The 71,920-nt window shown below is 45.1% G+C and overlaps 3 protein-coding genes across 3 annotated transcripts in view; 1 reads left to right on the plus strand and 2 right to left on the minus strand.

Annotated features, from left to right (window-relative positions):
- Positions 1-809: 809 nt before the first annotated feature.
- Positions 810-49,220, minus strand: LOC110218364 (uncharacterized). Its single transcript, XM_078149103.1, has 12 exons — positions 48,993-49,220; positions 45,802-45,879; positions 37,243-37,369; positions 36,473-36,568; positions 31,155-32,474; positions 16,365-16,520; positions 15,769-15,842; positions 14,247-14,757; positions 12,876-12,964; positions 11,556-11,640; positions 6,553-6,666; positions 810-5,816 (listed from the first exon to the last, which is right to left on the minus strand). The coding sequence occupies exons 1-12, from the start codon at positions 49,218-49,220 to the stop codon at positions 4,975-4,977; spliced, it is 3,720 nt and encodes a 1,239-aa protein (XP_078005229.1). The 3' UTR covers positions 810-4,974.
- Positions 49,221-49,337: 117 nt separating this feature from the next.
- LOC110218385 (uncharacterized) lies at positions 49,338-52,985 on the plus strand. The gene is made up of 2 exons (XM_021001060.2): positions 49,338-49,426; positions 51,365-52,985. Exon 2 carries the CDS (start codon positions 51,544-51,546, stop codon positions 52,093-52,095), a length of 552 nt encoding a protein of 183 aa, XP_020856719.2. The 5' UTR covers positions 49,338-49,426; positions 51,365-51,543; the 3' UTR covers positions 52,096-52,985.
- A 14,865-nt stretch (positions 52,986-67,850) lies between these two features.
- The window catches only part of LOC110218461 (uncharacterized), a 10,707-nt gene continuing 6,637 nt past the window's right edge, over positions 67,851-71,920 (minus strand). Inside the window, exon 2 of the mRNA XM_021001201.2 lies at positions 67,851-71,920. This exon is cut by the window's right edge and continues 113 nt beyond it. Within this exon, the coding sequence (XP_020856860.1) occupies positions 70,534-71,920 (1,387 nt within the window). The 3' untranslated portion in view covers positions 67,851-70,533.

Consider the following 71,920-nt stretch of genomic DNA (forward strand, 5'->3'; position numbering starts at 1 on the left):
AAGTTTATAGTGTAATGTAATGTGGGGGGTGGGGGGGGGGGAGGTGGTAAGGAACAACACAAATAGGGGAGAGAGAGCCAGGAAAGCAGATCTAGGAAGTGAGGATGGTGAGAGGAAAAATCAAACAGTTAACTGAGACATCTCTTTCCGACCCAGTAATTGTGCTGCTCTGATTACAACTCTTAAGAGAGAGCTGGGTTGGGGTGAAGGGCCTAGGGGCAGAGAGGTGCATACTCTGTGGCACAGCGGAAAACTGACAAGATAAAAAAGCGTGGTTGGGACTGGGGCTGGCGAGATATCATGAGTTCTCATGGATTACTACAATAGAGCCCCCAGACCAGAGCTCTAGGGGCAGCAGTCCCAGTGGGAGCCTTGCTCCATCCACGGCGGCTCCAAAGGAAGCATTCGGAATCTGATGGCTACATCACTTCTACATCAGAAATGTAAAACTCCCTTGAGTATGATCACACGATATCTGTATATGCCAACTGAAAATGTTTTAAAACCTGTTTTCATGTCATCTAATAAATGCTGACTTCTCAAATGTAAACAAGTAACAAAAAATGATTTAGCTGGTAGAAATTTATCTTAACTGAAAGCTATAGAGGAGATAGCCTCAGGAGAACAAGCTTTGGAAAAGCTATGGAATGAAGGCATGGGGTTTAGGGAAAGCTGGTATCGATAGCTTCTGCTCTGCAGATATTTGAATACCAGTTTTGTGCTTGGCGCTACGGCAGATAAATGATAAGGCTAGAATATGGTTTCCACCCTTAAGATATAATTCTGCAGACAAGAAAAAAAATAAGACAATCAGTTCAATAAACTTTTATTAAGCTCCTATGTGCAAAACACTGTGCTAAGTGCTGGGAATACAAAAATGAGTTCCTGCCCTCAAGAAACTTACAATCTAATTGTGTATATGTGTTGGTAACAGAAAGCTATACTAATAAGTGGATGAGGCATGAGGGTAAAAGAGATTAAGTAAACTGTGAGAAAATTTAAGAGATCACTTTCAGACAGAGGGACAAAGCTTGCTTAATGGAGGTGGAGGCAACTGAATGGGGCCTGGTAGGGAAGGAATTCCAAGGTGGAGAGAAGGAAGGAACACAGAGGCACAGGAGGGCAGAGAATACCTGGGAGCCAAATCTGGCTGGAATGGAGAGAACAGTGCAATGTGGTGACATAAAGCTGGAGAGGTAGGTCAGGACTCTCCGACGGGTTCTGAGACCAGACCTGCGAGTTAGGGAGGGTTATTTTGGTAGCTGGGGGAAGGGCAGGTTCGAGAGATGGGAGGCCAGACGCAGGGCAGTTAGGAGGCAATCGTGGCAAGATGCAACAGGGGGCCCACGCTAAGGGGGTGGCAGTGAGTGGGAGGTGACCAGAGGGACGGAGGCTGCTACTTCTCAATCTGTTAATGAAGAGGTCTCCTGGCTTCCCTCCTAAAGATCACTCACTCCAAGCTGTGAGCAAGACAGAACTTGTCAAGGCCAAGACTCATCAAGCCTGATGGTGACGTCTGGTGATTCACAAAGCACAAATTATACTTCCAAAGGGAACCCAGAAAGCATTGGCAAAGATTACAAGGTCTTGGGCAAGAAGCTGAGTACTTAATTAAAATAATTATAGCTAACATTTATATAGCACCTTAAGGTTTGCAAAGTACTTTCCAAATGCTCTCATTTGAGCCTCCCTCACAACTCTGGGAGGCAGACATTGTTATTATCCCCATTTTACAGATGAGGAAACTGAGGCAAACAGAGATTAAGTTACTTGCCAAGAGTCACACAGCTACTAAGTGTCTGAGTCAGATCAGGACTTCCTAACTCTGGGCCCAATGTTCTAAACACCATGCCACCTAGCTAGTCTTAGGGGTAACTGATGGTGTTTTGATCACTGCTATCTATTGAAGGTGAGGCATTCATTCAGAAGAGAAAAGGAGATTGGGGGATTGAATAGGATGCTGGTGTCTGGAGAACAAGATTTGGATTTATGGACATAGGAGTGGGATGCAGTACAGCTAATAAGAGCCGCAAAGAATAGCTTTGCCTAAATGTGTGGCTTTGATTTGCTTAGCTAGGCTGATTTGTTACAAGATTACAATGTCTTTTCATGTTGGGCAGCCAGGAGGTTCAGGGGAGAAAAGGGAGCTAGCAATAGGGTGGCCACAGAAAAAAACCCAAGAGAGTCACTGAAGCCTCTGTTAAAAATGCCCAGAAGAGAAAGAAGTTCAGAGGAAAAAGAAGACAAGTGGGACAACTTGGAAGGGACAGGCTGAATTTATTATATCCCTTTAAAAAAGCAAGCTACATGGAACAGATTTATGTTTTTACACATAATCCTTTTTCTGTTTTACTCTGTATCTGGAAATGTTCTCATTTTTTGGTGTCCGTTACCTTCAGGGTAAAAAAATAAAAAAGGTAAAGACAAGAATGTGTTTGCCTAAAGTCTTGCAAATCCACTCACAAAGACATTAATATTGAAAAGGAAAGAGATATGGGAAAACCAACTCTGTGTACTCACTCAGCCAGAAGGAACAGTATTGGTAGATACCAAGAAGGAAGTCCACCAGAGACAAAAATCCCAGATACGAGCATGTGACAAAACCCCAGGCCTTGGACGTGTGGACACCCATGGACAAACCACTGCTAATGAGTGAGATGAACCACAGATCCTAGCAAGAAGCCACACGGGATGTTGAATCATGAGACTCCGTGGGAGAAGACCCATGCCTTAATAATAATAAAAAAATAATAATAAGGTAGATTACAGGGGGCTGGCTTACATTTTATGTTAGAGAAAGTCTCTGTGGAGTAAGGAAGTAATCCAGGCACTCTGGGGTGTGGGGATGGAAGGTGGACTGTGTGCAGGCTGTTGCTAGCAGAAAATGGCTAACTACAGAGCCTCTGGACAGAAGAAAAACCCAGAGGAGGCTGGGGCACAAATCACAGGCCACAGGGGCATACTCCAGCAGGGACAGGCAACTTCAGTTCCCTGCATGTCTACCCACTTGAATCCAAAGCAGACGTTCGCTGGACTTTTGACAATTTCCTCCTTCGAAAGGCAGAGGGGGCAATAAGGGGAAATTCTATTCTGGATGCAATCCTTACCAACAAGGGGCAGGGTGGGGAGGATGGGCAGAGGCCACCATTCACCCCAGGTTTGGGTAGAACACATTCAAAGGGCTGCTCAGAGAAAGAATGGGCAAATGCTAATGACTCAGATTTGACACCAGTTTGCCCAGAAGGCATGGGAAGCTCTCAAGAATGAAATTTTGAAGAAACGAAGAGAAACAGTTCTGAGGAGGATAAAGGGGGTTTGTCTAAAGAGGTGGTGATAGAAGCTTGGGGAACCTACCAATCACTGTGGCATTGAAAAATGAATGGACAGTGCGGCACTGCCATCCCTTGGGAAGCCACTGGCTTTGGAGTCAAAGGGACTTGGGGTTGAATGCTTCTGTTACTGTGTGGCTGTAGGTAAGCGACTTTACAGCTCTGGGCCTTAGTTTCCTCATCTGTCACATAAAGGGGTTGGCTGAGGAGGACTCTCAGGTCCCTTCCAGCTTTCAATCAAAGATCCAATGACTATAAATACAAGAGTGGAAAAGCCCAGGAGAAGAGTCTGTGGGGCTGTGAATGCAGCGGACAAGAAAGTAAAGAACAAAGAAAAGAATTCTGTTTTGCTCCATTTAGTTAAAATGGGCATGAGCCCACTTCCCGGAGTCCGTGGCCACTTGGACATTCCGTACCAAGAGCTAGACACAACAGCCAGCCTGCACATGGCAGCCCCACTTGTCCACTCTTCACACACAGTCCTCGACCACCCTGCACCTGCTGCTTCAGCTTTAATTGGGAAGGTTGGACCAGACTGGGCCTTCTGCAATCAGGCAAAGCCTACAGGCCTCTCCTCCGAATAAGGTTTTAAAATGAATAAACTCCAATTATACTGGAACACTTATCCAAACAATAAAAAAAAAATAATGGCCCCATGGTCAAGAATCCTAGGCCTACAAGGTCTCTGAAGTCACCTCCAGCTTTTAACCCATGATCCTAATTATCTCATCATGCCTGGGAGACTGGTTCCTTGGTTGGTTTTCAACTTTCCTAGCTGACTTGTCCATGGTCACATACCTAGTTAAGAATGAGAGGCAGGATGTGAAGACATGCTTTCTGGATTCCAAATCCAGCACTTTCTCCACCGCACAGTGTAGACATCGAGATTTCAAAGCTGTGAGGCTGGTGGGACGGTAGGATTATAAGCAGAAAGAGAACTCTGAATGGGCAGGTTTTTAGGGGGAGATGATTTGGGTTTTGGAAGTATCTTTTTGAGGCTTTGGTGGGTCATTCATGTGGAGCTGTATAGGAGGCAGCTAGAAATGCAAGACTAGATGTTAGGGGAGAGACCGGTATGATGTGTGCACATGCACACCCCACCCTCCCCCACCCTGAACCTCTAAATAGAATGATTATTGAATTCATGGGAATGGGTGCAATGGCCAAGGAGAGAATGGTGAGACAAGTGGCCAAGCTTGAGACACTGGACACATGGAATAGCAGTGACAAAGTTAAGAAGAAAAGAAATAGGATGGGAGACACCAGTCAATCAGGAGATTCAAACCGATCTGGAGTTGGGGTTATTCTTGAGTAAAGGGACTCCTCCATGAGCACAAGGACCACAAACATCAGAGAGAGGGCACCTATAAACATAAGTTACAGAAAGGAACCCAGGCCAGGGGATGACAAATCCCCAGAGCAGGTGATCTGGAGGGCAGGTAGGTCACAAGAAATCCAATGAGAGGACAGGCACAAAGACCAGCCAAGAGGCTTCCTGTTCCCTTTCTGTTGGAGGGGAGGCCCGTCACAGGCCTGGCCTCCATGGGTCCTTGAAGGCAGAAGCAGCAAGGTGACTGTTCCTGTCTACATGTATGTATGTATGGGGGTCAGCATCCAAAACAGCCCCAGCAAGACCATGACTCTGCTATACGTTGTGATGCTGCTGGTGCCTGATAAGAGCTGAGCTGTTACTGAAGGCCTTGACACACTGGTTACACTTATAGGGCTTTTCTCCAGTGTGTATCCTCTGATGAATGATGAGGGCTGAGCCATGACTGAAAGCCTTCCCACACGCACTGCATTCATAGGGCTTCTCACCAGTGTGAACTCTCTGGTGTTTAATAAGGGATGAGCGGCGTGTGAAAGCTTTCTCACACTCGTTACAGTCATAGGGCTTCTCGCCAGTGTGAGTCCTCTGGTGCTCAATAAGGGACGTGCTTCTAGTAAAGGCTTCACCACACTCCTTACATTTGTAGGGCTTCTCTCCGGTGTGGGTCCTCTGATGGCGGATACAGGTTGAGCAGTCACTGAAGGTTTTCCCGCATTCCTTACACTTATAAGCTTTCTGACCTACACGAATTCTCTTACACTTGACTGGGTCTGAAAACTGCCTGAAGATTTTCCCACGTGCACCAAGCATGCGGGGTCTCTCTCCTGCTGGGCTCCTCTGATGGGGGTCGAGTTTTGAGTCTGGATTAAAGGCTCTCCAGGCTCCGTCCAGTTCATGGCCGCTCTCCCCACAGGTGGTCTTGGGGGGAAATGTCATTTTCCTGAAACTTCTTGGGAACAAGGCCCTCCTGGGACTCACTCGAGCAGGGCTGACCTTCTGTCTCCCTAACTTGTCCTCATTTTCACCCACTTCTCTTACTGTGGAAATCGGGGCAACGTGCCTTCTGGGCCTTTTGGTTACTGATCCTGAGAGAGTTATTGCTTCAGAAGTATCTTCCCGAGCAGCTCGTTCCTTGACCCCTATTCCAGTCTCCCGGGCTGAAAGAAACAAAAAAGGAGTTTTTTTTACTGGGAGAAGGGAAACTACTCTAGTGGAAAGGAGAGACTGACACTGAAAACCATGTCTCCCAAGGAAGTCACAGCTGCGACTGCGTTCCACATGGAAAGAAGATAAGAAGATGGGCCAAGGCAGAAGCTCAGGCTTCCTTCCAGGAAGGCTGCTGAGGAGCAGGAGTATCAGAGAAGGAGCAGAGAACAAGCAGGGGTCTGGAGAAGGCAGGATGAGATGAGGCGGAAAAGGCCTTATGAGGACTCTGGGAAGGGGCACAGAAACAGGCTGCCCTCCTTCAGGACGGCTCTGACTTCTCCCCCAGGCCCCAGGGGGCTCATTATTGGGAAAACCTCATCGTGCAGCAAGGCCCATTGGCCTCGGAACTCCCCCTTATCACTTCCTGGCTCCCCTTCGCTGTTGACTTTTGGCTTCCTTCTGTGTGGTAAGAACCATGCTAGACTGCAGCTCCCTGAAGGCAAGGACTGTCCATTTTTGTATTGCATCCCTGGTGCTTAGCACAGTACCTAGCACATAGAAGGCACTTAATAAGTGTTTACTGGCTGACAAGAGAAGAAACGGTGATTGAGGAATGGTGACCCTCAAGCAGAGGGGACACACAAGGATCTCTGCCGAATGCCTCCATGGTCACCTGGTTCTATGAGGAGAGGTCACCAGTGATCACTTCTAAACTCCATGCATATTAATCAACCCTCACTCCAATACCTGGACAGCTGCCCCTCGGGCCCAGGGGCTCTTCAGTTCCTTGTGCGGCCAGACTCCGCGGTTCTTTCCCTCCATCCAACTCAGGGATAACATCGGGTTTGGGAACTGGGACTCCTGGGGGAAGAAGTGAACATGGTTGTGTTAACGCAGAGCTGTCTGTCCTCAACCTTGTGATGTGGGGTAAAGGGAAGGGTGATTCTGGAGAAGACAAGCTAGGAAGGCGAAAGGAAGGAGCTCTCTGAAGGGGCTCCCAGTGACCCCTAGGTGTGGGTAAGAGGGGGCGGAGGTTCAGTTACGCAGTCAGCAAGCACTTAGGAAGCACCTATTATGTGCCCAGCACTGCACTGAGTCAAAATCAGTAGAAGACGCTGCCCTTTCTACCTCCCTGCCTGCTGAAATCCTTCCCTTTCAGCTGCCGCCTCCTCCATGATACCTTCCTGCCCCAGGCTGACAGGGAAGCTCCCTTGTCCTTCTTCTCACCGTTGGAAGGACCCTAGAGGCCAGAGTCCAGCCTGGATATGAACACTCATTCTTTCTTCATCGGCCTCTATGAGTCACCCATTATTAACTTCTGCTTGAAGGCCCCAAAGGACACCTGCTCCACTGCGGGCAGCTCTACTTAGTAGGAAGTTTTTCTTGAGATCAAGCCTCCAGAAGCCCCTTTGCACTTTCTAAGCCATCTCCTGGTTCCATCGGCCAGGGCCAAGCAGAACAAGTCCGCTCCCCCTCCCCTTGGCAAACCTCAACACTTCTGCATGACTCATCTGGGGGGCCCCAAGGACGTGGCCCACGGGGGCAGGTCTTGAGGAAACCCCAGGCTACTCCACCCACGCCTGTTTCTTCTGCATTACAGCCGCTCTTCCTTGTGTCCCCTTCCCCAAAGCTTGCTCTTGCCCAGGAGGCCAGTGAGCACCTCGATGTCATGTTTGCTGCTACAGTCTGTGACCTGGCTCCTTTCCTGAGATACTCGTATGAGTATCTCAACTGCTCTAGCAGCACGTAGAAGACTAGGCCTGGAGTCAGGACTTGAGTTCAAATCTGGCCTCAGACACTGACTAGAGGGGTGACTGTGGGCAAGTCACTTCCTCTCTGGCGTCATAACAGCACCTGCCTCCTGGGACTGTTGTGAGGACCAAATGAGCCCCATCTGTAAGATCCCAACTCTCCTACGTTTGGCACTCGGGCTTTCACAGTCTGACTCCCATGTACTTTCCATCTGCCTCATAACCATCCTCCTTAGACCCCCTGAACCAGCACAGCACTCTGGGACTTCCTTCTCCTGCTGGGCACAGTGAGTCCCCTGGGCAAAGGCTCTACTGGCTGTCCTCTACTGTCCTCCATCTGTCACTTCCTGCTTCCAGCCCAATCTCCCAACCAGGATGTGGAGAACTCTGTGGCAAAGAACAGCAACCCTCCCTTCTCCTCCAGGCCTCCCCTCTCTAGCTGTGCCTGTCCTCTGAGGGCAGGGGAAGTGGTGCCCTCCACTCTACTCAGTGATGAACATTGTCACCCCGGTCATGCCCTTCACATCCCAAGGACACAGAACTCCTGTAGATCACCATCCCAATTCATTCCACACCCTCATTCTTATGCTCCATAACCCTCCCACTACAAGTTTCAACCTAACTGCACCCAGACCTTCTTTTAGTGTGCCCTCTGGAATGCCTGTTACATGCAACAGATTTCCCTTCATCTTAAATCTTTTCCTCTCCCACTCCTTCCATTGACACAGCCTCCCTGGCCACCCTTCACAGTACTGGCAGCATCTTCACTCATTCTCCTTGGATCACTGTTTGAGGCAGAGAAATTGGAATGCTCTTTGCTCCCCATTACTTGTTTCTTCCCTTTCTCCTTCACTCAGCAACCTCTCTTCCTTTGAGATTCATGCTATTTCTATCCACCACTCAACCAAAATCCTGGTAGCTGTTGTCTACCAACCCCCCAAGTCATTCCCCTTCCTTGTTGGCTCACAATTTTTCTCCCTTCCCCAATTCCTGCCCCCATACCGGGAGACTTCATCATACACATTGAGTCTCCCTCCAACACCCACAACCTACTCACCTCCCATGAGCTACTCCTCCACTTCACCTCAGGCACACACAAATATAGTTACACCCTTGATCTTGACACTGTACAAAAGTACCACGTTCATATTCAAGAACTCCGATGTCCAACCATTATCTATTGGCTTTTCACCTCTCCCTCTTCCTTCTTCTACCAAACCCTGCTCTTCATTCACACTATGATCTCCAATCCCTTGACCTCTCAATTTTCTCCCAGGACATCTCTCCTACACTAGCCACTCGCTCCTCTTTTTCTTATCTTGACTCCTTGGTAAACCAATTTAACTCGACATTGCCCTCCTCTCTTGAATCCCCAGCCCCCTTAACATATGGCTGATTATACCCAGCCAAGTCTCAGCCTTGGATCATTCCCACCATTTGTTTTCTTCATTCCTGTATGTGCTGCTGAACAAAGGGGGGAGAAAACCATGGAACCATTCAGAGTGGGTCCTTTACAAAATTTGTTACGCAACCTCATTGGGGCTCTCCTTGCTGCTAGGCAATCCTACTGGTATCTCCCTCATCAACTCATTCTCCCACTCTCCACGGAAGCTTTTCCAAACCTTTTCAGTCCTTCTCAAATCTCCCATGACTCCCCTTCCCCCTACCCTCTCAGCTGGGACCCTTGCTTCATATCTTACAGAAAAAACTGAGGCCATTCATCATGAACTCCCTCTTCTCCCCTCTTCCTCATTTCCTATCACTCAAGTGCCTTCTGCCCCTCTCTCCTCCCTTCACCCCTGTCTCATGTGATGAAGTGGCCTTACTCCTTACCAATGCTAATCCCTCTCTACCTGCTTAAGTGATTCCATTTCATCCCATCTCCCCCAGGAGATTCCCACCCCCTCCCCGCTCATCCCTATTCTTTCACTTATTTTCAATCTCTTCCTACCTACTGGCTCCTCCTCTACTGCCTACAAACATGTCTCCTCCATCCTGAAAAAACCCTCCCTTGATCCTTCCTGCTAACTGTCATCCTATTTCTCTTCTGCTTTTTGTAGCTAAACTCCCGAAAGAGACCATTTACAACAGGTGCCTCCACTTTCTCTCCTCTCACTCTCTTTTGTTCTTTTTTTTAGGCAATTGCGGTTAAATGACTTGCCCAGGGTCACACAGCTAGTAAGTGTCACAGGTTTGGTCTGAGGCTGGATTTGAACTCCGGTCCTCCTGACTCCAGGGCTGGTGCTCTATCCCCTGTGCCACCCCAGCTGCTCCTCACTCTCTTTTTAACCCTTTACAATCTGGTTTCCAACCTCATCATTTCACCAGAACTTCTCTCTCCAGAGTCCCTAATGATCTCTTAGTTGCTAAATCTAACGACCTTTTCTTACGCTTCATTCTTCTTGAGTGCTTGGCAGTCTTTGACGCTGTGGATCACTCTCTCCTCTCTGACTCTCTCTTCTCTCCAGGTTTTCAGGACCCCCCACTCCCTCTTGGTTCTCCCCCACCTCTCTCTCTGTCTCCTTTGCTGAATCCTCTTACAGATCACACTCTTCAATCCTGGATGTCTCCCAGAGCCCGGGCCTGGTCCTCTTCTCTTCTCCCTCCATACCACTTCACTCAGCAGCTCCCATGGATTTAATGCCCATCTTTATGCAAATCATTCTGAAATCTACCTTTCTTGCCCCAATCTCTCTGCTGACCTCCAGTCTCACATCTCCAACTGCCTTTCAAACCACTCCTTCCCTATTACTGTAGACTAGAGCAACCCCATCCTCCCAGGCCCTCCGGCTCACAACCTGAGAGGCATCCTGGACTCCTCACTTTCTCACTCCATCAAATACAAGCAGCTGCCAAAGCCTGTTAATTTAACTTCTGCAACCTCTCTCGAATTTGCCCCCTCCTCTCCTGTGACACTGCCCACACCCTGGTCCATGGCCTCATCACCTCACGCCTGGTTTACTGCAATAGCTGCTGGTGGGCCTGCTGTCCCAGGTCTGATTGTCCCAAATCGCAGCTCTGACCCCGGCATCCTCTTCTCAACAAACTCCAGTGACTCCCTTTGGCCTCCCAGTGCAAATACCGAATGCTCTGCTTGGCCTTCAAAGCCCTTCAATCCCACCTTCCACAGGAAGCCTTCCCCACCCCTCTTCATGCTGGCACCTTCGCCACCTTAATTATTTTCTATTTATTCCGTATAAAGCTCTGTATATATTTGTTTGCATGTTGTTTCTCCCGTTAAATGCTAAGTTCCTTGAGGGCAGGGACTGTCTTTGCCTCTTTTTGTATCCCCAGTGCTTAGCACAATGCCCAACACACAGTAGGCTCTTCACAGACTGATTTCACAGCACCTGCCTTCATTTCCTCTATGTTCCTGTCAAACTGTTCCTGAACAGACTAGCTCTCCCATCTCCACACCCTTTCACAGGCTCTTCTCCCATCTGGAATCCTCTTCCTCCTCACTTCTGCCTTGTAAGAGAGGCAGCTGGGGCACCCTAAAGCACAAGAGCGCTGGGCCTGTCCGGCCTCAGACACTTACCAGCTAGGTGACTCAGGGCAAGTCCTTGAACCTATCAGATTCAGTTTCTTCACCTGTAAAATGGCGATAACAGCAGTACCTACCCTGCAGGGTTGTCGTGAGGATCAAATGAAACAGTATCTGTGAAGCTTGAGCACAGGGCCTGGCACTCAGCACATGCTTAATAACTGCTTATTTCCTTCCTTCCTAGAATCTCTCACTTCCTTCAAGGCTCTGCTCCAGGACCACCCACTCTAGGCCTTTCCAGAGCCTTCCGTTGTTAGTATTCTTCCCTACTCCTGAAATTACCTTTATTTACCTATCTGTGCACATGCTGCATGCCAGTGCTTACTGATGTTTGCTGAATGGAATATTTGCGTGTGTTCCACTAAGAATTTCACAGGTTCTAAAAATATTAGAAAACTGAGAAATAAAAGATGATCCACTGGGATACTGTAAACACCAAGGCAAGCCTTTCTTACCCAATGACATGAGGCGCCAACATTTTTCTTGCTTTGTATCCTCGTATGTGTTTGCCTGAGAAGAGTTCATCTGTCCCCATTCACCCTGGGAGAAAGAAATCATCACAGCCTTGAATACCATGCATACTTAAGGGCTTTCCAGAAGGTAGGTAGGATGCCGCAAGTACCCAAGAAAAGATGGTAGGCCCTACTGCACACAGCCTTCTGTTCTAGTATCCAATACGTGAGGACCTTCAATGTGATGTCCTATGATGGCCAAGTCCTCAAAAGATCCTGACCCTAAAGTCATGAGGCTAGGAACAGGGCGCAGGGGGCCAGAATCATAACCGGGGTAAAAGGATAGCCTCTGCAGCAGCACAAGAAGCCCTGAGAAGAGAATGGGTGGAGAACTTTCTATTTTTTTGGAAGAGATGCCAGTCTAGGGACTCAAATTCTACTGTACCCACCACAAGCAGGATGCTGACTCAGGCCCGATGGGCCTAAACAGTTTCTGTTGCATGAGAAGGTTTATATAAACTAATGCAGAATCAGGAAAACAATATATATAGCTACAAAAATGTAGACAGAAATAATATTAAATAATAATAAGACAAAACTGAACAATGTGGAATGCTAAGTACTAAACTTGGCTCCCAAGGAGACTCAGGAGAATGCAGCTCCCTTTCTTCATTCTGTGTGTGTGTGTTTTGGGGGTATGGAGAACGGTAGGGAGGACTGTGGATGAGGAATACTGCATACACTGTCAGAAGCAGTCAATGTGTACATTGGTTTTGCTAATATATCTCTATCTATCTATATTTTTTCCCCTCTTTAATCTTTGTTACAAAGAAAGACTCTCTGGATAGAGGAAGGAAGGGATGCATTCAGAAATGAGATATAATACAAAAGACATCAATAAAAAACATTTTTAAAGGAAAGAATATGAGAATTAAAATGTTTTTTAAAAAAAAGAGTTTGCATTGCTAGCCCTGGGGCTGGCTTAGCTACTGGGTTCTAGAATTTGGCCTTCCAAATATACTATGGGGATGACAAACCAAATCTTCCCTGAGCCCTCAGTAGCAGCAGAGGCCCAGGGGCCAGGTCACAGTCAGACTCATTCAGGCACACAGGCCACAGAGACTTCGGTCAGCAATCACACGCTGGCACATTAGCTGTTGCAGGCTTAATGAGCAGGGAGCATTTTTCAGTCCTGCACTCCCCAGGGCTCCAGGGCCTCGGACGCACTCCCTTGGTTGGAGATATGGCTAGACAGAGAGCCTACAGATGAGGGAAAGGAACAGGCTCACAACTGGGGAAAGGAAGAGACATTTTGGGACTCACCTGAGAACTGGTGAGCAAGAGAGCGCTGGGCTTTTCTTCATCTTCTGTGGTCCCTTGGTGGGAAAGGCCTGAGCCTCCAGAAGGCTGAGCTGAAGGCGAGAAAGAGCTGTGAAGGCGCCCAGTCCTGCTGGGACTCATGGAGCCAGAAATCCCCACCCACTAATCAGGTTATCATTTCCCCACTTTCTACAGACTGAGAAATTCGTAAGACCAGAACAGCGGCTCCATCTTCTCCTAGGATTCGAAAGCCAGAATATACAAATTGCTTTCTTGGCCTCCAGTTCTTTTCCTGTGGTCTTAGCAGGTTTCAAAGCAATGATCTCTGGCCCAAGAACCAGGGCTGGCAGAGAGGACTGTTCGCAGCTCCACCCCTAAATGCACTGGGGAATCTGTACTAATAAGAGCTGGCATCTGAGTATCATTTTATGTTTGGAAATGGCTTTCACATACATTACCTTACTTGATACTCATGGTATCTGTATGAGGCAGATATTACTAAGATTACTATTTGGACTGCAGAGACGAAGAAACCGAGGCACAGACAAATAAATGACTTGACCATGGTCACAGGCTTAGCAAGTGTTTGGGGCAAGATTCACACCTGGACGTCTCCTGATTACTGAGTCCAGTGCTCTTTTCAATATAGCATGCTGCACCCTCCTGCGTTTCATTTTCATATAACCAAAGAATATTTTCTAGGTCTAGATCCTTCCATTAATCTGCAAAATAAGTGTGGAATAAATATGTCAAATTTAGAGAAAACAACTACAGACACTCAGAAGACTTTACTAACAGAGGCACAATATGGTTTGGTTGTGATGGGATGGGAGTCAGGACACCTGGGTGCCAATCTCGAAACAGGAGGTATGCGACCACCAGCTCTTGTAGCAGTTAGTGCCTCAGTGTCCTCAGTTATAAAATGGGGATAACTACAGACGACCTATTTTGTAGGACTCTGGGGAGAAGAAAATGAAATATTTCATAGATACAACATGTGGTCAAAGCCACTTTTCACAGCATCTATTCACCCGTGGGATGACGGCACATGCTTTTGGAAGGACCCCTTCTCTAGGGTTATACGCAGGTAAGGTAGGTGATTCAGCTATGTCTAGCCTAGAAGACCTTCAAGGCTCCTGCCAGCTCCAGATCCATACTCTGTCCACAAGGGAGGGCCCGACCTGGAAAAGTGAGTCTCTCCCACTCATCAGGACCGTGTGTTGCTGTGCATAGAAAAGGTGTAAGCATTAGGATGGATGATTTCAGAGCGGACCTGCGCGCAGTTTCCAAATACTGCCAACGGCTGGCCTCCCTGCCAGCAGCAAATAGAGCTCCTTTCTACCCCCCGACTGCCCACGCTTCTTGAATACTCACCTCCTAGCTCAAGCACATGGGTCAAGTTCTCCACCAGGCTCACCACCTCCTCACTGCTGTCTGGATGCTGTGACTTCACCCAAGCCCGGATCTCCTGGGGCAGGATGGTCAGGAACTGCTCGAGCACCAGCAGCTCCAGGATCTGCCGCTTGGTATGGATCTCTGGCCTCAGCCACTGCAGGCAGAGTTCTCGGAGCTGGCTCAGGGCCTGACGGGGCCCAGCCACTTCTGGATATTGGAACCGCCTGAAATTCTGACGAGAAGCTTCGGGGTCCAACGGCTCCTCACCCAGCATGGTTTCTTGCTTCACGGGGGCATCCAGTCTCAGGACGCTGTCTTGTTCGTGCAGAGGAAGGAGTCGGGGCTTTGGGACAACCACAGTCATCATGTCCCCTGGGGAAAGCAACTCTCCAGCAGCGTCCTTTACTCTGTATTTCAAAGCTTTGTCCCCACCAGGGGGCCCATCCCCTTCAGACTCTGGCTGAGCACCTCTATACTCTACTAAACATTGCTGTGGGGAAAGATGTTTAGGAGTCAGCAAAAAGTATGCTGTAATTCTGGCCACAGTCTTATTCCAAGGTCCTGGAGAAATTGCCGAGGCTCTTGGATATAGAGATAGACAAAAAGTCGTCCCCAAGTAATATCTTTGTCCTGCTGCTAAATGAGGTCCAAAGTGGCTTCAAAGTGGCCCAGATACACAGGGACACCACACAAAGTTGGCACAAACAGAAAGAGATGCAGAGCTGCTGACTGCCAAAGTCATCTGTTCTCCCTTATTAGGGCTGGAAGATAGCTATACTCCATCTAGCCAGAAAGGGAACTGTAAGGGAATGGCAGGAACTGATGGGAAAGCAATGACTTAAGCCCCAAACTACACGATCTACGCTGGCTTGCTGAGCCTCCCTGCCCCTTCTTCTGTCCCTGCCCAGCTGTTTGGGAAAGAAACTGTTTATGCTACAGAGGTCAAAGGGGAGGAAGCCTGGGTCTGAACCCTGACTACAGGTAAGTCACCAAGGGCTCATTTCTTTACTGAACATGAAATTGGCATAGAGTTTTGAGCTATTATTATCTGAAATGATTCTTTATGATCATCAAGAAAAAGGAGCCATTCGTGTTTCACAATTGTGTGCAAAAGCAGACAACGTGGTTCCTGTAGTTCCCAGATGAAGTCATTCATTTGTTCTGCAAGTGAAGTCCAGAGTTTACTTGAGTATTTCCTAACCTACACTGATTGATCTTGTCTCTGCATCAAGAGTTGGAGTGATTTAAAGAGTCTATCTGGCACGAAGAGCTACGAGCAGGGGGCTTGGGCTGTCACCCCAGCTCAGCCACTCATTAGCTACGTGGCCCAGGGCCCCTCTTAAGGCCTCAGTCTCCTCCTCTGTAAAATGAAGGGCTGGGCTAGACATCGCAAGGGGGCTTCCAGATTTAGACCCTACACCATTCCCCGGACTGTGCCAAGTCCACCAAGCCTCAGAGGGAGGGAAATGTCACCGGCAGAAGCCAGGCCTATTTCTCTCACTGAAGGATCGCTCAGCTGCTTGGGGCATACCAAGGGAGTGTGCAAGGTCAGTCTGGGGAGTGCTGGACTGGCGACTAGTTTACAGAGAACACAGGTCAGGGGGAGAAGGGGGTGCCTGCGTGTGTGCCTCGCACCCCTAGGAAGGCTCAAGGCAGGCCCTGGGGGGCTGGGGCTCAGCTCCATGATGGGGGAAAGGTGTGCGGGGGTGGGGGGCGTGGGGGTGTCTGCACTGGCGGTCAGACGGCCTGAGTTTGAGTCCTGGTCATCTGCTTCATCTCTCTATGCCTCAGTTTCCTCACCTGTAACACCAACGTTACGTATCTTGCACGTCCCTTAAGCTCTAGATCTGTGACTCTAAGATTCCCCCCAAGAGACCCCTGTCTCAGCCTGAAATCCTCCGACGTACCAGGGGAAAGGGGGTGGTCCTTACGACTCCCCCTCTCTCAAGGCCCCCATTCCTGAGGGCCCCCAACCCCACAACGCTCCCCCCCAAGAAGGGCCACCCCTCCCCCCATCGCAGAGACCCTCCTTTCCCTCCATCCCCGAGGGTCTCTCCTCCCCGCTCCCCCTCTCCCCCAGCCCAGGGCCGGCCGTACCGACGAGGGCCGGGAGCGCGGACACTCGCTCACAGGGTCCGGAGCCATGACACACCTGAACGGCCGACCGGCTCCAACACCGTGAGGCCAGCGAGGAGTGGGGGCGGGGCTGCGCGCGCAGCCTCAGCCTCAGCCGGCGCAGGCGGACCCGCACAACTACGATTCCCAGAAGGCCACGGGGCACACGGCAGCCCAATCACGAAAGGTCCCCGAGGCTCCGCCCCTTTCCCTAAGTCCCCACGGCTCTCCTCGCCTTCCAAGCGGTCCTCTGCTGAGGAGGGGCAGGACACAGCGTGCATTTCCGCCAATCATGGGCCCCGCGCTCTTGGTCTGTCTCCCTTCCCTTCCCTTCTTTCCCTTCCTTCCTGCCTGTACAGCCGGGCGTCTGTCGCCATGGCAACCTCCGGGCAGTCTCCTACGCCTCCACTTGTACTGGGAGCACAAGGTGGCTTGTAGGCTTCGTCTCGGGGTTTGCAGCAGCGCTTCCCAGTACGGATTAATACACGGCCTCAATTCCCTGCCATATTAAGCGCCACTGTGTGCCAGGCACTGTGCTTAGCGCCGGGGAAATAAAGACAGACAGCCCCTGCCCTCAAGGAGTTCACGGTCTAACGGGGAAGGCTACAATTAGCGCTGTACAAACAAAATACAGACGGTTTATATAGATATATAAATGGGAAGTCATCCATAGAGGGAAGGTCCTAGCATTAAGGAGCAGCAGGAAAGGCTTCCTGGAGAAGGTGGGATTTTAGCTGGGACTTGAAGGAACCCCCCAAAATAATTGGAAGCCACTGGAATTATTGTGCGGGGGGGGGCAGTGACAAGGTTAGATCTGCAGGTTAGGAATCTCATTTTGACAGCTGAGTAAAGGATGGGTCAAAGGCAGATAAAAGTTGCATGTATTCTCATGAAATTGACCAAGAAGAGCGTTCCTGGGCCCAACATCTGGGGACCAAGCCTTCTAAAACGAGACTTCTTGGGCTCCACATTTGGGAACAAAGCATTCTAGAGAGAAAAGGGAGAATTCCTGGAGCACAGGAATTATGTTCATTCTGTGTGAACAAATAACTCAGCTAATTGGGTAACATCTATCTACGGAGACCCACCCCTCCCCCACTTCCAGGCCAAGAGTTGCCTGACTTAATCTTTGTTAAATCAGTTAAATCATTCGGCATTCATCTCAGATCCATTCAACCACAGATCCAGCCTGCAGAGTTCTGTCTCTTTTGCCTCTGGAGTGAACCTCGAAGTTTGGGTATTTTGAACAAAGACCTTCATTATCTACTTCCCCTCATGTGATGCCTTGCTCCTGAGTGCAGTTGATTTGCTTGAGATACAGAATGAAGATTGTGGATTTGGGGGGATGCTTCAACTTTGTCTCAGGGTCTAGGCACATTCCTGGAGGAGCAGAGATCAAAGGCCATAGGCATTTGTAGCTAGGTCCACCTTTTAACCACTCCCAAGTCCGTGGCATTCAAGGGGTAAACATGAATTACAATGAACAGCTCAGAAGTCCTTATTTCCAAGGGATCTCTCTGCTCAAACCAGAATGAAACACAGGTGATTAGACAGCAAAGCAAGGACAAGTACTTTGGTAAATAACAAGGAATTAAGTGAAGCAGGAAATGCTTTCACCTCCCATTTCCCAAGGCTATCACCTCCCACTTTTGAAGGAACCAGAGGCAGTGAGTTGGTTCGCTCCTGAGTTTCCCCCTGAATCTTTAACACAATGAGAGGAAGACCCAATCAGCTTCTGTCACATCAGGGAGATAGGGAAGGCAACTCCGGGGATCTTTAAAGTCTCTATGTCTTGATGGTGTTATTTTTTGACACCAGACATGCAGACATTTGCTAACTTCTCTCTGGAACTGGAGTGGCAGTGGTGAGGGAGGGTCCCACTGTCACTTCTGCTCTAGCTTTAACCTCATCGTGGCCTCAAAGCAGCTCATGTTTTCTTTTCCTCTTTTTATCTCCTCCTCCAGACTTCTGGCTTCCCTCTGCTCTTCCAGCTCAGAGCCTGCCTCTCAGCAAGACTTCATGTCACCTGATTACCCTCTATCCTGACTCTCCAGTGAAAGACAACTCTGCCCTTGTCAGGCCATGGACAAACCAAAGCTGTCCTGGAAGTAAACATTAAAAGATAAGGGCTGTCTCTCTCCCTCACCCCCATCACACGTCCTTTATAAAAGTGTAGTCATTCAATCATAGATGGATTCGCCTTCCTTCTCAAGGACTGACTGGGTTGAACATTCATTTCTCTCCCTTCTTTGCCCATCTCCGATGTCTTCTCTCTGTTCCTGCACAACACTCTAATAGCTGTTGATTACTGTTTACTGATTATTTACTGTTTTGATTACTATTAACTTATTTGACTGTATATGAAATATTGCAGGATCTCTGTTTGCAGTCTATATAAATTAGCTAGTTACAAAAAGGATTAGTACAGAGTAGTCAAATCCTGCTTAAGGACCTTGGCTTGTTTGCAGATGGATAACCTATGGATTGGATCCAATGAGCTCATGGCTGCAGAACAGACCTTGAATAATATTTTCAGATCTAGTTTCTTCTCATCCCTTTTATTTTCCTCTTAATATTTCTAGTTCATGCACTGGATGCCAATTGTCTAATTAAAATGGTCTGTCTTGTTAGAAAGAGAGATATAGCTATATAGGCTCATGCAGAAGCCAAAGCAAGGAGTCCTCAACTGTGAGGATTGGAAAGGGTTCACAGCTTTGTACTCAGAGAAGTTTCTCCTTTTATTCATCACTTTCCTAAGGCAGGAGTCCTAATCTCGGGAGCTCGGTGTCACACATTCTAGAACTAGGAACAGGGATCAAGGTTTAGAGGAAGAACAATCCCCAGGCAGTAAGTCAATCAACCAAACTTTATTAAGGGCTTAATATGTACTAGGCATTGTGCTAAGCACTGGAAATACCCTCCCAAAAGGACAAAAAACCCAAACATATTTCCTGCCTTCAAGGAGCTTACATTCTAATGGGCCAGACAGCTTGTAAATAATGAGGCACATTCAACACACACACACACACACACACACACACATTTAGTTCAGTTGTTTTACAGTCATTTCTGACTCTACATGTGTCCATTTGGGATTCTCTTGGCAAAGATAATGAAGTGATTTGTCATTTCCTTTTCCAAAATATTTATAGGTAGATATACTATAATGCACACATATTCTCTCATTCTCTCTCTCTCTCTCTCTCTCTCTCTCTCTCTCTGTATGTGTCCTGCTTCATTTAATTCCTTCTTATTTACTTTGAATTCAGTATTTAAAGTACATATCCTTTCTTTGCTGTCTAAGCACTTGTGTTTTATTCTAGTTTGAGCAGAGAGATTTCTTGGAATTAAGGGAGAGAGCTAGAGAGAGAGAGAGAGAGAGAGAAAGACAGCGAGCGAGCGAGCGTTGTAGATGGAAGGTAAAGTCAGAGAAAAGGCACTGGAGGGCGGGGGGGGGGGGGGGGGAGGTATGAGGTCACAGTTCTGCCTGCCCTGGGATTTTTCAGTGGTGTTGGGGTCAGGGAATACAATGCAAATCTTGGCCAACTCCCCACACTCAATCCCCTCCTATTCCCTCTCAGGAATCCCAGGCTTCATCCTCTAGCCAGACAATTTGGGAGAAGAATCTCAGTGCCTGAGGTTATGCTGAAGGCTCTATCTCTGAACACTATGGCCACTGAGCTCTGCCTTCTCCTTGTCTCAATTCTGAAAATCACTAGCTCTGAACATTTATTCCCTGCCATATAAAAGTAGGCTAGTTATGCTTTATCCTCAGGAGTAGGTCCAGAAAAGCAATTTGAATTCCCAGTATTTTGGGATTCAGGGTTCATTTTCTAGAACTCCTTCAAAACATTCAATTAACAATGGCCAAGCAGTACCTGGCCAAGCTGGTGAGGTGGAGCAAACCTGTAATCTCAGCTACCCAGGAGGCTGACGCTTATGTCTTGAGCTCAGAGTTCTGACACACAAGGGGCTATGCTGACCGAGCTTAGCTTAGCATTAATATGGTGAAGGGCCTGGTGGGGAGGCTGCCAGGTTACTTAAGGAAGAGTAAACAGGAACACAGCAGCAGGATAGGATTTCTAGCCTGAGTGATATAAGGAGACCTAACCTATAAAAACAAAAAAACTAAAGCCCAGATCTGATCAGAATGAAATACACTAGGGGGATGCTGACACCTCAATACTACACTTTTGGAGTGGGGAGTCTCCTGTTGTTAACTGTCATTAAGGCTTGGTCCTTCACAGATCCATTCACATTAACTGAGTTCTTCAAACTGGCTTGTGGACAAGACCACAATGGCCACACTCAGCCAAGATGAAGGAAGAGAGAAATTGGGTCCACTCCTGGACCCTTACCCTTACTCACATGGGGAGGAGGGGAGTTACTGAGGAGTCTGCCATTTGTCAGACTTGCCCCCCAGTTTTCACAGAGAAGGGTATATCATCACTTAATAGTGAAATACATGCTGTGTCCCAAGGCTGTTATAGGCAGTGTTGAGCAGAAAATCCTCTGGCCTAGGGAAGAAAAAACAGTTAAGACAAAAATCTGTTCTCAGAATTCAATTTATGAATGTCAAAAACCCAAGCCTTGCAAGGACCTTGTTCACCTAAGGTTTATCACATTAACAAGGAGGAAGGCAGGGGAGAAGTAGAGTTCCAGACCTTAAGCCAGAGGATGAGTGCACAAGGACTATCTGGTCCTCAGTTTACTGATCTGTAAAAGGAGGGGCTGTGACTGGATCACCTCTCAGCTCTCTTCCATGTCTATGACTGGAGATCAATCATACGATCACCTAAGATTATATGGCCATATATATGACCACTATATGACCATAAGGGAAGGACATACCCATGCTTTTCCAGAGGGGAAATTATTTCCATTATTTACAACCTGTGAACTCATGTTAAAACCAATTTTTATGTTCTTTCTTCTACTTGGATTTTAGGTTGTATTAGGAAACAGGAGGCTTTAGAGAAACTTCTAAATTTAAAACCTAGGAGGTAATTTTACTGTTCCTGTGTGACTTTGGCAGAATGACAGAGCATACTGGGCATGGTCTAGTAATTCAGCCCTGGAGAACAGGAGAGATTTTTGTGGCCTTTCCTTTGTATATAAAGAGGATGCCCAGATGGTGCAGAATGACTGATCAGAGACTATTTACATGTTGAGTTAACTGAAGGTATCTACAAGGCAGGCTAGAAATGCCAGAAGAAGGCTTCCTTTGGCCAGGAAGTTCATGTTGCCCCAAATAGTAGATGTAGTACTGGTGAAGCCTTTCTCTATTTTATTTTATCTTTACATTTTTATTGAGATCTTTATGTCACCATATTCATTTCCAAATAAATCTCTCCCCCTCCTGGCAAACCACCTCTTGCAACAAATACTTTAAAAAGAGAAACAACCCAGCAGGATGACAATAGATGTAATGCACCATGCCTGAAGTCTCTTCTCGCCTCTGCAAAGAAGGCAGGCCCCTCCCTGCTTGATCCTGGAGGCCACGTGCGGTCATCGTAACTACATATCATACAGCTTGCTTTTTGTCTTCACTCTTTCCTCTCGCGTAGTCGTCTTCATGTGCACTGTTTTCCTGGTTCTGCGTCCCGCGCCCTGCATCCATTCCTGTGTCTTTCTGTGCTTCCCTGGATTCGTCACACTGATTGCTTCTCTTGGAGCAGTGATACTCCATTCCATTCAGATACCACAGTTTGTTTGAGCTACCCAGTTCTTTGCTACTACCCTAATTAATCAAGGATTTATTAAACACTTACCAAGTGCTGGGAGCTTTGCTTCCTTTTCAGCAATCCGATCACTTCCATTGATGACCACTGTACATACTGTTCTCTCAGCTAACTCCTCGAATGCACAAGGGATCCAATTCTAACCTGTCTCCCCCCAAGTATATCAGCGCCCCCGTATCACTCCTACTCCCACCTATCTTCAGTCTCTTCCTATTTGCTGGCTGACTCTCTACTGCTTACTAACACGCCTTTGTCTCCACCATCCTCAAAAAACCCTCACTTGGCCATCTATCCCCATGAGCTATTTCCCTATCCCTCTCCCTTTTATGGTTAAACTCCTCTAGAAGGCTGTCTACAGTAGGTGCCTCTGCTTTCCTCCCTCTCTCTACAGTTTGGCTTCCAACCTCATCATTCAAACAAAACTGCTCTCTCCCAAATTACCAATGATCGCCTAGTTGGCAAATCCAATGGCCTTTTCTTAATCCTCATCCCTCCTGACTTCTCTGCAGCCTTTGACACTGTCAGTCACTTTCCATTCCTTCATACTCTCTTCTCTCTAGTTTCTGGAACACGAATCCTGGTTCTCCTACCCCATCAGACTGCTTCTTCTCGGTCTCCTTTGCTGAATCTTCATCCAGGTGACATTGGCTAGCCCATTTGTCCAACAGGACTCTGTCCTGGCCCTCTCTTCTATTCCTTCTATACTGCTTCACATGGTGATCTCACCAGCTCCCATGGATATTCAATAGATGATTCTCAACCCTAGCCTTTCTGCTGACCTCCAGTCTCATATCTCCACCTGCCTACGAGACATCTCAAACTGGACAACTTGTAGACATTTTAAACTAACTTGTCCAAAATTAACTTGTTACTCCCTCCCCCCAAATCCTTTCCCCCTTCCAAGCTTCTCTATTACTACTGAAGGCACTGCCATCCTCCCAGGTTAACCAGGGTTGAGACCTGGGTTTCAACTCCTCCCTACTCCCCCTGTCCCCATCCAATTTGTTGTCAAGGCCCACTGATTTGTTCCTTCTTAACATCTCTGGAATATGCATATGCTGTCTTCTTTCCCCTAACACTGCCACTGCCCTGATACAGTCCTTCCTCCTCCCAATCCTGGACTACTGCAGTAGCTGCTGGTTAGTGTAACCTGCCCTAAGTCTCAACTTGCTCCAGTCCATGCTCCACTCATCTATCAGAATGATTTTCCTGAAGTGCAGGTCTCCCTGCAACCCACTCAATAAATTCCACTGGCTCCCTAACACCTTGAAGATCCAATACGAAATCCTCCAGTATTCAAAGCCATTCATAACCTGCTTCTCTTCTCTGGTGAATCTTCTGACATCCCTCCATGCACTTTTTGATCCAGTGACAGTCCCTGCTGTTCCTGGAAAAAGACATTCGCCCTGACCCCAGGCCCCTTCCCAGGCTGCACCTTAGGAACAGAGCACTCTCCCATCTCATCTGACTCCTGCCTTCCATCAATTTCCAGATAAAACCCCCTTCTCCAAGAAGCTTTCTGGCCCTGCTCCATTCTAATGACTTCCTTTGTGGCTTTCTCCAATTGATCTGATACACAGCTTGTTTGTACACAGTTGTTTGCATGCTGTCTCCCCATTAGACTGTGAGCTCCAGAGGACAGGGATCACTTCATCTTTCTTTGAATCCCCAGTGCTTGGCACACAGTAGGTGCTTAGTACATGTTTACTGACTGGTTCTGCTTATTTTGCTTTACAGTAGTGTTTCTCTGAATCTCTCATTTCTTGCTGCACAATAATATTCCATTATGTTAATATACCACAGTTTTTTCAATCATTCTCTAAATGATGGGCACCTTCTTTGTTTCCAGGGGTTTTGTTTTTTTGCTAACACAAGGAGTGCTGCTGTGAATAGTTCAGTATATAAAGGGTCTTTGTTTCTGTCTTAGACGTTCATACGATGTACTCCTAGGAGTGGGATTTCGGGATAAAAGAGCAGGGGCAGGTGCAGCATCTTTCTTACACAAGTCCAAATTAAAATGGAGAACAGCTGGGAGCACTTCATAGTCCTATCAACAAACAGTGCACCTGGATGTCTGTCTTCCTGCAGCTTCTCCAGCATTAACAATTTCTATCTTTTCTAACTTCTGCCATTTTTCATGGAGCGAGGGGAAATCTCAGCAGTTTTATTTTGCATTTATCTATTCATGATTTTGAACATTTTTTTGCATGGTTATTTATGTATTTACACAATAAAGTACTGAATTTCATTCTATTTTTTTATGGCATGACATTTTATATTCAGGTTTTATGATAATTTTGAGTTTATTATGTTATGTGGTATAAGATATTGATCTAAGCCTAATCTTTACCAAATGCATTCCAGTTCCCCCAGCAGTTCTTGTAAAAAACACAAAAACAAAAACAAAAAAACAACAAGTGATTGTTTGCCAATCAATCAGGAAACCATCTGTTAAATGCTTACTATGTGCCAGGCACATGTCTAGAGACATGAAAAAAAGCAAAAACATAGTGCTTTCCCTCAAGGGGCTCACATTCTCGAGGAAGTCAAATGCAAACAGCTGTGTGCATGCAAGATACACACACAGTAGACCAAAGGTCATGGGGAGTGCCGGGAAGAGAGGGAGAATGGGGCCAGGAAAGGCCTCCTGCAGAGGATGGGCTTTCAGTTGAATCTTCAATGAAGCCAGGGGGCAGAGACAAGAAGAGAGAACATTACAAGCACAAGGCACAACCACTGAAAATGCAGTCAGGAGATGGAAGGTCGTGTGCAAGGGATGGTAAGAAGGCATGTGTCAATGGACTGTAAAGCCCATGGAAAGGAGTCAAGTGTCTAAAGACTGGAAAGCTAGGAAGAGGCCGCAGGTCTCCCACCCTGGACCAAGTGGTGAAGGCTTTCGATGCCCAAGATGACTTGGTATCTCACATGTAGTTTTTTAAAGGCCCTCACAGATTGGCCCTTCCTACCTCTCCAGTCCATACACTTTACTCCTCCCTCTATGTCCAGCAACACCTGTCTTTGTTTTGTTCCTCACTTGATACCCCATCTCCTGATTTCAGTGGCCGTCCCCATTCCAGGCATGGGATACACACACACACACTTTATCATTTATGTACGTATGTATAAATATATGTAACTATTGTAACTTCCATTTTCAGGAAAGTGCTCAGGTCAGCCACATCTTCATTCCTCCCCAGGCTCTACTCCTGACCTCTGGACTTTCTCTACACACACACACACACACACACACACACACACACACACACACACACACACTTTATCATTTATGTATGTATGTATAAATATATGTAACTATTGTAACTTCCATTTTCAGGAAAGTGCTCAGGTCAGCCACATCTTCATTCCTCCCCAGGCTCTACTCCTGACCTCTGGACTTTCTCTACTACACCAGTGTACAGGCACCTCCCTCTCTGCTTTTCAAGTTCCTTTTATGTGCTTTCTTCTCCCATTAGAATGTAAGCTCCTTGGGGGCAGACTTTGTTTTTGCTTGTATTTGCATTGCCAGTGCTTAGCATATTGCCTGGCACATAGTAATTACTTAATAAATGCTTGTTGACTTGCATTTAGGCAGCAAATTGCTAAGAATTTTTTATCCATGCCCATATTCCTTTAGTGGATAATTTAATCCATTCACATCAAGGCTTGTAATGATTAAATTTGTGTTTTTTGCCCATTAACTGACTCACTCATCAGCAGATACACCCTGTAGCTTGTTTTATTATAATAATCAAAGCCAAATTTCCTGTTTCATACCCTCTCCTTTCCTTCCTATTACTCAGCCCATTCCCTAGCTCCCTTGGTTTACTTTTATTTTTCTTCTCTTTCTCCCTCACTCTTGTTTACTCCTTCCCCTTCTTTGCTCAGTTAAAAGTATGGTACCTAATTCTTCCTAACTTCCTCCTATAGGATCATAGATTGTAGACTCATAACTGGAAAGGGCTTTTAGAGTTCACTGAATCCAACTCCTTCATCTTACAGATGAAGAAATTGAAGCCAAGAAAGGTTAAGTGAGTTAACAGGTCACACACTAGCTCGTGTCTGAGGAGAATTCAAACTCGGCTACCTTGTGCTCTATCCATTACACCAGGCTGCAACCTATCAAAGAAATCTCTGGTCAGGAATCGTGCACGGTGCACAGTGGTGCTGTCCAAATCCTAACCACCAGACTGCCAGGGAACGTGATCTCCCTGCTTCCATTTCTTAGTGATATTAGTCTGTAATGATTCTTTCCAAGCAGTGTTTTCCTTCCACCCCCTTCCTCATTATTTTTACCCTTTTACCCTTTTCAGGATTCCCCAGTTTCACCAGGAAAATGAATTAATCGGGCAGCAGGATGCAGTTGGAAGTATATAACCCTTGCCCCAAGGAGAATGACCTCGTCTTTCATCCCTCATAATGCTACCCTCCCTTTGACCCTATGAACCTGCTCTGCCTCCTCTAAGACCTGACTTGCTGAACACCCAAGCATCTCTTCCACACTAGTGGGTGCCAGTACCTCAGTACTACGGTCCACCGTCCACTCACCTCCCCTCCTCCCCGGCCCAGAAGTTTCACTGCTCTTAAGGCATGTAGAGCTCCTCTCCAGCGGTTCCTTTTCCACTTGTTGCTGCTTCCCACTCCTCCACCGTCTATCATTATTCCTTGAGCAAGGCAGGGCGGGTAAGGAAGAAATAAAGCTTTTTATCCACCGTTCCCCTTTTGCTCACAACGATTGCTACCCAGGGCCTTACTATTTCAATCTCGCTCCTATTCATGCAAAAGACATTCCTCTGTATTATCCTATCAACCATACTATTGATTTATGAGTGAAGGTTTATGCTCTGAAATATCCTACCTACTCTCCAACTGATTTTTCCTGTCATGCCTTTTACTTCTTAGCTCAACAGGCAGGAGATACAAAGTGGCCAACTTGGGCTTGCTATTGGGAAAAACTGCCTAACAAGCAGAAGTATCCCAAAGTGGAACGGGCTGCCTTAAACTGCTGGGATCTACCTCCTTGGAGGGCTTCCAGCAAGTCTGTGTATGCTAGTGGGGATTTCTTTCAGGAGAGGTGGACCAGTAGCTTTTCCACTCTCAACTACTGTGACTCTCTGTATACCGTCCAGTACTCATGTTTTGTGGCATTCTCAAATTCTTTCAATCTTGTCTTTTAACAAGTTCTTAATTTTCCATTTCTGACTTTTTTCATTCCAATCCTTTTTCTTAAGAGAACATGGTGTCTGTCTTTTGTTCTAATCTCATCAGGTTTGCTCTAAATTTTGTCCTTCTAAAATATTTTCTCTTAATACTTTGGTTGCTTGTCTGAACTGTTCTGGACATTCTCGGAATCGTTTCAGGGAGGCCTTCAAGAATGTGTTATGCTAGCTTCATCTTCCACAGATTTTCAACTCAAGTTTACTTTGTTGAGAAGCGCCTACCCGCTGGGGTGGATCTTTGCTTTGGATATAAACTCGTTTCTCTTCCTCAGGCACTTTTTGTCTTAATTAATTATTGGCTGACTTTTCTATGGCTCCCTTACTAAAAACGAGCTTATTGCTAATCGTTTCCCTTCACAAGGCCCAGTGCTACCATGACCCTCCTTTGGCTCCCACGTTGGGAAGCCAAAGTCTGTTTCCCTTAGACAGTAAGGGGGGACAGTTGGGACACCACTGCAGGGAGAATGTAGGGGGGGGCCTATTCTCCACTTTTACTAGTCCCATTCTTCCAGGCTCAATGGTCCTTCCTGTCTTAGCTTTCTTCAGTGCCGCAGAAGCCTGGTCATGAAGGGGTCAGGGAAGGGCCTCCCAATACAATGCTGAGAGGCCTGTTCTGGGAAATCTTTGTAGTTGCTTCTCTTTACCCTTCTTTTAATGAGTACCCATTTTCTTCCATGCTACATTACTTTCTAATCAGGGGTGCAGTTCTAACTACCTTCTTTCTCCACTTTTTTATCTCCCAGGCTTTATATTCATACACTGTTGCCCCTTTTCCTCATTTTTAGGAGTTGGGGGCTATCTGATACATGTACTTCAACTCCCCTGGAAATGTGGTTCCCCTGGACACTAACAGTATTAACTTCAAAAGCTGAGGCAAAAAAAAAAAAGAGGAGATTGTGATGTGGGCTGAAGACTATGGGAGTAGGGTGCACGGGGGTGAGAGTTCTGGGAGTGGCAATCCTTCTCCCCCCACTAACCACAAAGTTAACATCCACACCTGTGTGCCTAATAGTGTAGCAGCAATAAAAGTCAAAAAACTGCCCTCTGGTGGACTGTGGGGAGAGGTCAGGAAGGCCAGGAATGGTATGAGGAACAGGCGGGGCTTCAGTTATTTTTAAAGACTTACCCTGTGGAGAATTCTTTCACTTACTGTTGGTGATTTTTTTTTTTTGAAACTTGCATTGTTTGATTTGGTGGGAAGAAGTGGTCCCTAGGAAACTTCTCATTCTGCCATCTTCCTAGGATTCTTCAGAGACTATTTTACATCTTTTGTCATTTGGGCTCCAGGTAGCCAAGGAGAGTATATAGAAAAATACACAGATTGGGGAGAAATAGTATAGGCCTTGTCTTAGAGAGTGGCTATGACCATGGGGAATGCCAGGATCAACATCATCTCTGGGTTCTGGAGACAGGTGAGAAGCCAGAGAGTAGCAGGAAGGAAGATACTGGCTTATGACCTTTCATACACAAAGCAGAGTTGGACCACATCCTCACTCCCATGTCAAGGCATCTTCCCTGGGAAACAGATGTAGGTGAAGATGCATACAGCAAAGATGTATTTACTAACATACGCATCTGTAACTAGCACACCCAGAAGCACACAGAATGTGGTCACATTTCAGCTGTGTGTCTCTGCACTGAAATAGATTTACCTGCTTTACAAGGTAAATCACATGACGGATACATTTTTAAAATATAGGCAGGGGAATCAGGGCAGTATCACAAATAACACTGCACTTGGATTCAAAGACACGTATTTCTGGTATAACTCTCACTCGTGAAATGTGTTGTTATTGTTAGCAGTAATTTTTTTTTTTTGGTCTAGACCTATGAGTTAATTTGGAAAGAGAACTCCAAAAGCAATTCAACTGTAACTTACAATCTTAAGAGAGTCATCTGGAACACTGAAAGTCTTCAAGGGATAGTATACATCCATGGCAGAACCTGAACCCAGCTCTTCCTGACTTTAAGGTGAGGTCACTACACAAAGCTGCCTCTCTCATAGGGAGGTTATAATTGTTACCACGTGCCTGGCACATAGAAGGCATTTAACAAATGGTGGAGAACAAGCAGAGAGTGTCATGGAAAAGCTGAGAGCATCACAGCCAGTACAGGAATGCCCAGGGAAGCTGCGCACATACGGACATGGACGCGCTCTTGGGGTTTGAGCATCAAATTAAGTGAAGCAGAATTACTTTTATTAAACAAAAGCCATGCACAGTGATTAGGAAATGGGCTAGAAAGGCAGTTAGTGATGAAAAAATACCTGATTTTGTGTATATTTCTTCTATTTTACCTAAAATGGTTAAGCTTGACCATTTTCCTTGATACTCAGGTCTCAATAGGGAGATTTCTATGCTTTTTATCATAGCATAGACTTTAAGCCAACTATCACAACTCCTGGACATAATGGTGAGGCCAGCCACAGTCAGGTCCCCAAGTGTGGATACCATGTCCTTTCAGGGGTAGCCCCAAGGAGCTTTTTGGGGGACTTCTAATGCTATAGCTCAGGAGTCCCCAGTGGTGTGATTATGGAGAGACTATGAATCAGTCACCCAGACTTAAACAGCTTTTAGAAAGGAGTGTTTATTAAGATGTTTCAGTAAGAACAGTTTGTACAAACACTCCCCCCCAAAGCCTGTGACACACTATTCCCCAAGTACAGAGTCCAGAGAAAAGAGGGCCCAAACTTGGAGAGCACATGTGACAGAGGGCTAACTCATAACTCAGTCTCTTGGTTGCTGGAAGTCTTTTTCTTCACTTCCATGAGTAATCAGGTTTCTACAAGAATCTACCTTCTCATTTCAGCTCTAACACAGACCCCATCTGCAGCTGCTGCTGCCCTGGGGAATGATGCTGGTAGTGTGATGAGAAGATGAGAGGTCTAGAATCCTCTGGACACTTCACAAAGTCCTCTTCCGCCTGAGGCATTCTTTTCCTGCTAAGCAATTCCTTTCTTTCTCAGAGGCGGCTTCCTTTCCTCTCCTTTGACAGATGTGTGCTTGATTCCAAGCTACTCTTAGGCCCAAACCAATCTGATAGTTCACAGAGGACCCCAAGAAAGGGAACCAAGTTTCCTTAGCTAATCTGAACATGCCTCTGGTGGATCAAGAACTTTTTCTGCACTCGAAGTCTAGGCATTTGAGACTTCTCACCTTACTATGGTGTCCATCACTTTAGATAGATATGGTGGGGTGATATGAGTTACTCCTTTGAGCCCCCCCCTTAGAGCCCTTCGGGTGGCTTTTCCAGATCTCTAACTAGAGTGCTCCCAGCTTGGGCTTCTGCTAAATTGCCATCCCTTGGTTTTGTACAAGGGAGGGAGAAAAAGGCTTCTCATTTCCCTGCGTCTTGAAGTCATCATCATGCCTGGAAGCTTCTTCTTAACTATCACACATGTCAGAGCTGGTGACAAACTGTGACATCACTATCTATTTTTCCACCCCTAAAGTTTTGCTGATGCCTTCTCTTTAAACAGTTATTTCCAGATGTAGCCTCTACCTGTCCAGGAATCTTTCCTTTGTAACAGTCAGCCCAATAAAACCAAGCAGCCCAGTGGCCTTGTCTGAAGCATACGTACCACAATGTATCTATGTTCTCCCACCTCTCCAAAGAAGAGGCGCATTTCTCATCTTTACTCTTAGGACCACGACTGATGGTTACAATTAAGCTTCACGCTACTTTCTGAAGTGATAAATGTAACTGATACTACATTCATTATATTTCCTGGATCGCTCTCTAGTGTTTAGCCCCTATTTGATGAGGGAAAAGCTACATCTAAAGACTAATGGGTTTTCCATAGTCATCAAATTAACAGGGTTTATAGTCCACATGAATTTTCTGGTGTTTAATAAGGTATGAGTTCTCACTGAAGGCTTTTCCACATTCATTACATTCATAAGGTTTCTCTCCAGTATGAATGAACTGATGTTTAGTAAGATGTGTACCCTGACTGAAGGCCTTCCCACATTTTTCGCATTCATAAGGTTTTTCTCCAGTATGAGTTCTCTGATGTCGAGCAAGGTGGGTACTCTGGCCAAAAGCTTTTCCACATTCTTTACATTTATAGGGCTTCTTTCCAGAATGGTTTTTTTGATGCTTATTAAGAGATGAGCTCCGGTTGAAGGCTTTCCCACACTCCTTACATTCATAGGGTTTTTCACCAGTATGAATTCTCAGATGTTGAGTGAGGGATGAGTTTTCACTGAAGGCTTTCCCACATTCCTTACATCTGTAGGGCTTCTCTCCTGTATGAATTCTTAGATGTTGAGTAAGGGCTGAATTCTTGTTGAAGGCTTTCCCACAATCATTACATTTATGAAGCTTTTCTCCCGTATGAATTTTCTGATGTTGAATCATGTTTGAGTATTCACTGAAGGCTTTCCCACATTCCTTACATTTGTAGGGCTTCTCTCCTGTATGAATTCTGAGATGTTGAGTAAGCGATGAATTCTTGTTGAAGGCTTTCCCACATTCATTACATTTATAGAGTTTTTCTCCAGTGTGAATTTTCCTATGTTGAATAAGGTTTGAGCTCTCACTGAAGGCTTTCCCACATTCTTTACATATATAGGGCTTCTCTCCTGTATGAATTCTATGATGTTTTGTAAGGGATGAAGCATAATTGAAGGCTTTTCCACATTCACTACATTTATATGGCTTCTCCCCAGAATGAGTTCTCCGATGGTTTTCCAGGTGTGTATTGCTGCTGAAGCTTCTCCCACATTCAATGCATTTACGAGGCTTTTCTCCTGAATAAATCTCCTTATGTCTACTCAGGCAGGAATTCTGTTTGAAGAGCTTTCTAGGTGAATCATATTTATGGGGTTTTTCTCCTGAAGGATATCTCTTTTTTCTATAAGAACTGATTTTAGACTGAAATTTCTCAACAATTTTCTTGAGTTTTCGGCCTCTTTGTCCAGCTGGAATTTTCTTGTGAGTGACTGTTACATCCCTCAAATGGGTCTTGCTTTTTGGTTTTGTCTCCAACTTGCCATCACTTAAACAAGTAGATTCTCCTGGATTAGAATCCAAAGTATTACTCCTCCCAGGGTTTGCCACTTTGTCTCCATGGGATGATTTTTCTTCAGAGATATCCTTGTTTGGAACTGCCATTTTGTTCTCAGTTTTCTGCGCTGAAACATAATGAAAATGCAAATGTCCCCTGTGCTTCAAACTAGGATAAAGGAAACTTCTATTGAAAGACTGGGATATTGGAAATGACAAGCATGCCTATAATAAAGAGTACAGCTTTCACAATTCTCAAATGTAGCCGTGCAGCAGGGCAAAAGAGGGATGGAAAGAGAGAGGAAATAGGACCAAAATTGGAGGAAGTGAGACTGAAATAGCAGCAAAGGTAAAAACAGGGAATGAAGACAGCCTCCTCAGGAGAGTACAACACAGATAACATAGTAAAACAGGGATTCTGGCAATCAGATTGGTATCATAGGAAGAAGAGGTACCCCCCCATCACCACCCTAGCCCTGGCCCTCATGATCTTATACGTCCATTATTGAAAGATTCCTTTCAGGTCTCCCCAATCAGTTTTACTACTTTCTAATTCACTGACCATATTAATGCTAGATTTTTTCTTTTCTACATGCAAATATCACATATTATTCTCCTTGTTAAAAAAGCCTTCCATGGCTCTCTAAGTTTGACACGATACAGTCAAAATACTTTGGGATGGTATTTTATCCTCTACAACTGGACCCTATTAGGTCTCCAACTCTCTCTCTGGACCCTGACACCTAGAACCCATACCCCTAGCCCCAGGGGAGTTAATTTACTCATCCTTGGAGCTCCTGCCCTAGGACCCACCTGAGCTGATTGGTGACTGAGTACAAACTTGTCTATGATATTTACTAGCTGGCCCTAGACATGCTTCATCTTCATATCTCATCCACTCTCTTAATGACTCCCCCTTGGCTCTACTGTGCCCAGAGCACAAGGTGGAACCAAGTTAAACCAGCATCATTACTCACGGAAAGGATGTGTCAGCTGAGTAGCACATACATCAATTTATTGTATCTGCGACTCCTCAGAATAAAGCTCCCTTCACTGGCCCCTGCATTCTTCCATGTGTGGTCTCACTCTGTTCTGTTAGAATATAAGCTCCCTGAGGGGGCAGGGACTGCCTCTTTTTATATTTCTATCCCTGATGCTTAATACAATGCTTAGCACATAGGAAGTGCTTAATTAATCCTCTTTCTTTCTTTCCTTCCTGAATGCCAGTTTATGCCCATGTTCAAGATTTTGCTCATGCCATCAGTCCTACCTTCAAGAATCTTTCCTACCCAAGTCTTACTCTTCCTTAAAGGGCCCACTCAGTGGGCCATTTTCTCCCCAAAGTCTTTCCCAGCTAACCTAGTCTGCACGGATCTCTCTGACATGCCTATTGGCACTGACCTTCTGTACCATTAAATTTGGCACTCATCATCCACACATGGCTTTACACTGTTATTTTGCTGTCCCATAGGCTTCAAAACTTTCCTCTCCCATGAAATGTGAAGCTTCTTTTAAGTACCTGTGTTTCATATCTGATCTGAATCATCCTTAGGTCCTAGCAGTTAGGAGAACTAGTAGTAAACAGTAGAAAACTCAATACAAACTTACTAAATGGATGAATATGAAGCATGTCAGAGAAATAAGAAAAAGGTGACTCCTAACCCAATGAAGGAGGAGAAAGCCTTCCCCCTGCTTGTCACTGTAAAATTCAACCAATCCAATATTCATTGAGCACCTGTGGGCCTGGTATCTGAGATAAAAAATAATGCAAAGAGAGACCCTTCCCTCTAAGGTGTTACAGTTGGGGGCAGGGAGGACACATAAGAATAACAAACATAAAACTACAATGGTATCATCAAAGACCTGACCACATGGAACAAGACTATTAGTAGGACAAGAGAATTACAAAGAGAGATCATTGTCTCTGGTAACTCAAGAAAAGCTTGATTTTAGGCAGAACTTAATTTTAGCTTCAAGGGAAATCTATTTAGATAAGCAGAGAGGATGGGGAGGATGTGCCAGGTGGTCAGAGGGCAGGGTGATGGGAATGATACACGGACTAGATTGGCCTGATTAGAGGAGGGTGAAAATTAGCATGTTTGTGACAAATACGCTGGGAAACATAGATTGAGTTCATGGAAGGCACTGAATGCTAAATGGCTTAAGACATATGAGGGGACAAAATAAGGTCATGATAAGTTCTTGAGAAGAGAAAGGGGGTGGTGAACATGACTTTGGGGAAGGAAAGGACTGTTGCAGTGATGGTCAAGGTCTGAATGGGGGTAGAGCTGCAGAGAATAAAACCAAATGCAAGAAACATGTTAAAGGGAGACTCAGTAGGAGCTTGTGAGAGTTGAGGAAGAGCTGAAATAGCGCCCATTCACCCTGCACTGTACGGTTCACGAGGATGAGGCCACAACTAGGGATTCTGTGTCCCGCTAACGGTTGAAGCACAGGGGAGCTTTCCTTTTGGGAGAGTCTTGCCAGACAAGGGGAGGGTTATCCCATTCTCCAGAGGAAGCAGGAAAGGGAAGGTAGTAGGTGGGCCCTGGGAAGCAAATGAGCACCTCACTGGTGGGACGCCGGTGGGGTCCAACATGTCAGGGCCTGCATCCAAAGCCTCTGGAAGAGTAATGGCACCTTGATCAGAAATGGCTGAATGAAGAAAAGGATGAGAAAGAGTTTGATGAACCTGCAGTGAAAGTGAGGTTATCCAAGATGAGTTGATTTAGGCATGTAGAAATATGGCGTAGATGCATGGTTAGGATGAATGATAAAGCTAGAATGAAGCACATAGATAAGATCTTGGAGACAATGGAATCGGTGAGGGAGAGAGGCAGACAGGCAGGAAGGAAGCATTTATTAAGTGCCTACTATGTGCCGGCTACTGGGCTAAAGGCTGATTTCATTTGAACCTCACAAAATCCCTGGGTAGTAGGTGCTGTCATTACCCCCATTTTACAACGAGGAGACTGAGGCCAGCAGAGGTGAAGTGCCTTGCCCAGGGTCACAGAGCTAGAAAGTTTCTGAGGCCTTCCTGGCTCCAGCCCAGAGCTCTACCTACTGTCCCTCAACGGCCCTGAGGGAAGAGGACACAGCTTAGTGGGGCACCTGCCTTCAGTAGCGGGAGAAAAAAAAAAAGAAGTTAAGGAAAAAAAAGCGAGGGGGCATGAGGATAATCACTAGGAGTGTCAGGTCATACAAATCAAAGGGGGCTTGAGTTTCAAGGAGTGCCAAACTGTTCAACATGACAAGGAGACCAAAGAAGGTAAGACCTGGAAACAGCTGTTGGTATTAACCAGGAGCTATACAGCGTGATCTTGTATTTTTTAAATGCGGTCACCAAGTCTTGCAGGGTCACTCAAGGGCCTGGCACCGGGGCTGCTTGGCAGGGAGGCTTTGGCCTAGTCCACTTCCAGCCTGGGCCAGCTCACCCCTCCCGAAGCAATCTGGTGGCTCCCAAGGTTCACAGCCCAGTGCTGGAATGAGCTCAGACACTCAATCAGCTTAGCCCACTGAAGCCCAGACCTCTCGAAGTCAGACAATCAATCCTGCTACCTTCCCCATAAGAGGGAATACAGGTAAGTATCACCACCCCCTGCAAGGGAGATTTCCAAGAGGACAGATTTGGTGGAGTGGTGGAACCTTCAACCAGACCGTGGGGTTTAGGAAGATTAAGTAGTCTGGCAAGGAGTTAGAACGAGCAGTTAAAGACCCAACATCTGAGGAATGCGTTAGTGAATAGAAAGAGGGAAAGGTGACAGTGTGTCTACACGGGGGGCATGGCCACACAAAGGGTTATTTTTGGTTGCCATTTGTTTTACAGGAAGGTAAGAGACTGAAGATGGCAAAGAGGAACAGACTGATCCTCAGAATGCAGTTACAGGATAAGAAGGGTTGTGATGCAGAGAGCAGTTGGCTTCAGGCAGGAGGGTTACCTCTTCTGGAGTGGTGACGGGTGCAATGGCAGGAGAATAACATGTTGAGGTAAAGGCTACAGGTTAGAGGAAGGCCGTTTCAAGAACTAGCCACCCTTTTGCAGTCTGGGCAAACTCGTCTTCCAACATGTCCAAGATGTCAACACCTTTCCAAACAGCCTCAATGGCTCTGGTTCTTACTCACTCACCTGGGCGGGTGCTTCTTAGGACTTTTCTCTTGAGCATCCACAATTCCTTCTCTTGTTCCAGCTGGAAGATTATATCAGGTTTGGAAACTGCAAGTCCTGTTCATGGGGAAATAAATGGGACTTGATTGTGCCAGGGATAAATAACATCTCAGAGCACTGTTCCAGCTATGTGGTCTTGAGAAGTGAAGACAAAACAGTCAGGTCACAAGGAAGGGCGGAAGATCCCTGAAGGGCATGTACTGCTACCTTTGTAAAACAAAGCGCTGAGGAATTCCTTTTGTATCCCTGTGCCTAGCATACAGTAAGTGCTTAATAAATGATGGATTGGATCTAGAAGGGCTCAGAAAGAAGGGTTCATCCATCCTTCTCTCAGATAAGATGAAGAAAATGCCCCAAGCGTTGCGCGTGATAAGGATTGGAAAGGACCAGCCTCAGGCCTGCACGAGGAAGGAAGCCTCCCATTTCTAACTCTACACAGAGCATATCATTTGGCATAGAAGAGGAAGAAGAAATACTGATCCCCAAGGTTAAGAATCCACACTTTAAGTGATTAAAGTTTTATTTTAACCAGTTTTTTCTTTTAAAATGAAGCCATCCATGTCAAAGGTTTTAGTCTGTACTTTCCCAATACAGTTATTTATTTATTTTCAAGTGAAAAGACTGGCAAGAGATCCCTGACACTCAGCTGAGCACTTCCGAGGCCCCACAGCTAATGGTGATTGAACAAAGCCCAACAGGCAGTTTTAAGTTACAGGGGAAACTGTCCTTACCCAGAGAGACCAGGTTCCTATAGTTCTCCAGCATCACATCCCTGTACAGATCCCTCTGAGTGCTATTCAGTCGTTCCCATTCTTCTCGGGTGAAGTCCACAGCCACATCCTTGAAGGTCACTGAGTCCTGAAACACCACACACACACACACACACACACACACCTGCCAGGGCTCAGGAACCCTTTCCTGAAATGGCCCTGGAGTTGGCCTCATTGTTGAAGAAATATCACATGTTATGGTTTTAGTAACACATCCCCTAATAATTTCTAGGGTTCTGAATGTAAACCAAATATTGGGCTAGATTTTGGGCAACATAAAAGCTGTCTAAGAGGAGTCAATTTATTTTTTAGAGTGGAAAGACTTACACAAGTAAAACAACCAAAGGATACAAGGCTACAACCTCCAGTCTAATGGTGATGTTCCTGGTGTAACTGGTAGGACTGTCTGAATAAAGGGAGCGATCTGAGCGCACAGGAGTAGTGAGGAGGTGGGAGGTGATCCCGTGGTGAACATTTCAACAGGCAAAGAGAAAGGAGGGCAATGGAGTGGAATGATGGGTCCAGACCACATACATGATCCTGAAGACCCCTCCCTGGCTCTAACCTTATTTGCCCAACTCAGGGCAGGTTCTTTCTGGGGGCTGGACCTTCCTATTCCTATTTTCTACATATTCATGAAGATTCCTTTTGTCATAGACATATACATTCCATGTATATTCTGTGCACAGAAACATCTCCATCATCTGCAATGGCTGGGGTATGAGGGAGCCAAGTTCCCAATTAACCAGAAGGCCCTTCTTTAAGTCAGTTTCCTAAATTTCCATGTGTCATAGACTCCTTTGGCAATTTGGTCAGACTTTTGAATGAAGATAAAAAAAAAAAGTCCTAATGAAGGAGATGCTAAACTTCAGTTAGAGGTTAATGAAATTAAGAATGTTATTTTTTTCTAATCCAAGTTTATTACCCCCCCAGGTTAAGAAGTATACTTTAAGTCATAAAAGTCGTATTTTAACCATTTTTGGGGGGTGAGACTATAGAGGTTAAATGACTTGCCCAGGGTCATACAGCTAGTGAGTATTATGTGTCTGAGGCCGCATTTGAACTTGGGTCCTCCTGTCTCCAGGGCTGGTGCTAGCTGCTCATTAACCATTTTTTTTTAAAGGAAGTCATTAGTGTCAGAGTTAGTTCATGTTTTCCCAATAGTCGTTTACAGTTTTCTTGTTTCAATAATATTTTATTTTTTCCAATTATATATGTTTTCAAAAATGAAAAAAAAAGATTTTTAATATTTTTAGTTAATTCTTTAATTTAAAAAAAAAGTCTTGGGAGAGAAAGAAAGAAGTGCTTAATCTGAGGTACCAGTTACTTTTAAATGTTTAATCTTATTTGTTTTGATGCCTTTTGTTTGTAACATGTATATATTCATCTGCCACAAAGATAAAAAAAGCAGCCTGACAAAATCAACCAACACACAGACAGTATACACAACACTTCACCCCACGCTCCCCCACACTGCCGGGACAGAGGAAGGTGCGCTTTCTCAGCTCTCCTCTGGTCAAGCTCGGTCATTCCAATTACAGAGCTCGCCTTTTGCTCCTCAGTCATTTTCCAATCTACTCCCCCACCAGAGGATTCTCCTTCGTAACAAAGACAAGGGGGCCAGTAAAGCCATCCAACAAAGAGCTGTGCTGGCCATGGACACAACCTGCTGGGCCCACCGTGTCTTGCCCCTCCGGGATGAGGGACCACAATTAGCCGGTGGCCCCTGGAGCCAGGTGCAGAGGAGACTCTTTGAGTTCTGTTCACAGCACCGTGGCTGTGGCATGTCTGTTCTGGGGGCTCTGCTCTCTTCACTTTGCCTCAGTTCATAAAAGTCTTCTTGTTTCAATCAACTGTTTCTATTTATTACACCTTCGGGCAGTGTTTCATTATTTTCTCGTGCATGATTTGTTTAATCGTTTCCCAATAAATGGTCACTCACTATTCCCCCACAAGATGCTGTTGATGAATATTTTCCTATCTTTGGCCCCTTCTTTCTCTCTGACCTCCTCAGGGGTGCGTAAGGAGTGATGGGCTTATAGGGACAATGGGCAGGAAGATCTTAGTCACTTTTCTCACATCATTACAAAGAACTTTCTTAAACAGCTGGACCAGTTCAGAGATCCAGTTGGATGGGTGGGAGGTGAAAGGTGAGAACACAGTTCTGAAGTTAGAGGATTGGGGTTCAAATGCTGCCTTGCCTCCTTCCCGCTGGTGTGACTGGCCTTCCCCAGGCCTCACCAGCCTCTTCTGGGAAATGAAGAGGTTGGGCTAGACACCCAAAGTTCCCCTCTAGGGCCAGTTCTCTAAGCTCTGGTCTCTTACCAGTGACTCAGAACACTTTTTGTGGGGTTGCTGATAGTTTCATTTCTTCTTCTGAAAGCCTTTATCAACTTAACTACTGGAAAATTCAATGAAATTTCCATGGCCATCATTCTAAAATAAAATACTTCCCTTTTTTTCTTTTTCAGTAAACAAAAGGCTGTCAGACTATTCACTGTACAATAGCTATTGAGGTAAATGTTACTGATAGAGTCAAGTGGGCCCTGCCCAGGCCCCAGATAACAAGCTGGCTGTGCCTTGTGCCCCCAGACTGCTCTACTGGCCAGACTAGGCCCCAGATAACAAGCTGGCTGCACCCTGTACCCCCAGACTGCTCTACTGGATAGCAGTATTTTTCTCTTGCCCACACTATCACCTTATCTGTTTTCCACTGACCCAGCTCTGCTTCCCTGCTGATCATTATTACCTCCCCTGTCTGCTCTTCTTGCTTCTTTTTCTCCTACTTATCTAATACACCAAGGTTTTGGCCCTGGGCTGTGTTCACAAATATACAAAGCTAACAAAAACCACTTTTCCTCTGGTTAGCAAACTGATGAATCACATCACAGGTTTTGTTCATCCTTCGCTCCTAGGTTCCCCTTGGATCTTTTCTGTGCATGCTGATAGTTGGGCATATGTTTTGGTTATATTCCGATTTATAGATACTCCGGAGAGTTAAGGGTGTTGGATCAAACTAGATAATCCATGTAAAGGCTTCGTAAATCTTAAAGCATGCTAGAATGCTAGCTACTCTTTTTACTCTAAGTAGCTATGTTACTGTAAATGTTCTTTCATATACATGCTAGTGTAATAAAACATCTATTGTGTTTGATAGGAATCAAAGTATCAGTGTAAGAAGGGAGTCTACGTGTTCCTGGTCTCAGAGACTGATCACTGGAGCAATAAGGCAAAGGACATTCTCTTCCATTTGGGGGAAATGGGTAGGAAGAGGACAGAGCGTGAATGGATCGTGCGGGGGGGGGGGGGGGGGGGGGGGGGGGGGGGGGGGGGAGGCCCTGCAGCAATGGCAATCAGCGATCAGAACGGAACAGCCTCAAGTGTGGGGGTCAAGCAGCGTTTATTTGAAGAAAAGAAGGTCAGACCAGTATGTTAGGGAGCACACTACACCACTACTAACAGATCAGCTTGGATAGGAAATAAACTCGTTTGTGAAGTTTTTCTTCTGAAACCTTGCCTTATCTAGATATTTCTCAACAAGAATTAGGAGGTTGATTAATTTCTATATCTCTGTTAAAAAAGTGTTATTTTTCTAAGGTATTATGGCCCAAGCTGATTTTCTAATCAATCTGTTATTTTTGTTAAATATCTCTCAAGAAACCTAAGCACTAGACCTATCCTACTAATAGGCATCACTATTCACGAAGAGGTATATATACTACATGTGATACACAGGAAGGAATCAACAAAGTGCTCAAAGTTCTTTTCTGTTCTAAAGCCTCTTAATGGTAGATCATCACAGCTTATAATGAAACCAATTTAATAGATTTAAAAAATTCCCTTTAAATTATATTCCAGTCTTTACAAGCGGTATCAGTTTCCTCATTCATAAAACCAGGATAATATTTACACATTATTTAACCCACAGGTTTGTTTTGAGAAATTCAAATGAGACTCTATAAAGTCCTTAGAACATAGAGGCAATGTGGCATATTTAACAGAAAGACCAAATTACATCCAACACGCACATCCAATTCTCTTTTTTCCATTCTTTTCAGCCCCACTCAGTCCATGTACGGGCTAACCCTGCCCGCTCCCTCCCACTGTGCCCTCGGAACTCCTATTTTACAATGAATAGGATGCCTTTTATTGTGGACTGTTCTCACACTACTGTTATCTATCTGCCCTTGCTGAGACCTGGCTTCCTTCATCTAAACTGCATCTCTGGCCATCCTTTCCACCACTGGCTGTATCTTTACTCCCCCCCCTGCCCCGTCTCACCATATTAGTCCCATGGGGGGAATGCTGCCTGTTGCTACCTCCAGACTTCATCCTTGCTATCATCACTCAGCAACCTCTCCTCTGAAATATACAGCACCAACATTTTTCACTCTATTCAAATCATGGTAGTGGTTTTCCATGGCAACCAGGTTATCTTCCTTTATTTCTCAAGGAATTTAGCACATGGATCAATGTCTCTCCATAGCTCCCAATTCCTCAAACATACTCACTATTCAAGTCTACTTTATCCCTCCCAAGTACCCACCCTACCTGTTGCCACCCAACTAAGTAAAGCCCGGGGCTCCCTTTGCCTCTAGGACCAAATACAAACTCCTCTATTTAGCTTTTAAAGTTCTCCACAGCCTGGTTGTGACCTTTACTTCTAGCTTCACTGTGCATTCCTCCTCTTTACCTCCACATTCTGCAATCCAGCTGAGCTGGTTTTCTCTTTGTTGCTCCTAGATGGTCCTTCCCCTGTCTCCTGGCCTCCATACTGGCTGTCCTTCATGCCTGGGATACACTCCCTCCTCACAGCGCCCTGCTCTCCAACACACAGCCTGGAAGTCTTTCTTGATCCCACCAACTGCTAGTGCCCACCCTCCCTACTGACTTTATGTTAACTAGCTTTTATTTACTGGTACTTATCTTTTGTGTGCACACACACATATGTCTGTGCATGTACATACATGCTTATTGTTTCCCCATTAGGACACAATTAGCTCTACATATGTAGGGATGGTTTCGCTCCCGTGGCCAGCACAGTGCCTGGCACATAGGAAGCATTGCACAAATGCCTGTTGATTGCCGGATTATCTGCAAGAGTGCTGGGTGGACACAAAGTCAAGGGATCCTGATTCAAGTGTCTGCCACTTACTATGGGCAAAAACCTCTCCTGAACCTCAGTTTCCTCATCTGTTCAATAAAGACAATTGCCCTCTCGCGACCTGCCTTACAGGTGGTTGTGAAGAAAGCACTACCTAGGTGTGACGCGCAGGCATCACCACGGACATTGAGGGGGCGGATTCTCTGTTAATGTATAACTGGCCTGTTGTGTTAACTCCCTCAGACCTCATCGTGCAATGCCACCAGCTGCCTCTCCATGGTGCTCGGTTAGCGAGGGCCGGGGCCAACCAGCAAGGCTCAGTGCAGAGTAAGAAAGAGCAGGTCTGCTATGCTTATGTATAAGAATAAACTCTTTATTAATAAGCAGACCAACTGCTAAAAGCCACATTTCTATAACACGAGATAGCGCAATTTGGAATATAATACACCTGGAAAAAAATCTAGTACCTATTTCATTAAACTTCAACTGCCAAAAATCGCTACTTAATTTGCCCAAATTTTCCCGCTTCTTAAAAAAACAAACAAAAGCCCTGATTTTTCCTCTCGCTTGTGCGGATTCGAGTAATAGAAAGCTCCAGGTTTTGCCAGAGCTTCATGCCTGGGACGCTCAGCTGTCACTCTGGCCTGTCAGAAGCTAACGGCTGGCTGCCTGGTCCCTGGCTGTTCTGACCCAGGGTCCGGCTGGCTGCCTGCATCTTCCCGTTCTTGGCTGTAAGGAACCCAGGCTAGGCTACTTGGGAATGTGGGACCCAAGTCACGAGCCCTGTATTTCCTGACTTACAAAATGAGGGAATGGGTTCAGTCCCTTTCTGTGATTCTGTGATTCTAGTTCTATAGTCAGAAATGCTCAATGCTCAGTCTGTTGTCTGGTCAAGAGCTGGTGTCCATATTCATGCGCATCAAGCAGCACACCTGGTTCACATTTACACAGATAACAGTTTTAATTCGCAAAGCGACTTCCTGAACATTTTATAAGATCATTCATGGAAACTGAGACTGAGAAGTAAATATACCTTGCCCACAAGCTAAATGTTTAGTTAATTCAATTCCTGAATAATACCAACTCATTTGGGAGCTGAAGGGTCCTTGGGGGTTCCCATGTCCCTGCTCTTAGTGACAGAGATGAGGAAAGGTCCTAGAGGGGGGCCTAGGACCTAGGTCTCTTGGTTTCAAATCCATTCATTCATCTATCAATACCACTGAGCAAAATGACTCCTGATTTTTGATTTAAGGATGGACCAAACCTTTCCTCAAACCCCTGAACAGGAGAGGGCTACGGTTTACTCAGGCCCCAAAGCCCCATGTCCAGCCCTCCCGTGGCCACAGGGCATTACTCACACAAATCCACCTGCCATGGGTCCAGAAGGGCTTTCCATGGCCATGTGCCACCTTCCTTTCAAACAGAATTGAACTCATTATTTGGGCTGCCCCCCACCAACTCCCAAGCTTTCCTCGTCAATCACTGCCCACTGGCACAGTCAGTGGGGGGACAGCTCTTCCAAAGCTCGGGAGGAGCCCTTTGCAATGGACGTTAATAAGCAACATGTGTCATAAACATAGTTAGCTTTCTACAAGAAACCACGCCAGAAGCTATCCTCTTCTCCAGGGGGAATTGGGAGATAGCTTATTTATGAGGATAAAGACTCACCCTATATATCACTAGGAAACATCCAGGGAAAAATCTTCAAGGAACAATAATCCTAATTTGGGGGTGGGGAGGATCAGGACCAGTGACGTCATTGGCATAAGCCCTCCCCTACCCTCAACTCCCTCTCCTAATTCAGGTGAGGTCCCTGCTCTGCAACGGACAGTACTGGGGAATGGCCAAAGGCACCTAGTGAAGTGACTCGCCCATAGACACAAGAAGCCGGGAAGCTTCCGAGGCAAGTCTTGAACTCGAGTCTTCCTGACCTGGGGGCTCTTTGTCCACTCTGTTATGCTGCATGAAAATGCAAACACGTCACAGACATATATGTTGAAATGAAGGGCGATGATGCAGGAATACATCATCACCAGCAACCACTAAGCGCCTGTAGTACACCAGCCACTGTGCTAGGCATTAGGAAATAAACTTCTGAAATAAGACAGAAAAGAGGCAGCTTCCCTGAAGGAAGCCCCCCTCCAGTGCCTCTGAGAGCGATCTACTGCATTTTTGCAGAGTTCTAGTTCTCAGAAAGCTTGCCTGGAGCATGGAAACCTCCCTCCCTGTTGCTTCTCTCCTCTGGTCCTTGCTCTGCTTTCTGGGAACAGACATAATAAGTCTAATGTCCATGCCTCGTGACAGAGCATGAAATAGGTGGAGACGGTGACTATGTCCTCTGCCCCTCCCCCCAGTCTTCCATTCTCCAGAGACACTTTCCTTCTTGCTGGCTGTCACCAAGATGAATCGAGATGACAGAGCAGTATCTACCTCCTGACAGGTGCTCTGGAGTTTTGAAAACGTGCTTTACAAAGAGAGCTACGCTACTTTACAATCACCTAACTGGTGCAAACAGACCAGCCGAACTTTTCAAGTGACTAAGATAACGTTCAAATTTTAGACTGGCTATTCTGTAAAACAAAATGCCTGCTTATAATAATGATGCTACAAAATTACTATTTCTATTTATCTCATAAAGGACTGGCAACAGGGAAAACGTTTTCATAGACGCGTAATTTATTAACTTGTCAAGTCTGTTACCACAAGAAGAAGGCCCAACATAAGGCCTATATCCAAGCGGTATCCAAAGGCTCACAGGCCGGTGTTTCAAGTCCACCAATTTCTGGACCCTCCCTACGTCTCTCACCTTATCTCTTACTATTTCAACATCTGATCTGAGCCTGATTTTTCTCACTGGTTGCATCGGTGGCCTCAAACTGTGCCCCAGGATATGTACTGGGCATATGGCTCTATCATCAGTATCGTCTAATGCCTAGTCTAACCCCCTTCCATCAGATGCATATAATGATGCACTTGCTACTTAGGATTTTTGTATCTGCAAAGTGCCTCCTTCTACGGTAAAGATCAATGACCTTATGCTACTTGCATCTGGACATCTACATGCTTAAAGCTCTGTGGAGAGAGACGCTATAGCCAGATAAGCAAGAAGTGTCCAGAAACATGAGGTTTCAGAAGAGAAAGATGGGACCACTAGCTAAGAACTCCATTTCCCAAACATTAGGATTCTGGCTAATACCGCCCCATCCAGGTCAGAGTTCCTATGCAGAATCTCGAGAAGAGTAAATGCTTTCAAGTCAAGGCTCAGTGGTATCTGCCCAAAGAACAAGCCGAAAGGACATTTCCCCTGGCAATGGAAAAAGCTATTGAGAAGATAAAGAAAATACCAGAAGATGCTGTTACTCCCAAAGTCAGGGAACTGAGATGGCATTTCAGGAAAAGAGGAAACTCTCACTTACCTGGGTCTTGGCAGGGAGGCCGACAGTGGCCATATCCAGCTCTTCTGATGGAAAGACAAAAATCTCAGGAAGGCACAGCTAGGAGAGAAGAAAGGGGGTATGAAAGAGCAGCAGCTTCAGACTTCCCAGGCAATGAGAGGGCCCCCGCCCCCAGAAGACTAGATGATAGAGCAGCACCCGGACCCTCTGCTTAGGTAACACTGGGCTCCAGGGGACAGAGCTTTGGGAACCACAGAAAGGGATCTAAGCAAATAGGCTCTGCCCAGCACAGGCTGCACATGCCTATGTGGGCCCTGACAAAATCCTGAGGCTGGCATTTCATCATGATCTCTAAGCACTTATTAATTGCCTACAGTATACCAGGTACTGTGTAAGTGATGGTGATACAAAGACAAAAATAAACAATCTCCGCTCAAGCTTAGCGTTCTATGGGCACAGACAACATGTACTGCGTGCATATACACATACACAGCACGTATGCACATACCTACAGATGTATGATGCTGAACTGTAAGGAAACGAGGACTGAAGAACACACAGAAGGGAAGGAAAGACTTTCAGGATCTGGTGCAGAGCAGAGTCAGCAGAGACAATCCCGAAACAATGGAATATCATGGCCCCAAAGAAGAGAAATGTGAGAAGACCAGTGCCCACCCCACCTCCTGTGCAGAGAGGGGAGGCCCTGATGGGACAGGCATGCAGCACATATACACGTTCAGCCTTTTTCAATGCACTGATCAGTTCTGTGCCTTCTAAAAAGCATTATTTGTTAGGTAGGATGGCCCTCTAGGACGGAGAAGAGGGAGAGACAATGGGGAAGTAACTGTGCTGATGTAAAAAGAATATCAATACAACTTGTTAAAAAAATGAGCATACTGCAGGAAGAATTTTATAAAATAAAGACAACGTAGTTAACTAATAAAAGTGGTTGGGGAGGGAAGGCACTAGCAGTTAGGGGGGAGGGGTTGGGAACAGAAAAAGCTTGGATCCAAGGTGGTACATAGTCTGGGAGGAAGGGAGGGATTCCGTGAGCAGGGACGAAGGCAAGGCCTTCCAGGCATGAGGGAGTCCAAGAAATGTCTGAGAAACAAAGAGAAGCCCTGCTTGGCTGGACTGTACACAGTGCTGTAGAATAAGGCTGCAAAGACAGGGGCTAGGTCGTGAAGGACTTTAGAAACCAAACAGGGGTTGATCTTTTATCTGAGAGCAGGGGTTCTTAATATCTATAGGATAATAGATTACTTTGGGGTCTGCTGAAACTTATGGAGCCTTCCTCAGAATAATGTTTTTTAACTGCATTATTTAATCATCCTAACTAGCGTTTTACAAATATTATCTCATTTGATCCTCGCAGCAACCCTGAGAGGTAGGTGCTGTTATTATCCGCATTTTACAGATGAGGGAACTGAGGCAAACTGAGGTTAAGTGACTTGGCCAGGGTCACATGGCTAGCTAAGTAGTTATTTGAGGCTAGATTTGAATTCAGATCTTCCTGACTTCAAGTATTAAGACTTTACTCATTTTGCCATAATAAGATGACAAAAGAAACCCGAGACACGGACATACAATCATCAAAACGTTTAAAAAGCACATTCCTAAACTCGGGTTACAAAGCCCCGGACCTGGAGAAAACTGAGAGGCTCCATAGCCACATGTTTCCATCAGCAGCTGAGGACAATCTCTTTGCCGTTTTGAGGCAGAAAGGAGGCCCTGAGAGGTGACGAGCACCTGGAGAGGTGCCTATGGGAGGAGGGAGAGGAGAGGCCGTGAGAGATGATGTGGAGAGACAGAAAGAGCAAGATGCACCAGGTGCCTAGACACATGGGAGGGAAGGAGTCCGTGTGGACCCTCATCTGCGCTTTCCATTGCTGTGGCCCAAGTCTGACTGTGCCAGCTCCTCAAACAGCCTCGGGGCTGCTGCAATCCAATGGGCACTCGGACTGGCCTTTAATGCCCTTCCTGACCTTCCCAGGTCGATGACAGCATCTGCCCTCTATGCACATATGGCCCAGCCCAGTGGGCTGCACGAAGCACTCCATCATCCTGTCTAGTGTACTGATGTGGGCCGAGCAGAACACAGAAGGGCCTTCACACGCTTCCAATCCAGGAGAACCAGATCGTCTTTGGTCATCATGCCCTCCTCTGACCCTCTCCACCTTCTCCACGTTCTTAAACGGGGATGCCCAGAATGGAAGCCAGCTCAGAGCCCAAAGGAGGTCTGCCTGGGCTTGTCGGGTCCCTTCTCCAGCAGCCCCAGATGCCATTAAAGTGCCTTTCAGAGCAGCTCCCGATAATGCCCACGTACAAGACTCTTCCTCTCCTTAAGGTCTGCCCAATGCTCTCAGACCTCTCTTGAGCCCGGCTTTCTGCTGTGCTCAAGACGGCCCTCTCTGACCTTTGTGCAGAGACGTAATGCATGCGTGCTATCCGAGGGCCAGCCAAGGTCTGGGCCTGTGCCATATGAGGCCTCAGTTTCCCCATCTGTAAGAGGAGGGGTTTTCCAAGTTCCCTTTCAGTCCACGATCTTGGATAGCTGGGTTTCAATTCAATTCACCAAGCACAGATAGAGTGACTAATGAGCCGGGCAGGGACAACTGGAAGAATAAGGCCCGGTCTCTTCTGACCCCGAGGGCCCCCAGACCTCCATCCTTCTGTCTCTGGGCTGTGCCACCTTCCCCTGACCAGCCCTTTATGGGCTGTTTGCCCCTCGAGGGCAGGGTGTGATTTCTGTTCCCCGGCACATCCTAAGTGCTTAATAAATGCTCACTGACTGGACGTGGCGCTGTTCAGCAAGCCTCAGTTTCCTCCTCTGTAAAATGGGGCCTACGGCTGGCAGAGAGCAAGAAGCGCTTTGTTAGCCTTTAAGCGCTATAAAACAACCCGGGGGCGACACGTTCCTTCCCACGCCCCCTCCCCACCTCGGGGCCTCCCTTTGCCCATCAGTAAAGGGTGACGGGGCCGCCTTGCAGAGCTCAGAGCATTCCAGTGAGCTCCAGCGCCGCGCATGCGCATTCTCCCCCGCGGCGGGGCTGAGGAGTGACGTCCCAGAGAGCTGGGATGGTTGCCATGGAGACGTCGAAAACGAGCGCGAGCGGTCGCCTCCATCCCATTCAGGGCTCAGCTCCCCCCGGCCTCGGGCCTCCTCCACATAAAGGCCGGGCACAGGGAAGAGAGAGAGGGGCGGGACTCACCTCCGGGCCCGAGCAACGAATACGCCAGGAACTAGAGCGATGTAGACAGAGACCCAAAGCGCCCCAGGCCACGGCTCCTGACTTGCAGACTCTTTCCCAGAGGCCTCCGCGGTGGCCCTCCCGAACGCGCTTGCTCAGCAAGCACGGTCCCCGGCCCCGCCCCCGGGGCACTCTGGGCAGTGTAGTCCGCTTCGCCACGGAGCTAGAGCTGAAGGTGCGTTGGGCCATAGGCCGCACCCCCGTGAGCAGGTCCGGAGAGTTGGGAACAGAGTGCCTCGCGATGACGGAGGTCCGGGCCGGCGCCGCCCGGGAGAACCTGGGAAATGTAGTTTTGGATGAGGGGGAGGGTGGAAGGGAGGAGATGCGCGCGCAGCCCAGTCCCTGCGACCAGAAGACCGCCTGTCTCAGGATCCGGAGGTTGCTCGGTGCTAGAGGTGAGTCCGGGACGCCCCTCGCCCCCAGTCCGAACTGAGCTCGGGTCCGAGTTGGGAGGTTCTGAAGTGGAGGTGGTGGGGGAGGTTTGCTCGCGGTCAACGTAGTAACTGACCCCTACGTGACGTCATATCTCGAGGTGGGAGGGTTATCACCATGGCAACCTCCCGCCCACTAGAATCCTGTGATGTCATTCCACGGGCTAGGTTGGATTACGTGGCAGGATGCCTCATTTTACAGATGGGGAAACTGAGGCACAGAAAGGCCAAGATTCTTGGCCAGGGTTTCACAGCTGGTGTCTGAGGTGGGATTTGAACTCGGATCTACTAGATTCCAAGTTTATCCATTACCTTAGGATATAAGTTTCTGGAGGGCAGGGGGCGTTTTGCGTCTCTTTTAGCCTGTAGTAGGCTCATTGGTGAATTGATTGATTGATAGATAGACTTAGAGCCGAAGGAGATCCACATTTGTCCAGCCCCCACATGTTTACAAATACAGAAACTGAGGCCTGAGAGGCCAGGTCTGCCCTTGTCTGCCTCTATTTGTACCTCCTCTGGGTGCCTCATGGCGGGTGCTGCTTGCTGCTGCTGCTGCTGGGAGCCCTGCCTACAGCAAGCTGCAGCCTGCACCTGCCCTTCATGCATGCATGGGTCAGCACCTTCTCTGCCACCCGGGGCCCTCCCCAGGGGCTGGCCCTTCGTGTGCACTGGACAGAAGTCCTCTCTCAGAGGGGCCGTCTGCCCCCCTCCCTCTTCACTCTCAAGACTCACAATAATGTTGCAGGGATGGACATCTAGGAGCTAGAGGACAGCCAGTCCCTTCAGCGTCCCTCTGTAGGACTAGGGGAAAATCTGGATGGGCCCTTGGGCTCTACAGAGCTAGAAGGACAAGGGAGGTGTCCTCCAGAATCACTGAACTAGAGGAATCTCATTTGGGAAATTTCCCTGTCTGTGACAGATTCTGCGTTTACTTTTCACAGGCAGTCTGCACTGCAGCCACACTTACAGAACAAAAACAATAGCCCAGAAAATGAATGAGTAACAGCTTCCAGTAGCATGACTATAGCACTTTAGGACATGCAGCTGCTCCACGTCTTTGTCCTTACTTGTATTTACCCAGCCCTGAGTGCAGAGCCTGGTGGTCTGAGAAAGGGTTAATAAATGCTTATTGATGATGGTGATGATGAAGATAAGGATAATAATGTTAATAAGCTCGACGAGCTGTGTTGTTAGGAAGCTGGTTTGGGTGTCAGGTTTCCCATTGTACAGAGGGAGAAACTGAGGTACTCGGAGGTTAGAGCAGTTGTCCAGTGTTGCCCAGCTAGGAGTCGGTGGAGCTGGTTAAATGCAGGCAGATTGGGTGAGGCACATTAGACTGCCATAAAATTGAAGCAGTGGGGCCAAGTTTGTTGGAGATTTGGTGTCTTAGGGTCTTTGCTTTCATGCCTGGCTTGTGACAACGCAAAGAGAGGTTTTTACGGGAGCGGATTGGCTTGGATAGAGTGGAGAGTCCCAGCCTGGAAGCTAGAGGCACTGAGAGGAGGGAAAGTGGCTGCAACAACAAATGTGACAGCAAGCATTTCTAGAAGTGCTTTAAGATTTACAAAGCATTTCGCAAATACTGACTCCTTTAATCCTCACAACAACCCTGGGAAGTAGGTGCTATTATTATCCCCACTTTACAGATGAGGAAACTGAGGCAGACAGCGGTAAGGTGACTTGACCAGGCTGGACTTGCTGACCCACGAGCCACCCGGCTGCCTGTAATAAACACGCAGTACACGCTTGGACCGAGGCTTTATCCGGCAGGCATTTGAGAAGGTCTGCAAGTTTTACGGGGAGGGGCAGAGAGGAAATCGGAGCTCAAAGGGCCACTTGGACGATGTGGCCCCCTTCCTTTCCTGCAGTTAAAGATCTCACGGCTGCCTTTTCTTCTTTCAGGCCCCTGGGTCCGGAGGCGGTCGCAGGGGGACATGGTGAGGCCGGCCGGCAGCGCCACCAGGTGACTCTTCCGTCCTTTGCTGACCGCAGAGGCCGAGGAGACGGAGCCCGAGCAGCGCGAGCCGCAGGCCCCGGCCCCCTCCAAGGAGCCGGCCGCCGGGGCCTCGGCCGCGGCCGTCATGCAGATGCACTGCCAGTGCCACCTGTGCGTGAGCACCTTCCAGGCGCAGATGAGCCTCAGCATGCACTTTAAGGAGCGCTACGCCCCCAAGACCTACGAGTGCGCCGAGTGTCAGAAGACGTTCAAGCAGAAGGGCAGCCTGACTGTGCACGAGCGAATGCACACGGGGGAGAAGCCTTACGTGTGCCTGGACTGCGGCAAGTGCTTCCGCAACGGAGGCAACCTGACGGTGCACCGGCGCGTTCACACGGGCGAGCAGCCATACAAGTGCGACGCGTGCGGCACGGGCTTCAGCCAGAAGGGCAGCCTCGTGGTGCACCTGCGCATCCACACGGGACAGAAACCCTATGAGTGCACGCAGTGTGGGAAGAGGTTCAGCACGCGGGGGAATCTGGTCAAGCACCTCCGTGTGCACACGGGAGACCGACCGTACAAGTGCAGCCAGTGCGAGAAGACCTTCACCCAGCGCGGCAGCCTGACGGTGCACATGCGCAGCTGCTCCAAGGCGGCCCACCTGGCCTGCTGCATGCCCGACGCCTGCTTCCCCTGACTGCCTTCGGCCCGACGCAACACACCCAGACGGGCTTGCTGTCGCGTTTATGTATCTTAACATGCTCCAGGTCACCGTGAGGCCACTTAGTTCTCATCCTATTTTGTGCCCTGTCACCCTGTTTACTGGGTTTTTTGGTGTTTTTTTTTGGGGGGGGTTAAATCAGCTTTAAATAGTCTCTTCTGCGGGTAAATTTTTTTCCTTGCTGATAAAACTTAAAAAGAACATCCCACATTCTGAGCAATGATTATTGTATCTGGAGTGCAAAGATGGCTTGAGTTGTGATGCCAGTTTGTTTTATCAGGCTGGAGATGCGTTGGGCTGATTCTGGTGTTAGCCCGGCAGAATGTCAGCCATCGTGAAAAACGAGGTAACGGCTGAATACAGTAGTAGCATTTGAATTACAATCCAAGATACTGCCAGTCCAGTAATGGACTTTGGTTTAAAGTTTTCTTTGCCAAAATCTCGTTACCTTATGTGGGAAAATGTACCTTTTTTTCCTTTTGTATATACCTTTTACCGTTTATTTGCCGAAGTTAAAGAATTCATATGGGGTCATCCTGCCAGTAACACTTTCAAAGATGATTTAGTGAGCTGCCAAACCAGGTGTGTTGACAAACGGTTCCGTCCAACATGTGAGCAACACCTGTCTCAGTCTGGGCTGTCTTCAGTTGGGGCTTGACATGCTGACACTGGCTTTGAGGCATTCGTGTAACTTAGGAACAGTACCTTTTGGGCACTGGGCCCCACTCAGCTATCAATATTTGTGATTCCAAAAGAATTTTTGAGCTCCTGGTGGCTTAGTACAAAATCCTGATGTCACAAAATGTTTGTTGCCTGAATAAACATTACAATAAAGTGCCTAATTTGTAGGTCTTCAAACCACGAAACCAGAATATTCCTTGTTTGTTTGTGTTTTTCTATTCTTTCTTAATGAGTATTACACCATTCTAAGCGTCTGACAAGGTGAAATGAATTCATCCTCTGGATTTTGGAGGCTTGTAGATTTTAGCCCAAGTGGCTACATTTATGTTTGGGATATCCTTTCTGAAATTAATTTGTTTCTCAATCCGTCCCATACTTGTAATACACATTTGAGGAATGGATTTGATTCTATCTAAGCATATAGATAGGGCTAGGATCTGTGATTTCACAGGGCAAGGTCCCTGGATGAGGAAGCTTCACGGGTTCTCGACAACTTAAGAGTCTTGGAAGCTATATATAGGACACAGAAGTAAAGGGACGTTGCCAGGATCACAGAGCAGGACTTGAACCCAGGGCTTCCTGGCTTGGAGGCCAGCTCTCTATACATTACATATGGCTACCTCTCTTCCCACACAAGCCCTTCCTTTTGTTATCTTCACTCTGATGCCTGTAGGGCAAGAAAGAATTCTAAGTTTGGGGTCTGGGATTAAAAAAAATTGATAACTGCATTTAAATACTGTTGGGTTCCTATGTATTTTATGTATTTAAAAATATTGTTCTGAGGAGGAAGATAGAGCAAAAGTTAAGGAGAAGAAATGGTTTCTGTGGCTGGCCCTTGGAGAGGTTATCTCCCTTCCCCCCACGTTTGCTTCCTCAGCCAGTGGGGAGTGGGATCCTGGCTGAGGCATCCTGGGTAATTCTTGTCTTTGGCCTTCCATCAGTGGAGGGGACATCCACACCAAAGAGATGACACATCGGTGGGAGCTGAGAACAGAGGGATGATTGTAGAGCACACAGACGGAAGGGTTTACAGGCAGAACAGGATTCAAATCCTGCCTCCAACACATAGCTGTCAGACACACCCCATGCATTGAATAGAGCACAACTGCCAGCCTAAAATCTGGGTCTCCCCCTTTACTTTCTCTGTGACTCATCTCCTATCCTCTGCTGATACTATAGGCCTTTTGCTATTCCATATAGAATTAGCAACTATTTTTTTAGGCCAGATTAGGTGGATTTGGATGGTTCCATTAGTGTAGTTTGAAAGTGGGCAATATAAAAACTAATTATTACAATATAATTGTTATATAATAATACTAATTATCTGAATTTTTACCACTGATATTAGGAAGTTTGATCAGTATTATTAGACTATAGCTTTTTAAAATTGATAAAATATATATATATTTTTTATAATCAAGAGCAAATTGGAGAATGAAGACAACCTGTTCTTAATAGTCTCTCCAAGATCCCCTCACACGGGGCTAAGTACAGGACAGAGAATGAACAGAGTAAAGTCAATCAATCAATAAACATTTAAATGCCTCCTTTCTGCCAAACCTTGTGAGACAAAAAACCAAAAGCGGAACGGTTCTCATTCTGAAGAAGCTTACATTCCATTGAGAGAGATGCGTATGTATAGGTACACATTAATAGATTTGTATACATGCATCTATACAGACACATGCAATTGAGGCAGCACTAGCAGCTTTGGGGGAGGGGCTTCCAAAAGAGTGAAGGAGTCCAGTCCACACTTCATTTCTAGGCATTGTCCAGTGACCACCACCCCGCCTACTTATTTTTAGGCTGCTCTGATGATCACTTCATTGCCAAGGAAGCTTTAGTCCCTTTTGTTCAGAGAGGGTCGTGAGGTGACCGCCTTGGCTCCAAATTCCAGGGGTTTGTTGGACCAGCATTTCATGGAGCTCCCCACGCATGACCCAAGAGGACATTTGATTGCAGTTCCCCTCCTGCCAAACCATACAAGCGCCCGATAATCCTCAGAAGTACTGATCGGCCTTCCAGGGCCCCCTCTGCCTCACAGCGACTGGTGGGTTTTAAAGGGAATAGTTTATTCCCTGTCTTCCCTCTCCACATCCCTTTTCTTCCCAAACTGACCCACGCAGGTTTATTAGCTGCTCTAGCTGAACCCTTTCCCCCCACCCTAGGCCCTCCCCCCATTATATACCAGAATTTTTTTAGGATAGTGCTTTATCTGGCTTTCCCAACTGTTTCCCAGAACATTAGAAAAATGTGTTGCTGCCAAATTTGAATTTTGCTTAATTTTGAATCAAAAAATAAAAAGTAAGGTCCAATCCTGTTCCATTTATGACTTTATTGCAAGATGTAAGGATTTATGAATACTCATTTGAGTATATATTTTAGGTTCCTAATCTAAAGTCTTAATTCGCCTCAGGGAATTTTCCCTCAGTTTGCATTGTTTCTAAGAGTTTTCAAAGGAGCAATCCTTCTGGATTGGCTGGAAGATTTGTTAGGGTCAGACTCTAGTGTTAAGGTGGGCAGTTGTACATTGGTGGTGTGGAAATCTACATTCTGTTCTTCGTCAGACAGTCAACGAGCATTTATTAAGTGTCCACCCTGCTCCTGGTACCCTGCTGGTCCTTTGGTTGTTGTCCTTTGTTCTTTTATCTATTTATCTATATATTTTTTATTTTTAGGCAATTGGGGTTAAGTGACTTGCCCAGGGTCACACAGCTAGTAAATGTCAAGTGTTTGGTCTGAGGCTGGATTTGAACTCAGGTCCTCCTGTCTTCAGGGCCAGTGCTCTATCCACTGTGCCACCTAGCTGCTGAAGAGGACCAAAATGACATCACTATGTTAGAGTCAAGTTACAGGGCGTCTGACTGTGGCTGATCAGACCAATTGGAGCTCCGAAGGTTCTACCACAGATCGGGCACAAAGTGTCCGCGTGAACATTTGGGGTGGATTCTCTAAACTTGTGCATCTTCCGTTTCTTTTGAGCTACTGCAATTCTGCTTTGCTCATAGAGCACAGCACCTTCTTTGATGAAGACCTGCCTTCCTGGGTGGTCCTATGCCAGCGTCTCCATACAGTCAATTCCAACGTGGAATTGATTGGCACTCTGCTAGGTTTACCAAGAAGGACAGAGCCCCTGCCCTCCATGAATTCCCGGTCCAATGAGGGAGACAACATGCAAACCAGTTGGTACAAATGATATAGACAGAGTAGAGGGAAGGTGATCTCTGAAGGGAAGACACCAGCACCTAGTGGGGGGGGGGAGTGGTAGGAGTGAGATTTCAGGTGAGCTGGGAAGGAAGAAGCAAAACGGAGGAGGAGGAGAGGGAGCTCACTTCAGGCACAGGAGGGAGCCGTTGCTGAGGCACAGAGCGCCGGAAGGTATCCTGTGCGAGGAAGGATGAGTGAGGCCCGCGTGGGCGTGGCTGCATCACAGTTTGTGGGGAGGCACGGATGTGTCAGAAGCCTGGAAAGTTGTGAAGGGTCAGGCGGGGAAGGGCTTTCGATGCCAACCAGGGGACTTCATGTTGGATTGTGGAGACAATAGCAAGAACGGCTGGCATCTGTAGAAGACAGATATAGCTCATATGACGCACTTCATGTTTGTTAACTCATTGGATGCTCACATCGGTGCTGGCTAGTATAATTATTCCCCTTTTACGGATGAGGAGATAGAGATTAAATGACTTGTCTAAGGTCACACACCTAGCAGGGCTGAATTCAATTCCAGGTCTTCCTGACTCCAGTCCCATACTCTACCTGCTGAAGCATCCAGCTGCCTCGAGGGATCCTTAGTAAAGAACCACTGAAGTGTACTGAACGGGGAGTGAATGGATCAGGTGGGGGGACTCAAGTACGAATCCTACATCAGAGCCTTATTAGCTGTCTGACTCTGGGCGAGTCAGTTTACCTTTCTCAGCCTCAGTTTTCTCACTTGTAAAATGGGGATAATACTAGCAGATACCGCACAGGGTTTTTGTGTGGCTCAAATGAGACAATAGATATAAAGCCTTTTGCAAACTTTTATGCACTATATAAATGTTACCTGTTAATCTGTCTGAGGGCCGCTAGGTGGCGCCATGGTGCAAAAACTGCCGCACTTGGAGTCTGGAAGGCTCTTCTCCCAGAGCTCAGATCTAGCCTCAGACACTGACTAGCTCTGTGACCCTGGGCAAGTCACTTCACCCTATTTGCCTCAGTTTCCTCATCTGTAAACTGAGCTGGAGAAGGAAATGGCAAACCATTCCAGTATCTTTGCCAAGAAAACCCCAAATAGGGTCATGGAGAGTTAGACATGACTGAACAATGACTGAATAAGCACAATTAGTATATCCAAGAGGCTGTTGGACATGCAAGACTGGAGTACAGAAGAAAGTAGGGCTGGAGATATATCTGTATCTGTATATTTAAGAGTCTTCTGCATAGAAACGATCTTTGAGGAGCTGACGAGATCACCAGGGAGAGAGCACAGAGGGAGAAAAGAAGCCCCAGCACGGTTGCGCCATTAGTGGGCATGACCCGGACCAAAATCCAGCAAAGGAACCTGAGAAGAAACGGTCATACATAAAGGAGAAGGAGGGGGGAGCAACATCAGGAAAGCTGAGAGAGGAGAAGGTGACTGTCGGTGATGGACATAGCACGTAGGAAGGACAAGGTTGAGAAAAGGCCACTTTTGTTGCTGTCTCTGGTTTGCCATTTCCTTCTTAGATTTGTCTATTAAGAGATAACTTTAGGGAGAACATTTGAATGATGAGGTCAGAAGCTGGACTGCACTGATAGACTGAGCCCTTCTCAGCAAGGCAAGGATCTAAGACAACTCCAAAAGACTCATGATGGAGACTGCTATCCACATCCAGAGAAAGAACTACTTTGGAGTCTGAATGCAGATCGAAGCATGCTATTTTCCCTTTTTTGTTTTTTTCCTTTCTCGTGGTTTTCCCCTTTTGTTCTGATTTTCCTTTCATAACATGGCTGATGTGGAAATATGTCTAAAATGATTGTACATGTATAGCCTATATCAGATTGCATGCTGTCTTAGAGAAGAGGGGGTGAAAGAGGGGGAAAAATTTGTAACTCAAAATCTTATAAAAGTGAATGTTGAAAACTAAGACTAACTAAATGAATGAATGAATAAACAAATAAGCCAACAAGCAAACAAACAAATAAAGCCGGGTTTAGAAAAGAGGAAAGGAGAGGCTGCAGAGGCCAAGTTTAGATAGCTTTCCCTAGTTCAGCTAAGAAGGGGAAGAAAACTGTAAGATGGTAGCTGGTAGGCATGGTAACTTCCAGGGAGGGTGTTTTAAGGATAAGTGAGACTCGGGCATGTTTGTAGCAAATAGGGAAGGATCTGGGAGAGAGAGAGATTTAAGATAAAAGGGACAGAAGGCACAATAATATAGCAGTGGCTCAGTAGAAAGAGTGCTAGCCCTGGAGTCAGGAAGATCTGAGTTCAAATCCAGCCTCAGATATTTAATAGCTGTGTGATCCTGGGCAAATCATTTAACCCTGTTTGCCTCAGTTTCCTCATCTGTAAAATAAGCTGGAGAAGGAAAATGGCTTTGCTAAGAAAACCTTAAATGGTGTCACAAAGAATCAGACAGGACCAAAAAATGTTGAACACACACACACACACACACACACACACACACAGAGGGATGATGGTAGGGATGAACTGTTGGAGATGATAAGAGTGCATGGGATCAAGGGTCGAATAGAGGAGGGGTCTTGGCAAACAGAAGGGTCACCCTTTCATTTGAGATAGGAGTGAAGAAGGAGATAGTGGGGGTAGATGCCTGAGTGTTGTGAGACAGGGAAAGGAGGAAGAAGAGTCCTGGGTGAATGACTTCAGCAGAGAGTGTGTGGGGAGATGAGAAAGTTTGGAAGAGTCACTCTGGAGAGCTGGATACAGACCGGATTTGGGGGGGGGGGAGGAATAAAATGATCACCTTGCTGTAATAAGAGCCCTATTAAGATTAGATAATGTAAACTTGTAATGGACCTAGTCGACTCAATTTTGTGATTTTTTTCCCCAACAGTATTCAGTAGTATATGAATAAGAGCAAAGGAGGCAGAGGGTAGAAGTAATTCAAGATTGGGGACAGTGGGACAAGAGGACAAAGGGTTTCGGTGATAAGGATGGTGCAGATTGGCATTGGTCCCCCAACGGGTTGAAATAGGGAAGGGAGTAGAGGGTAGCCAGTGCAGGGATAATGACCTAGGAAGGAGATGAGGAGATGGAGGAGATGGAGGAGATGGAGGTTATGGTGAGAACGAAGAGTGAGCGGGGGAAGGGCAGAAAGCAAAGAGAAAGATGGGATGATTGAAGTTCCTTTATGGGCCTTGGCAAGAGCAGAGGTTGTAGCTGGGTGGAAAATCAGGGTATTTGGGGGAGCCTCAATACATACATACATATATATACACACACACACACACACACACATATACATACATACATACATATACCCACATATATACATTCATACACATACATACATATATACACACATATATATGTACATACATTCATACACATACATACACATATATACACACATGCATACATACATATATACACACATACATACACACATATACACCCACATATATACATTCATACACATACATACATACACATATATATACCCACACATATACACACACATACATACATATATAATATATACACACACATATATATGTACATACATACATACATATATACCCACATATATACATTCATACACATACATACATATATACACACACATACATATGTATCCACATATATACATTCATACACACACATACATATATATACACACATGCATACATACATATATATACACCCACACATATACCCACACATACATACATATATATACACACACACATATACACATACATACATATATGTATCCACATATATACATTCATACACATACATACATATACACAGACATATATACATTCATACACATACACACATATATACCCACATATATACATTCATACACATACATACATATACACACACATATATACATTCATACACATACATACATATATACACACATACATATGTATCCACATATATACATTCATACACATACATACATATATACACACACATACATACATATATATATACATACATACATATATACCCACATATATACATTCATACACATACATACATACACACACATATATACATACATACACATATATATACCCACATATATACATTCATACACATACATACATATACACACACACATGCACACATACATATATGTGAGAAAGTCCCGTTGTATGAGAGCAGAAGATGTTAAGGAGAGAATGCTATAAGCCAGGCACACAATTTGATGGGAAAGGAAGGACAATGCTCTGGGGGATTGCAAAGCAGTTGTCAAGTGGTGACAGTGTCTCTGAGGGCATGAGCAGGTAGGAGCAGAAGGAGGTATATGACTCCGGTCTATTCTAGAGAAGGTGGTGGGAGGGGTGGGATGATGTGAGAGCCTGAGGGGATCTTTTCTAGGGACAGTTTAGGGGCGCTCTCTGAACCCAGAACTTTAGGGCAGTGGACAGAGGTTAAGAAGACCTGAGTTCAAATATGGCCCCAGGCACTTGCTAGGTTTATGAACCTGGGTGAGTCACTTCACTTTAGTCTCAGTGCTCCCATCTGTAAAATGGGGGTAGTAACAGCATCTCCCTTCCTCCCATGATTGCTGTGAGGATAAAATGAGATAATCTTTGTAAAGCATTTTCCAACACTTCAAGTACTATATACATGCTAATTATTACCATTATTCCTACAGCACAGGACTGACCAAATCACCTGTCTGTTCAAGAAGTTTCAGTGGTTCCCTACTGATCAGAGTAAAATATAAATTCCTCCGCTTGGCATTTAAAGCCCTTCACAAGCTGGCACCAACCTATTTTTACAGACTGATTTCTTATTTTCTCTTTCACATACTCTACATTCCAGCCAATCTGGTTGACTTGCTATTCCCAGTACAAGTCATTGTATCTCCCACCTCCATGGTTTTGCAAAAAACTGTCCTGCGTGCCCATGTATCATATATTTTGGAGCTATTCTCCCAACTCCTCAGTGTGGGAGGTCTAGTCCCCAGAGTTCAGCTACCACATCTTCCCCGGGTTACAGAGGACCCTGAGGGAGTGGGGGGGATGGGAAAGTCTAATGCCATAGCTCATGAGCTCCCTTTAGTGGGCATCACCCTAAAGGTGAACAGTTGTTATAAATTAACCCAACAATTAGCTTTTTGTCAGGGGTATTTACTAAAGCTGCAGGCTCCATGTCTTATCTTGAAGATAATTGTGATAAACTATTTTAGGCCCTCCAGCTTTAGGGACCTTCCATCCTGGTAGTTTAAGCTAAGTTCTGCTAGGGGGAAATCTTTTCAGGACTCAGTTTCCCTTCAAAGCAGCCTGGAGGGACTGGATTTTAGGGTGATGGAGAAAGATTTTACCCTTGTGCTTGGTCCTTAGTCCAAAGGCTTGGGCCTTGTGTGGCTACTGTTCATCATTCCCCAGTTATCTCAAGGGTGGCCTCCTGGAAGGGCTCCCCACCCTTCACATCCCATCTTGAAGGGAGTCAGATTTATGTAGAAGATATAGTTTGAAATGGCTTTTTGGAAATGACAAGGCAGCTGAACCTGCAGTCTTCAGTCCCATAAATGAATATGGACATAGCCATTGTGGAGAACAGTGGGGAAACAAAAAGCAAGACAAATCCTTGTGTGTCAGGAGGATGAGTTAGGGGGTGGGGGAATCTGGAGACAGGGAGACCAGTAGGAGGCCACTGCAGCAGTCTAGCCTGAGAGGTGATGAAAACCTAAAGCAGGCTGATGGTTGTGGGAGAAGAGATGGAAGAAGGATGGACATTTGGCATCAGGTGGGATATGAGAAGTGAGGGAGAGTGAAGAGGTGATTGGAAAGATGGTGCTGCCTTGAACAGCTTGAGATGTAAATGACCTCTGATGGGCACTGGGGTTATAGAGGCAGTCTAACTTCGTGATTCGTTATTAGTGGAGATTCATGAAGATGTACTCTGTCTTCGAGGAAAGACTATAATGTAGCAGACACAACACAGTTTTGGGAGTAAGAACATCTGAGTTGCAGGTCAACTCTGCTAGCTCTGTGACTGAAAATAAATCACTTCCACTCTCTGACACTGAGGTTCCTCATCTGTGAATTGAGGATACTAAACCAGCCCTGGAGTCAAGAGGACCTGAGTTCAAATTCGACCTCAGACACTTACTAGCTATGTGACCCTGGGCAAGTCACTTCACCCTGTTTGCCTCAGTTCCTCATCTGTAAAATGAGCTGGAGAGGGTCATGGAAAACTACTCCAGTATCTCTGTCAAGAAAACCCCAAGTGGAGTCATGGAGAATCAGACATGACTTGAAAAGATTTAACATCAACAACGGCAATCTTTGCAGGGTGGTTGTGATGAAAGAGCTTGATCACACTTAAAGTGCCACCAAAATACAAACCGATGTTAAGATTTGTCTCAAGCCCTTAGAAGACAAATGCATTTCTATTTGTTTGGGAGTAATAAATTAACACTTAAATCACTTGCTGTTCAATAGTGGCTAACTAAACAATTTTCTGTGTTTCTTGTAATACACTGGATCACATTGGCATCTCCTTTCAGCCATTCCTGAATTATTCTGTTTTTATTGGATTATTTAGACCAGAGGTCAGTAAATTACAGCTTGGGAGCCAAATCCACTCTTTGGTTTTTTATGGTTCATGAACTAAGAATAGTTTTTACATTTTAAAGTAACTTCATTTTAAAATATCGAAAGTTTTTAAATTATTTAATTATAATTTAGTTAAATATTTAAAAATTTATTTAAAATCTTAATTTTAAAATGTGAAAAAACCCAAACCATTCTTAGCTTGTGGACCATGGAAAAATAGGCAATGGGCTAGATTTGGCTCAGGGGCCATAGTTGTTGGACGCTTGATTTAGATGACTGCTGTATCCAGGTGAGTATCATTAAGTCTTCTGTCCACTCTAATCAAGGATTTCCTTGCTGCATGTTTATCTTTTTCTCATAAATTGTTTACAGATGGGAAAATAGGCATATATTTCAGTAGTTATTGATACTTTCTCGTTCACTGTAAACTATATTAAGATCTGATATTTTTATCCATATCTTTGGTGTCTTCTCATTTGAGTATCTTGCTAATCAATTTCTCAATGTGTTTCTATATTCTTTCCATCACAGACATTTTCCGTTTACAGCTGCTCTTTTCATCTCTGCTCTCTTTAGTACCATTTCTACCTTCTCTGTAAGCTCACACAGGGAAAGATGCTGGAGCCCAAGCATGGTGATTGTACTGTCCTTGAGAGTGAAAAGAGTTTGTTGTAAAAGTCCTTACAGATCTTTTCTAAATTTTATGTGTCTGTCCAGTTTCATCCCAAATATCCTTTGGATGACTGCTTAGTTGAGTGTCTCTTTAAGCTTTCTTTAAAATGATTTAACTTTCTACTTTTTTTCTCTGTTTAATAGGTGATACTGCTCATACTTTTTAGCACAGAACACACCATCCTACCATGTCTATTGTTACTTGACTGTAAGATGGCATCTAATTCTACTGAGCAAAATGCTACCTCTAGCAAGGTTTCTCCCACACATATGTCATAAGACTCCTCGAAATTTATAACAGAAGTAAAAAAAAAACTTTTCAAGAACCCGGTGGTAATTCATATTGGACAAGGCATAAAGCAGGGGCCTTTTGCTTGTTAAAAGTATTCAGAACTGTCATGGATGAGATCCAGCACCGTGTTTAAACTGAAGAGAGATTCCCTGGAGATCAGGGGTTCTTAACTTGGAGTTCATGAACTTTTAAAAATATTTTGGGAGCTGTATTTCAATATAATTGGTTTCTTTGTAACCTGGTATATTGCATACATTTAAAAAGTTATTCTGAGAAGGGTTCCATCCATGGGCTTCACCCAAATGTCAATGGAGTCCTTCACACACAAAAAGGTTAAGGACTCCTGTGATAGATATGAGGTCCTTCAGATACTACTCTTTGTGGATAACATTGTGTTGGTTGCATCAAGTCTCATGTGGCAGGAATAAAAATAGGTTGATCTCTTCTTCCATGAAGTTCATCTAGTATTTCTGTAAAAGATATTGAAACCATCCTCAAGACTTGATTGGATCAGGGACCAAGGGCTTAGGCTGTTGACATCACTTCCCTGTGTGCCTAAGTATAAAACAGCCAAGCTCCAGGCATACTCTAATACTTGGGTGGTGAAAAATGGTGGGAGCTCTGCTCAGCTGAATCAACTCGCGGTGTCCTCAAAGCAAATCCTTGTTAAATATCCTTCTTCTCTATGGCTAAGCAACACTCTTTTTTGTTAACTGTTGAATGACCTCTGAGTGTCTCATTTTGGTCCTATCCAACATATACTACCAGGGGGACTGGTCTGAATCATGTGCAGTTCAGAACATCCCACAAAATTGCAGAGTCTTCTGGATGGGAGCCATAACCACTCAAAAGGGTCTGACTTGATCTTCCACACAGGAAGCATAAAGAATGCCTACTATCTAGATTATGATATGGATTTAGATGGACAAGCTATAGTTTGTCCCTCAGAAAAAATACATACACACACAGACCCATAGATATAAGTGTATGTATGTGCATATACATACAAACATATGTATACACACAGAATGTATATGGATACACATGTAGACATTTACATATACATACATTCTCTCATGCCTGGAATGCTCTTACTTCTCATCTCTCTCTCCTGGCTTCCTTGAAGTCCTAGCTAAAACTCCAGCTTCTACAAGAAGCTTTTCCTGATCCCACTTAATGCGAGTGCCTTCCCTCTTTTCTGTCCAATTTATTTTGTATATATCTTGTTTGTACATTGTTGTTTGTATGTTGTTTCCCATTTGATTGTGAGCTCCTTGACAGCAAAGTCTATTATTTGCCTTTGTATCCCCAGGTTTAGTACAGTGCCTGGTACATAATAGGTGCTTAATGTTTATTGACTGAATCACTGGCCCTTTCATAATTTTTTTTTGCAGCAAAATAGTATTCCACTGAATTCTTGTACTATAATTTGTTAAGCCATTCCCCAATTGATGAGCATCTCCTTACTTTCTAGTCTCTGTCCTCATAAAAGGAGCTGCCATAAATATTTTTGTACATACATGTCCTTTTCCTCACTCTTTCATCCCTTTTGGTCATAAGCATTCTGAGTCAAAAGGTATGCACTGTTTCATCATTTTTGGGTCACATTTCCAAACTGTCTTCTCCTTGATAATTTTTTAAACTTTTGTTTAGATTTATCTAGATCTGAAAGGGATACATTAACCCTAACCCTCCACTATTACAGGCTTACTGTTTATAATTCATTTAGCTTTCCTTTTAAATATTTAGATACTATGCCATTCATTGGAAAAATGTTAAGCAGCAATATTGTTACAACGATCAACTGTGAAAGACTTAGCTACTCTTATTAATACAGTGACCGGCAATAATTCCAAAGATCTCACAATAAAAAATGTTTTTCACCTGAGAGAGAGAGAGAGAGAGAGAGAGAGAGAGAGAGAGAGAGAGAGAGAGAGAGAGAGAGAGAAAGAAACTGGGAAACTCTGAATGCATACTGAAGTGTTTTTTTCACTTTATTTTTGGCAACTTGGCTAATATGGAACTAATATTTTCATTACTTCACATGTACAATCAACCAATACTTAAAGAAATTAATTCAGGCTATCTTACTGAAAGGTCAAATACTGAAGTTGAAGCTTAAATACTTTGGCCACATAATGAGAAGACAGGATTCACTGGAAAAGACCTTGATGTTGGGAAAGATTGAAGAGAAAAGGAAAAAGAGACAGCAGAGGATGAGATTAGATAGATAGTGGCATGGAAACAATGAACATGAACTTGGACAGAGTTCAAGACATAGTAGGAGACAGAAAGGACTGGTTTGCTATGGTCCATGGGGTCACAAAGACTCAGATATGACTGAATGACTTAATAACAACACACATATAATAGGCATCATATTGCTTGCCTTCTCAATGGGTGGGAGAGGAGCTAGAAGGAGGGAGAGAATTTGGAACTCAAAACTACAAAAAATGACTATTAAAAAAAAGAAAGGTAAATATTGACATTAATTCATTGTCTATGTCTTCTAATTAATTTTCTCTTGTCTTTCAGCATAATGTAGTTTCTTTGCTCATATCTTGGAATCATCTATCTTTGCTGTTTCTTGTCTGATATCATGATTACTACTGTTTGGTTTTTTTACTTCAGCTAAAGCATAATAGATTTTGCCACAGGACCTTATTTTAACTGTCTTTGAATCTTTGATGTTTCAAGTGTGTTTCTCATGAACAATATATTGTTGGATTCTGATTTGTAAATTTAATTCCATAGCTCCAACACCGCCCTGTTTATCTGGATCCCCTTATGAACTTATTTTTGCTCTCTATGCATTTTAAAAAAAAGTTTCATTGCTGCTCTTCTTTCTTTGCTGACTTTTTTTTGGTATTACTATCACTACCCACTCATCTCTTCCCCCATGTTACACTTTTTTGTGTCTTGGAAGTTTATTTCTCTCTACTCTATAGAATCTGAGTTACCATTTTTAAATGTAGAATCTAAGGGGGGGGGGAATCCTATAATTCCGGACCTTAATAAAAAAAAGTCTTTGACTTCCACTTGAGAGAACAACCCAAGGTTATTCTTCTGGCACTGGCCAACGAATTTAGAGGCAAGAAGTCCCTAGAAAGATGAATGGCTGTATTCATCAGCTACTATCCCCTCATGCACCTATGCAGTTTTAATTACTCCTCACTTTCTTTTGATTTCATCTTTAAAACCAGGGTAAATCTTCTCATTTCCCCAGTTATAACTTAATAAATGTATCCATTTGGAACTAAATTGCCCCAACAGCACCTGATATTATATTTAATACTCTCTATTCCTCCTTTGTTAGACAGTTTTGAATAGATTGGGCAATATTGAAATCTTATATTCCCATCCCTTTCTACAATTACTGTACTCAAAAATTCCAAAGTATAACTCAGTAAGTCAAGCAAATAGGTAACCACCTTGCTCTTTACCAATCACAATCCTGGAACTGCTGAAAAGGAGGGAACATTTCTAACAGACATCAGAGATTGGCCTTTTTTTATACAAAAAAAGGAAAGCTAGGAAAGCATCTTAGAAGCTGCCAAACCATCTACCAACCTGGAAACTCCCAGGACTGATGTAGCACCCCTTGAATATCCATCTGGCTGAAAGGAATATCATCTAATACCTTTTGTGAGAATAACATACATAATTATCAAGAACATCCTTAATAGGGGTGAAGGAATAAGCAGGTTTTCATAAACTATATTCCACAGTAGATAACTTCAGTGATGTGACAAGTGAATAGTATTAGAAATTTCCTTTAGAGTTGGGAGATTAATAGCTGGGATATGCAACCATAACACCCCATCTTCTTCAGTTCTTGCAATACGTTTATACTAAAATGGGGTCTAGAAGTAGTTTTCCAAAATTGCAAAGGCCATTCAGACTTCCCATTATTGTATAACTTGAAAAACTGGATAAATTTTGAAAACAATGTAGTTCATTACATTAAAGCCAAATTAATCCCTTTTTTATTAACAGTGGATCAGTAAAACAATATGTATTTTAAGCTATATGATCTACCAAAATTTGAGACGTGAGATAGTAAAATGCTGAGAAAAAACTTCCCGCCTACATTAAATAAATAGAGGCAGCTAGATGGCTCAGAGGATAGAGCTCTGGGACTGGAGTCATGAAGACCTAAGCTCAAATCTAACCTCAGACACCTACTGTCTGTGTGACCAAGTCACTTAACCTCTGTTTGCCTTTATCTGCTGGAGAAAGAAATGGCAAACCACTCTAGTATTTTTGCCAACTAAACCTCATGGACAGTATAGTTCATGAAGAGTTGGACCCAACTGAAGTACTGAACAACAACATTAAATAACTAAGACCAAAATGATCAAAATGAGTTTCAACATTTTATTGAGGTCCTTTCGTAAAGAAGTTAAATACATAGCCTTAGCTTAAATATGTACTCAAACCAGTGTCTAAGCACGCAAAGCTGAAGACAGACAAGGTGAAAGTAGTGGTGTGATTTCAACCACTAAGGGCACAACCAGAGAAAAGACTGTCATATGAAAACCCAAATAGGAGATATCTGAGTGAAGAGACCTGTCCTCAAAATATTTGCTTCCAAACAGAAAGGGGGTGGGAGGGTAGGGGAAGAGACTAGCTGCAATATCCTGGCACAGTTCGCAGGATTTCTGAGCAGCACCCCTGTGAAAAATTCATCAACCAAGGAATGAGGCCCTTGAATAATAGACATGAGGTACTGGAAGGCATGTAAACTCTTTTATCAAGAAGCAGCTTCAGTCATTTGGAGGTCCTTTTAAGGAGCCTGGGGGAGGTCTGGGAAAAACCAAAGGATTTGGACTGAGATTTGTGCCTCTGGGTCAAAATGTTTTAACTCCATACAGAGGGAGGGGTCCATCTATAATCCAACTCTTTAATAGGAAGCACTCCCATATAATGGACTATTCTTTGTCCTTTTAATTCATCTGCTTTCCAGAATCTTCTGGGCTTCCTAGAATTTCTAAGTATTTCAAATATCTCAACAATTTCAAAAGCCACCTTTTGTGAACACAAATCCTTTTCTTTTTAGTTATTTTCAGTTTTGAAATTTAAAGATTCGCTCGTTGACATTATCTGTGTGACTTTAGTTACATCTCAATTCTACAGAGCTGTAAAATGGGAATTGTTGCACATGTTGCAAACTCCCACTCCCACTGGTGGGCTGGTCTCTAGAGGGCAGCTGCTCCACTAAGAATTCTAAGACATACTGAAGGGTTGGGAAGTGCTGCTGGTGTGTTCCTCTGGTAGAGCTCAAGCCTCCACCAGTAGCTTTCCATTGGTTATTGGCCAAACTTAATTAGCTCTTAGAAATAGGTATTTACCAAAGTGGTCTATTAAAAACAGTTGGTACAAAACATCCCCTCTGAGTGGGGGTACACTATCACAAGCACATATGGAACCAGGGAAAATGGAGCAAGAATACACGACACAGAAAAGGGAAATCTCACAGGTCTGGAGTCACTTTCCTGGAAGTACTTTTCTCCCCTTTGTGTGGCTTCAGGAGGTTCCTTTGTAAGAATGGCATAGCTTTCTGCTGGGCTTCTTATAGAGTCCTGAAGCTAGTATAGTTTGTGGTTGTCTCCAAAGCAGACACTACCATCAGTTATTGGTTTTCTCTGATGGAATGCCCACATCCTCCAACCTCTCAAAGTTCACAAGGTCTTCCTCTTGTTAAGTCATGGAGGAGGGAAGGTAACAGAAGATCTTCTCCTTCACTCTCTACCCCCTTCCCTCAATGATTCTTTCTCAGGGACTTGGGGAACTCTTCTCTTCTCTATATTTCCAGACACTCAAATTCTGGGTTGAAACTGGTCTGCTCTTTTATATAAGATTCACAGGGCATCACTGAGTCTCCTCAGCCAGCCCCAATACTTCTGTGCAGTATGGATTTATTGTATCCAGGGGCCTTGACTCCTATGAAGTGACTTTCCAGACATAATCAAATGCCCTTGACTGATTAATGTGTTCTCACCTGGTTAAGGTATTCATTTTGAATGAGGTGGGATGACCGACTCAATAGAAACATCCAGGCCTTGCTCATACCTCTGACTGATTCAACTCAGAAGTCCAGGTCTTCTGTAATTATTGGGGCAAGTGTATGGAACACCACTCTTGTGAGTAGCAATAATGTATGTCCTGACAGGGGTAAAGAAAGACTGTGCAAAACTTCAAGAATCAGAGAAATGTGAGTCATTAACATGGACAATTTAATGTAACTGTTTAATTTTCTGCTCTGTAATGCTTCAAGCCATCTCATTATGTGTAAAAAATGAGGAAAGGAGGGAAAAGTAAGGAATGATCCTTTTAGCAAAAGCAAGAAATTATGGGGAAACGTTGAATGCTATGAGTTAGGATTCACATGGAACAAATGAGGGTATCCTGAGCCTTGCATGGCTTAAAATAATGCTTAGAAGGTGCGATTGGAATAATGGACAAGAACTTATACAAAACAAAGGGCCACAGTTCTGAATCCAAAGATAGGCTCAGAATGAGTTGGTTTACTTATTTTTAAGTTGAATGGGTATATATATAAAAGCTATGGACAGGCTTTGGTGCTAGAGAGGATAAGCAGATAGACATACAAATATATTTGGACACAAACTTGAATGTATTTAATATTTGTTTCACTATAAAGGGCTTTCTTCACGTTTCATTAGTTTGTTTAAAATTAAAAATGTTTTATTTATTTATTTGTTTGTTTTTGCTATTAGAAAGGTTGGTATTTAGTTGTCACTATTTTGCGTTTTGGAGCATTCTGCTCAATAAGATTTGAATGACTAACCATGAAATGAAAGCTAATGTTTTATAGAAACACTTTTGTCTTTTTTCAAATCCCTATACAACAGCACAGTTGGTAAAAAAACAAAACAAACCAAAAAAAACCTGTTGCTTGGACTCTCAGGTATTTAGCAAAATGACAAGTCTAACTTAGCTTTCCCCAGTCTCTGGATTCCCAATGTTATTCCCAAATATGAATTAACTGAAATTTTATGAGATTCTAGTTCACATCAATGATTTCATGAATCATTAAGTTCACAGTGCTTTCCTTCAGTATGACTTCTCTGATGTTTAGAAAGGCATGATCTCTGGCTAAAGGTTTTCCCACATTCATTACATTTATAGGGTTTCTCTCCAGTGTGAATAAACTGATGCTCAATAAGAGATGATTTTCGGCTAAATGTTTTCTCACATTTAATGCATTCATAAGGTTTTTCTCCAGTGTGAATAAACTGATGTTCAAGAAGAGATGACTTACGACTAAACGTTTTTCTACATTTAACACATTCATAAGGTTTTTCTCCAGTGTGAATAAGCTGGTGTTCAGTAAGGTGTGTGCTCTGACTAAAAGCTTTCCCACATATATCACATCCATAGGGTTTCTCTCCAGTATGAATTCTCTGATGTTTAGAAAGGCATGAGCTTTGGCTAAAAGCTTTCCCACATTCATTGCAATTATAAGGTTTCTCTCCAGTGTGGATTCTCTGGTGTTTAGAAAGGCATGAACTCCGGCTGAAGGCTTTCCCACATTCACTACATTTATATGATTTATCATTAGTATGAATTCTGTGATGTTGAGTAAGGAGTGTGCTCTGGCTGAAGGCCTTGCCACATTCATTACACTCATAGGGTTTCTCTCCAGTATGAATTTTCTGATGTTCAAAAAGGGAGGAGTTGCGACTAAAGGCTCTTCCACATTCATCACATTTGAATGGTTTCTCTCCAGTATGAATTCTCTGATGTTGAGTAAGGTGTGCACTCCGGCTGAACATTTTACCACAATCATTACATTCATAGGGTTTCTCTCCAGTATGAATTCTCTGGTGTTGATTGAGATAGGAGCTTTGACTGAAGGATTTCCCACATTCATTACACCCATAAGGTTTCTCTCCTGTATGAATTCTCTGATGTTGAATAAAGTGCGTGCTCTGAAGAAAGGCTTTCCCACATTCATTACACTCATAGGGTTTTTCTCCAGTATGTATCCTCTGATGCTTATTAAGGGATGAGCTCCGACTGAATGCTTTTCCACAATCATTACATTTGTAGGGTCTCTCTCCAGTATGAATTATATAATGCTGAGTAAGGGTTGAGTGGTCATTATAAACTTTTTCACATTCATTACATTTATATGTTTTCTTCTCTGTATTTCCCTGATGTTTAATTATATCTGAATTCTGTTTGAAGTTCTTTCCATGTATATCACATTTATATAGTGTTTTTTCTATAGGAACTTTCTGTGTTGTAACAAGGGTTGACTTCAGACTATATTTTCTCCCAAACTGACTACATTCATGACCTCTTTCTCCAGGAATTTCACTGTGGAGGACTGTTGCTTGCCTCAGATCCATCTCTTCGTTTACCAGTTGCTTCTTTAACCAAGCATCACATTCCTGGGTTTCTCTT

The sequence above is a fragment of the Phascolarctos cinereus genome, unplaced genomic scaffold (genome assembly GCF_003287225.1).
Source record: "Phascolarctos cinereus isolate Bilbo 61053 unplaced genomic scaffold, phaCin_HiC Scaffold_2;HRSCAF=192, whole genome shotgun sequence".
Classification (NCBI taxonomy): Eukaryota; Metazoa; Chordata; class Mammalia; order Diprotodontia; family Phascolarctidae; genus Phascolarctos; species Phascolarctos cinereus.

Coding starts and splice junctions, on each gene's coding strand:
- LOC110218385 (XM_021001060.2), top strand. CDS start 51,544: ATGCAGATGCACTGCCAGTGCCACCTGTGCGTGAGCACCTTCCAGGCG.
- LOC110218364 (XM_078149103.1), bottom strand. CDS start 49,220: ATGGCCCAACGCACCTTCAGCTCTAGCTCCGTGGCGAAGCGGACTACA. Junction 45,880..48,992: donor TTCGTTGCTCGGGCCCGGAG/GTGAGTCCCGCC, acceptor CTTCTCTCCTAG/CTGTGCCTTCCTGAGATTTT. Junction 16,521..31,154: donor TCATGTGGACTATAAACCCT/GTTAATTTGATG, acceptor TGGGAATCGTAG/TTGTGCGGGTCCGCCTGCGC.